Genomic DNA, 72,089 nt, shown 5'->3' with positions numbered 1-72,089 from the left:
GGGGATGGTCGAGTATCGACGACACGAGCCGATTCGTCCCCACCATCGTCGGATCTCCGGCCTCTATAGAGTCAGCAGCGAGCAGACTAGAGAAGACGTACGTCGGGTGGGGATAACATCTGCTCTTAGCGTGATTGCCGTGTATCGATGTGGCTTTATGGCGCGCGGCGGGCTGCGGGCAACAAAGTAAACGTATGATCCTTAATGTGCCACGCCGCCGCGAAATTCGAGGCCGTTGCGACGCTGCGTAGCACGCGCGCCACCGCGCTCGCGGAAGGTCACGAGAGAGTTGTTCCGGATAGCCGGAGTTTCTCTCGATTGGTCAAGAGAATCGACGAATGTCTATTATTTTTATATCGGATTTCTTACTTCGCTGCGACATACACATCGCGAACACGCGCGTGTCAACGATGTGTTCGTCTAAGTTTGCCAATTCTCGCGACTGCGACCTTCGAAAGAATGATTATATCATATATCGAGCTTTTTTATCACTACCAAAGGGAAATTTTATATATTAATCATTGCATATAAATTACAAGGGTATTATATAAATGTGGACAATGAGCTGTGTAATAAAAAATTGAAATACGTCGTGAGTGGAAAACATTTTATGGGCATCTTGGAGTAAACTCTTCATTGCGGCAGTTTCTCCTGTAAAGAGAATGTATTTTAATAATATGCTCTAGATAATTACACGGTGTATCGCAATTAATCAATTAAAAGTTTAAAAGCATCCGTAATTCTCCGTCCATCACGCGCTCTCGTCTCGTTTCAAAATAAACATGGATGATTCTGCATTTTTACTGTATATTCATGCATTTGAATGGTGTGCGGATCATCGCGTACTGTTCAAACATGGAAACTTAATACCTCATCGATTAATTCATGAGTATGTTGGTGATTATAATTGTTCGTTAAATGTACTTCAAATTAGAACAGTTTTCAGAAAACAGGAATCCCTTACGTTTTACCTTATTTCTACATATTTCATATTAACTTGTTTCTCTTTTTAAGTGAGAAAAATATAAGAGAGAGAAAAAAAGAAGTATTAGACAAAAATTCGAATGTATGATAAAAGAGGCAAATTGGCATACATTTATCAATTCAAATCTAGAATATCTAAATCTTCTCATATATATAACACAAAGGGTTAGTTACTCTTTATATGCTTGTTGGAATTGTCTTTTATAAATCGACGATTTGGCTGGCCGTGACGCACTTTTGGCAGATTATTTGCGATACAACCTCTGTCGTGAACTACCTACAAATAATGCGGCGTGAGGTGCGATACGTGAAATTAGTGATTCGGAGAAAGTATTACGAGCACAATGTCGACGTCGACGTTGGCAACGACGACTGACGAGACGTTCTACGCTCTACGCTGCTTTCCCGCGCTCTTGATGTTACGGAACCTGCTAGCGACGATGCAATAGCACACGCACATTCCGCGCTGCAGTGAATCCGAGCGGATTTCCGCTTTCGTTAAATTCTTTAACCTGTTGCGCGATCCTCGTTAAACTTAAAGACAACGCAGCTGTTATATACAAGAAAATGAAACTTCACAAATCTGTATCAGGAGACGCGGTAGTGTCTCCGGCCATGTTAAAAAAAAACTACTTCAAGATTAATGAAAATGAAATGAGAAACACTACAAGTCTCTTATCCCGCACCATCAAAGTCCATTTTTGGAGGTTGCATAACTACTAAAATATAAAAAATTTTGAATTGGACGCAACATATCCTGATTTTTGTTTCCGGACGTTTGATAAGTCACTATATTGATATGTATCTAAACTGGCGACTCAAGTTGAAATATCGGCAATGATAACGTCCACAAATATTTTTCGATTGCGTACTGTTTATTTACAATATTCTCTGCGTATCACGAAGACAATGCAAATAGTTATGCACATATAATTTCTCTATTTTCTTCTATTAAATTTATAATTGTAATTTTTCTTTTTACTTGACAAAATTGAATTATTTCCTATTATTATACCATGAGAATATTATTTATGTAATTCGCAGAGCGTCTCACAAAATGTTACAACAAAAGACCATAATAGCGCAGTCTATGTAAATTGAAATATTCATTCACTAACTGTACTATACCGTGAAACTTCCATAATTTCTTTCATCGTCGACTCAGTTTCGATGTTTCGCAAAACTAAAGTGGTAATATTATGACGAGTTTTTTGATGAACTTTTCACCAATGATCGCGTTTTCCTTTTTATTATTTTCCTCTTTACTATTTTAACCATTGGCTGACGAAGTAGCACGGCAAATTGTCTGAAAATGATGGATGTTGGAGGAATCTTAAGGGAACAGGAAAAGTTGCATCCTCTATTCTCGACGTATCTATCGTGAGAACGGCAGAGAAAACAAGCGGAAAAGAGAAGCTCACGTTTGGCGTGTAAAATATAATACCGTATGGACGCGCGTGAAAAGAAATCTTATTAGTCGATCTAAAATTCGTTCTATATTAAAATTCTTATCCTTTTATATTTTTACTTGCTTATTTATATATTTATCACATGAAAATGCATATATATAAAATTATGAAAGTGATCTAAGTGAAAAAATAAATCTCTACTCTAATATGGGATAAATTCATTATGTTTCAAATTTTTACTTAGACCACACTCATAATTATCGGCACATATAATAAAATATATGTTATATCGATACACACGTGGTCACGAAATCATTATACTTATATTTAAGTTTTTGTTTCCGCAAAAATTTTGTTTTTGCTTTAATGTCACGTACGACGTTAAAAGCGCAGTTTTGACCATTATTCACAAGACGGAAGTTGGAGTACTCTTTCGTTAGACAAGCTGTCTGAACTCGGCGATTCCACAGTTTCGTTCTAAATACAATTTTTTTCCAGTCACATCGATGTCTTCGCTTATTGCAACTGTGAGAGAAAGTCGTCCGAATAGTCACGGCCTATTTAGTCGCGCAGCTCTATACAATCTCAAAGAGAACATATGTACGCTCTCTAAAGCAGTAAAATAACGGAATACACTGGCATCACTATTTTTTCGCAAAGAGAAGTGAAGCTATCAACTATAGATCTTTACAGGATGTCGCTATATAATAATTAAATCATAACAAAAAAATTGATATTATACGCGTCATAATTAAGAGAAATTTTTTCAAATTTCAATTAGATACAATGAATTTAAATTGAACCTGCGAATAGAAAATGACCAGTGCGTAAATTCAATCGATTCTGAGGCATGGGTGATGATTTAGTCCAATCAAATAATTTTAGCAAAGACTCGAGCAGGTTCGAAAATTCCGGAAAACGATGTAAAACTTCTTTCGTCGTGAGCAGACTCGTTTCCATGTAGAACGCAGTACCGTTCGTTTTGCGAGCTGTTACGATTTTCCGTTCCTTTCCCGGCTTCTTCGCCCTCCTCACGAGCTGAGAGACACGCCATTCTATTCCAGGACGCCGCGTAGGAGCTTCGTTATCCGCGAAACGACAACGAAATTCTTATCGTGATAGAGCCGATATATCGATTGCTCGCATTCCCGCGAAAGGGAGGCTAGGCACGACACTAGGAGAAATATCTTAAGTAAACGTCGCCTCGGATGCTGATCGCGACAATACGCTTTATTTACTCCAGAAGAGTAAGCTCTTATTTGTACGCTCGCTTTGCAAACTTTACGAGATATTAACAGCTGCGAAAGCATTGCGTCAATGTACGTCGCGTTACAGTGCGTTGAAAAGGTTTGTTTCTTTTATCGTTTGCGACTACGAGTGAAAGTTCTTGCGTGTAATTAGAGCAAACTTGTTGGAATCCTCATCTACAATCAGAACTGGATAGATCACTATTTAGGTCTCTGTTAAATTCATTTACAGTTTTCTATGCATTTTGAAACGCAACTTATTTAATCAATTATTAAGAATTCTCTCTCTCTCTCTCTATCTTTCTCTCTCAAAAAATTATAATACACAATTTCAAATAAAGCTAGGGCTGTAAATACATGTCTCATTAATTGTAAATGTAAATAATAGTGCTATAATATCTCCAATAGAAAATGTTAAACTTATTTAGCGTAAGACGAAAACGTAAATCGTAAAAAATCAACTTCGGTTTAAATGAAACATCTATAAATACAACTATAATTTGTCGATACGTCTTTTTACATAAAATATATATCTTTTTTTTAAACGTTAGCGATACATTTTTTTATAAATCGATATCAACGTTTTTATTGACAACTAATTTTATTATCGTGTAAATCTTTATACTTTCTCTTTAAAGATTTATGAAGTTTATCATTTACGATAATGTATTATCGTTGGCTTACATTACAGATCCAAAATTTTATCTGTATTGGATTTTTTGCATCGACTTTACGTTTCGGAGCTGAAGTTGGACAGGTCTGTTCTACAAGATTAATACAACATCCGATGATATGTGAGATAAATAGAATATACAGGTGCAAATACAGAGATATGATGGCACGCGTATTTTAATTAAATCATTGATTTAGTCTTTTAAACGAGCAGATTTGTAGCTTAAATGAATATGTCTGCTTAACATCAAGATCCGATGTATTTGCATTTAATAATGTAGTTATTCATGAAGAGTAAATAATTTTTTTGCGACTTTAATTATACACGATAAATTCTATGCGTAAAAAATTTTCGAAATTTAACTAGATTTTATCGTAAATACTAAATAATCATAAATTCTTCTTAAAGAGAAAGTATAAAGATATTACATGATATTAAAATTAGCTGTTAATATCATTAGATTGATATCCATTTATAAAAAAAAAAACTATCGTTGACGTTTTGAAAGAGAGACGTACATGATATAAAAAGTAGTATCGATCCTTGTGCATCGTGTAATTTAATATGTATACATTTCTTTTTACGTTTCTCTTCGAAAACAAAATCATCGATATTATTTGCGTATTTATTTGGAAGGAATAATTGACGCATAGACCTTTATGATAACGGATAAAGTTTTATGAAGATTCCTGACGTTTGACTTTCAACTCTGTCGCGCATATCAGTTACTTTACGACGCACTTGAAACCACTACTTAATAACCCATCAGCCGGCCAATGTTCAAGCGTACGTTCATTACACAGAATGTCTAGGAATTATCACCCTTTATCGTTATATAATTTCCTCATTCTTAAAGCAAGAAAAAATATAGGAATTACAAATTAAGAGGATACAGTAATTTCAACATTTTAGAAGCAATTATTAATTTGTTTGTACAGATAGATATTTAAAAAAATAATTAAAACTTTGCAACAATTTTTTCATTATTTCAATTATGTAAACAAATAGATAAAATGCCTTATCAATGTCTGTCTTATTATATAATATCAAATTAATATTGAATATTCAATAATTCAAACGTTTGAAAGCGTTGCTTATTGCGATTAATTTTCCAATACACGTTGAGCATTCATTCTTCAAGTAAATTTCCGTGCGTCACATATTATTTCCTAATTACGTAAGTAGATATTAACTCAAATGTTACTATATTTAACGTAGCGTAAATTTCGAAATAATGTAACGTTAATGTGTCTTCAGACAGAGAAATAGGTAGATAGAAAGGTAGGTAGAGTGAGAGAGAGAGAGAGAGAGAGAGAGAGAGAGAGAGAGAGAGAGAGAGAGAGAAGAGAGGAAGAGGAAAAGGAAAAGAGTCCCTTTTGAAATGAGCGATATGACGGTAACATCACGCCAACAGCTAGCACTCTCGCGGATCACCGTCCGCGAGATTTATTTATAAGTGCGCGATTTCTTTTTATCCATTGCATTCCTTCCAAGGCCCCGAGAAACGGAGAACAGATCGGGCAACGGGCCGTCGTCATGGCCGTTCGTTCATTCCCGCGCGAGATCGCTTTCTATCTCTCTCTCTTTCTCTCATTATCTCTTTCTCTCTCTCTCTCTCTCTCTCTCGCTCGCTCGCTCTCTCTCTCTTCCCCGCTCGCTCTCGAGTCTCTCTCGTTCAATATGGCACCGCCCGCCGCCGCCGCTGCTACCCTACCACCACTCTGCCGACGCTGCCGACGCCGGACGTCTCTCGTTTCGGCGAAATATCGATAGCGTACGTCGACCGAACGACGGGGTACGCTCGAATAACGCTCACGAATTATGAGCTGCCGCCCTACACTGCTACGCCGTTACGTGATTATCCGAGTTATCCGGAGCATACGTAATATGACTATTGACTGGCGCGCTCCCCGGACGCAAAAGTGCAGCAAAACGCGGGACATTCTCGCGCTTTTACTAAATTAGCTCGATTACTATCCAGCTTTCTCGTGGAAAGTGGAGAAAGAATTATTAAACGTTGTACAAACATACGAGCGCGCACGATGTCTGTGATACTTGAGAAGCCAGGTCTATACACGTTGGATGAAATATCATCGTAGATTAGATATCTATAACAATTACAGTCACTCAAAAAATCTCTCGAGATATATATATATATATCAGATTCTATTAAAGTGATTTTAATCTGCAACTTTTAAAGTCATCTTGTTTAAAAAACTCAAGTTACGCAAAATCGGAAAAAGCATTAAGATTTCTAATGCAACTGTAAATATTTTTCTTCGCGAAAGTCTCGATCCTCGGAACTAATGTTTCTGCAATTAAATTTTTTGAAACACATACAAGTTTCTATCTCGTTAAGATGCAATGAAAATACACCCGGTATAGTGGTGCGAACATGGTTGCAGTGAGAAACATCGTTTACGGTTGTGCACCGATCGAAGCTCGTATTGTGGTTTTAGGAGGGTAGTTCACCCCATTGCTGCCGCTTTCAAACAGTTGTGACTAAATCGACATTGTTACTAAATCGCCATTAACTTTTGGCAAGTGGTATGACCAAAGTGTTATTTATACCACGAATACATAGAGATATTGCTTAAAACAATTCGATTCCACAATATACAAACTATTGGAAAATAGGTATATTAATGTCGCATTTCGTACCTTTATAAATTTTGCTCCGTTTAACTTCAATGAAGATATAATTGTATTCATTTTTCATTTTTCAAAATTGTAAGTTTATCAAATATATATTTGATCGCATCTGTTAATTAATTAAATATAATAAGGTCTAGTAAGGCTCACGAACAATATTATTGGTGATGCCTTTTCAAGTGCCGCTTTACTTTACACTGCGTTATAATTTTATATCTTGCACGTCAATAAAGCTTGTTATTATTATACATTTATTGAATGTATTTTCTAATTTCTTTGGAGTAGAATCTCACTAAGAGTGAAAATTGAGCCAGTCTTCATCAGAAAAAGAGTGATTCAATTTTCAATCTTTAAGAGTGAGATTTTATTCTTCAGAGTGAGATTCTAAAAGTGAGACTCTAAAAGTTTTAGAGTACGTATATGTTTTTTATATTTTTTCGTAATAAATACATGAATAATATAACACGAGAATACGAGATATCATTTCAAAATATGATTTAACGTATTTTTGTTTGGACGGTTAATATCGTTAATTAACCATTTGTTATTGTCTGTTTTCGATGGCTCAATAAGAAGGCGCGTGTATAAAGGAATCTAAATTTAGTCGAGTTCTGAGCTTTGTTTAATTGCCAAAGACGCGACGATGATAAATATCCAGTACGTGACACGACACGCTTCTTCCTTGGTGAAACATGGACGGGAATCACATTTTTTCACGTATTGTTCTTTGAACAATCAATAGTTTAACAACTCGATATCATTATTATACATTGCATTATTAATAGCTGTGCAAATTATTCTTTGGATATTTAAAAGTTAATTCTAAAAATTACTATTATAGAATTTGATTTCTTTGATTTCATTACTTTCACTTATGTGACATTTTATGCAGTGTTAATCGACGTCGTAAAAAAACATACAGACGTGATACAAATTTTCTATAATTGGAATCTATTTAACGTAACCGGATTATAAAATTCCAAAACAAAATTTCGCTTACTCTTTATCTGTCAATTGGAGCAACTTTACTCAGATCTTATTGCGACGTCAAGTATGACAGTTATATGATCTCTGAACATTTGAGTTTAATCAGAACATCTTTAAAGAAAGAATTTCCAATTCTTTTCTAGTATCCGTATAAGAGAGAGAGCAAATAAAAATATTTCGTCGTTCACGATTCTTAACATTTTTACTTTTTTCTACGTCATCCTTTAACCGATAAATTCTCAAATTTTGGAGATTTAATTTATCTTTTAAATTCAAACAATTTATCTATTGCATTAAGATGATTCATTATAGGATTAAAGCGAAATTAACAAGAACAGTAGTGACGAAGAGGAATGCACGCGAGATCGGCAGGATGACTACAATGTGGTAGCATATGTAAATAAATGACTGTGGGGAGAGGAAAATTGGATGGGCGATGGTCGTGAAGCGAAAGGGTGAGGAAGAACTCCGGAGAAGGGGTAGAAGAGGGGGGGGAGAGTTTGCGCTTGCACGGCGGACTTGGCGCGTCAGGTTAGGTAACGCGTATCCATGACGGTTTTTCCCCCGCGGAGAAAGTTAGTCTAGGCGCACTTCGACCGTAAAATCGCTTCTCGGCGTACAGCGTTCCCTTCTCCCTCCTCCCTCCTCCCTCCATCCTCTCTCTTTCTCTCTCTCTCTATCACTATTTCTCATAGGACTAATACTTATCTAATCAAAAATTTTTCCTAATTTCATATCGTTATTCTGTTCTAATCCTCTTTGATTTTAAAAGATTACACAATTTGAATTAATTGATTTCGTTTTTTGCGTGGCATTTTTTTCGCTCAGATCAAGACGCGAGGATTTATGACAAGTTTATAATCTTCACTTATTTTATTATATTCTCGTTAAATATTTCTATTATCATTTAATTTTTAATTTTACTTACACAGATATATTCATATTTAATTACGTTATAGAAAATCCGATCATTTTTTCATAGACTATTCAATATTCGACGATCATTGTATCATCTTTGTGGCTTGAGATTATTTCGACGGTATTATATAAAAATTAGAGGAATTTTTTTCTCTACTTTCTCTCACTATCGCGTCATATTCTGCAAGAATGAGTAAATCTCCCTTCCTAAAATCGCACAACAATACTTGGATTTTTGTGATATAACGCTCGACTTTCAAATCGCATCTTTTCATTCGTCAAATTAACTGTAACATCAAAATACGAGATTTGATCCGGTAAAACGCCTCATTTGAATGATCGAAACGCGCTAGATTTATTTATTCGACTTTATCTTGCATTTAGAATCTCGCACAAACATAAATCTTTATATATAAATTATATTTTGTTTTGGCATAGTCTCAGAATTTAAGCATTTCTCGTATCTTATTCGATTCCACTTGCCGATAGCCAGTGGACAGAATATAAATCTCGCGCGTGTAAAAGTCGTTCATGATTATAGTTAAATCGCTCAAAGAGGCTTGCCGAAGCTTTACTTTCGAGAAACGATCGTAAATTGTTTTCGTGGCCGCGTTGGCACGCCGTCGTTCTCGGAGAGTCGAAGAATCGGAAAGTCCCCGACACGAATGATCGGTTTAGCAACAAGTGCGGCGGTCACTGAATTCCTTGGACGCGACCAGCTTGGCGCGATGGCCATCTTTGTAAGCGCGGGGAAGTACTCGACGCGACATCTTTCAGTAGCGTAGCGAATCTTCGCTTTTGGTGATCATTTCCGGGTACGCGCGCGAAGTGACTCAAACGCGGTCATTCCTAGAAAACAGTTACTCCAGACTTTATGTATGACACAAAGCGGAAAACCTGACGTAAATCACAAAAGCTTTAAATGAAATGTTGCAAGTTAATTAACGATGCAATTTCTAATGCACTTGTCTCTATAAATGTATCGCGTTAGATGAAATGAAAATCGATCTCCGAGCCTTGTCACGCTCGTTCTAATCGGCTTTCTTGAGGTGCATGGCGTGTACGCGATCTATTAAGATCTATTAAGAAAGACTTTCTACAAGAAAATAGATGACCGTGGCTATCAGCTAATCTCAGTGGAACGACGGATTAATAATTTTCACGCGAAAGTGTAGAATCGGTCAGAAATTGGAAATTAGCGAAGATCACGAGAGAATGTTACTTATTCTCGTCATAAACCGGAAATGATATCACAATCACTAGGAAGTAAATGAATGAGTTTCACATATTTGTTCGTAAAAACATTCTTTGAAAATTCATGAGGTTGGAAACGAAATTAGTGAGTATTTTGTGTCTGATCGATTTTTGTTTATATAAATTTCTTGCAAGTTAGACAAATAAATTATATACATTTTATTATTTTCCAAAGTGAAATTTAAACATTTGTTCTAGAAAGTTAAAAGTATGTGTGTGTTCGTGAATTTTTAGAAATTTTTTGATTTATTTTAAGTAGATGAAAAAATAGACGGCGGATTTCGGAGTGAGGCACTGTTTTGTGCCTGGTACCGTAAGGGTTAATACAACGGTATCAAGATACCTTTCATGCCTTTGTTATTCGATATTCAATATTCTATATTTTACCTTAAGCCCAAGGTAACGTCAACGTTACGAAAATGTGCGCCAAGGCTTTAAGCGTCGTAAAATTAACGCTCTTGTACGCGAATGAAGTAAACAATCTTTTCTCGAAAACATTTGGACGCACAGAAATCAGGAAAATCTTAAAGATTCAAGAAATCACACGGATAGAATTTCCACCGTAATAAAAATAATCGACAATGCTGGCAACCGTTGGCGCGATTTCACCGAGTCGCGCAATGATTCGCGAAACAAGTGCATTGTCGTCATCATCATTGTCGTTGACGGCGACGACGACACGATTATAAAACTGCTGTGATAACGGTACGCGTATTTTCTCCCCTTCCGACACGAAGCGATGGAAAGACGGAAGCATCGCCGTGTAACTGGGTCAGTCGCAGACGACGACGATGACGATAGGGGAAAAGAAAAAGAGACCTCTCGTCCATCATTGGCGTAATACGCGAGCGCACTACACGTAAGTGCGTAAACGCGTATTTACGTACCGCTAACCTGCCTTCTAAAACCGCTTGCGTGTTTTACCGTCTCCATGTACCGTTAGAGTTAATCTCTCTTTCTCTCCCTCCCCCCCTCCGCCCTCTCTTTGTAACAAACATAAAAATGTTTTGATGCTGCGTGTAAAAATTTCTGTTAAGTTACAAATAGTAATGAGATACTTTACCGAGATCATTAAGACCTATTAAAATATATAAAGGATAATATTATATGTTCGATAGAATATTTTTCTGTGGAGATACTTTATGAGTTTACGAAATACATCAATATACCATCACTAAATGAATTATTGCACCCTGAAATTGTTTACTCAATGAAAAATAAACTGGCATCGGATACTCAGACATGCCTAAAAGATGTCATAAAGACATCATAAAAAGGTCTTCTAGACAATGTTGCTTAGATGTCCTTTTTAGATTATTATATGATTCACTGAATATTTTTATCATATTTTTAGATACATTGATGCGAATGACTGTTGAATTACTAAAAACTAGTTTCAATAGTTTTTTAACTGATAATTTTTAATGACATTTGTTTTTATCTGTAAATATTCAGTTTACAAATATATATTAATTGCGAAAAAAGTTCACGAGTTCCACCTACTTCTTTCATATATGAAAAAGTATGGTACTCTTATCATAAAGTAGCGTTTTTCATCGCACAGTACTTTGTATTTGATTTCATCGTCGCGAGAAAATATCGCTGTCGCGATATGTAAAGATATGTGTATTTGGAAGTGTAAAATACACAGAACACTCAAGTCCTCAAGCCTAGCTTATGGACAATATAGTTATAAGGATAGTAATAAAAATAACAATTGTAATAATAGCTGTGTTCTTTCTGATTTCACAGATTCTAAAATGAGATTAGAAGAGGATCTGGTGATCCGCAGGAGCCGACCCACGATGATCTCTGCCAAATATCGCGCCCGCGAGGAACGTCGCCGTCTGCTCAAGATTTCCGCCGGCAAGCTGAGGAGGATCGAGGACCCCGAAGCGAGCTTGTGCCGATCGGTTCTCATAAATAACGCGGTACGACGGCTGCAGCGTGAAAATCGGGACGAGAAGACACGGAGTTACGGTACACTTCCAGTAGTAGCGTCATACATGGACGACGCTAGCAAGGAAAATAACATCGTCGGGAGTCTCATCGCCGATGTAACGGACGAGGAAACTTCTTCTAGGAAAAGGTATGGCACTGGCTGAATAGAATAATTTCGAATAAATTTAGAATAAATTTTACTTTAATAGAATTTTAATTATAACTTGGGACTCTCTTTTGCATGCTTGGGACTCTAAAAAATATCAGTGTGAATTTAACATCGTATGGTGTTAATATAATTCTTATCGTATTAGCGTTAATATTAACATCAACGTGACACCAACCATGGTATGGATTTATAACCGCTGATGTATCAACATCTGGGTTTAAAACTCATGGTGTTAAATTCATAGAATTATATATATATATATATATATATATATAGATATTGTATGAAGATAAACCCACATCGATATTTTTTAAAGTGTGTGAATTTTCTGTTAAAGAATTCTTTGCAAAGCTCTTTGTTCTGAATTTTGATTATAGAATAAGTACATTTTTACCATAGCAAACTAATCCTCATGTCGACATTATTTGTGATGAAACGTAGGTTGGCTGACGATTCGAGAAACGATGAACTCAATTCCAAGCGGCATAGGCATGATGACTTGGACTTGCAAGACGATGTATTCAGTGACTTCTACATCTTGCCACCGACGCCACGTTTGCTCTCGCATATCGATGAAATTCAGCCAGAAGCAGTGGTGTCACATCATAACGGCAATCACCATCTGGGCTTTCCGGAGGATCGCTTGAGCGGCGGCGTGGCTGACGTGCGATCGAACGGCACGATCATCAGCACAAGTAGCACCTCCACAACGACTAACGGCATTGGAGTTGACAGCGCGGCAAGCTGCCATTCCGTGCTTTTCCCCGTCGTCGGAGATCTCGACGACACGAGCATACAACTCTCGAGATCAGGAACCGATATGATGGAGGTGGCCGACGTAGTCGATCCCGATCGACTTTGTGACTTTTCTAGATTCGCCGACTCGGCGAAGACGCTGGAAGAACGACTGGCCGAGCTGCAATCTTTGGATGAGCATTTCGACCTCACCAAGTTCGAGCGTAACAACAATCAGAGTTGCGGCCGCGCCTTCCATGACATACAGACCTTCCACAGCCTCGTGCCAGGTCTGGAAACTTAGACGACGGTACTATATCTCGAGCCAACGATGTTGCAGAACGCCAACGACGACGGTGATGCTAGTTTCACGATACACAGAGTCGCCTGATAAGGAATCACATGTGAATCTTGCGTTGGCCTTATCCTCGTGCGCTCGTAGATGAAAAACGCGTGATCAAACGCATGCCGATGCGTTAAGTACTCTGAAGGATTTTTTACCGTGGGCAAACAGATGGGCTAAATTGTATATTGGACGTGTGCTATTCCACTATTCATCTATCGACATTAGATCCGCAATAGAAATTTTAAAAGAACGTGCAAAAAAATTTAGAAATATCCAAATTTCATTGATTAAACGACAAGAGTCGACAAAAAGTTAAATTTCAAAATGTGTGTAACGAAAATAACATCCGCTATTCCAATGTTAATAAGATTAAAAAATGTAATCGATTATTACTAATATTTTCAACTCAATTTCAACTCAATGTCGGAATTGTAATTGAAAGTTTTATTGTTTAACTTTAATTTGTTTGCAACTTTAAGGATTCAAATTAAGTTTAGTTATCATATAGAAGATGTTAAGTAATGTGTACGATAGACAATACCGCCATAATATATGCATGGTATTTCGGTCAAATCATATATTGTCTGCAAGTCTGACTCATGCTGGTAATAATCTACTTACAGCACTGACTCAACGTTGAACGCGTAGCCACACGAGATACCTAATAACACAGTGAATGCACACTGCTCTTTAATTGATCATTTTATTTAGAAATAATCTTAGTGAGAACGTGTTTTATTAATTCAACGACTCATATACACAGAATCATGAATAAATTCTTGTATCATTTGTTTTTAACATGATGATATTACAAAATTAAGAATTGGTCTTTATAATACGATTTTATGTTGGCAAACAAGGCTTCGCTCTTTAAATGCCACACTTGATCTATTTATATGCGATAATATCAGTTCAATATTTAAAGTTAAGTTTAGTTGGCTGATAGACACGACGTATTTCAGCCAACTCAGTATATATAATAGTTTTAATCCTTTTCCTTTGTAATATAAGAAGATGCTTTTTTTATAACAATAGTTTTCTTTTTCATGAAATAATATCTCTTTTTCTCTCTCCTTTTTCTTTTATTTTATCCCTGGTGAAAAAATTTTGCTGAAATTATTTCACGTTTGGAATATTTCAGCGAAATTGCTGAAAATTTGTTGAAATTTCACTGAAAATGGATTTTTCAGCTAATATACTGAAAACTCTTTGAAACTGAACTGAAATTACTTTGAAATTTCGCTGAAAATGAATTTTTTTCAGCTAAATATCATTGAAATTAAACTGAAATTTTTCCGAAATGCTGAAATTTTGCTGAAAAGTATTGCAAAACGTGAAATAATTTCAGCGAAATTTTTCCACCAGGGATATCTCAAATTTATTTTTTTGTAAAACTTTTTGATAAATCGTGATAAGTCTAGTTGCAAATGTATAGTTCTAATTTGAATTTTCGAAATTTACCACTGTCGATGCTGCTAATGATCTTGTATGCGCAATCATGAGTCAAGTGCTGATGTTCTTGGCGACTCCTTGTCCTTCGCGTCGTTCGCCCAACCTTGCCCACGGCCTGAATTGCCTGAAATACGTTGAAGCACCTCGCGCAGTGCCGAAGCGTCATGGAGAATACGTGCTTGCATGCTGTTCTCCACCGCTACAAATTCTTTCGGTACTGACACAATTTTCGGCATGGCACACATAAGCGCGCGCGTGTGCACACATTGTTTGTATATACACAGATAGATTTTTAATAACACGTTAAGGATATAGGATGAATTATATATCGAGAGAGATAGCACACCGAGATAGAAATATGAACGCGCATGAAAAGCAACTTAGCGCCAGTAAGATCTGAAACTTGGAAAACGTTTTCGGGCATTGAAAGTACCGTTAAAAGTTAAAATGTCAATATTTCTTGCTGAGCGCAAATGTATGTTACCGCGAATGTCTTTGGCCGCTATTTTATTCAAAGATGAGATATAAAATGCCGCGAACCGTGTATCTTCCATGTATATCAAATGGTGTTAAGTGCGCTTTCTGCGCAATTTCTTCTCTGCGTTGCGTTCAAGAGCATTGCTCTACAGCGAATTCTCTCCGATTAGCCATATAGAAAATCTGCATCTTTGCAATGCAGTTTTCTCTGTGGAAAAATCTGAAATTTAGTATTGTTATCAATATAAATTTCGGCACTCTCTCCCGGATACGAATGACTGTTTTTCAACGGTGGTTCTAATGCGGTGCAATTCATTCCGGAGCACAGTCCTCCGTAAGCCGTTTTGTAAGCGCGACGAAAGACACGCTATCGCGTAACGCCACAACGAGCCTTAGCTGTTGTACGTTATTACATTATTTTTAATGATATTTCTTTATGTTCGAGGAGTAGACGTCTTAGCAAGCAATAGCTGTACTTTCCTACTGATGCTTTCCTCTCTCTCTTTTCTCTTTTACAAATCATTCTATATACATACATATATTATTGAAAAGTTGGAGACAGAAAAATCACAAAATTTGATTTCCACTAATCTTATTATAGAATCAATGACAAAATTCAGACATGGGAGAGGAAAATTCCAATTTCCTACTTTCCGCAGACGATAATGCAAATTTATGTCCTAGGAGAATTTTTTTTAGCATATTGTAACAAGCGCGTCATAAATTTGTTTTTCAGTGGCCGTACATTCGATCGTTATTTATCGCCAAGTTTTTCTCCTTTCCTTAGAACAATGGCGTTTAGTGCGATAGTGTCTGACGAAGGAGAATCAACGCGGCGATTAACGCGAAAGTTGACCGAAAATAGACTATCGATTTTATTAGAAAAAATTGTGTATTTAGCGCGCAAAAATATTTTATTATTTTATTATCAACATGCTAAATGAAGCATTTTCAATTCAATGATTGTTAATCTTTTTTCTTGGCGTTAAACAATTTTTTTATCGAAATTGAACATTTAGTTTTATGTTAAGGAAATGTCTATATTATTTGTAACGTTGTACACACAAACGGTGTACATGCAGAGCATTAAGCCATCCAATGCGCTTTAACATTCAAGAGACAGAGTCTTATTTACCGGGAACTGTTGATAACACAACTCAACTACTTTATTACGCAAAAGAAGGGAAGGAATAGTTGAATCGTTATACTTTGTACAGTTTCTTTGAGAATGTAGACGCATCGGATGATGTTAATGCTGCAGATTATATGTATAATACATACCGTACAATTGTTTGAAGATTGCGGCCAAATATCTTTACGAGTTCTTCAGGAGCTCTTGACGGATTTTGTATAGTGCAATCTGTGCAATGTCTTGATTTCTGATATATTTGTTAATCCGTCTTTTCACAATAATTTTTTTCGGCGATTTTTAAACTTGTAGAAATTGCCGCGTTTCAATGTTTCGAGAAATTTCTCTGTCCGTGCCGCACGAATACAATGTTAATCTTTTTTTATACGTATGTTTGCGTTACAAAATTGTCTAATGTCACGAAACGACATGCTGAAATTTATGAACGCGGTACTTTGTAATATTCTTCCACAATGTTCTGTCGCAATGACACAAGTTGCAACGATTGTATTATCCTTTAAAGTAGCGCACGAAGAAAAACTTGCTGATTTATTACGATTATCGATGCTCATTATCGATATCAGCGTACGTCGCAGCGACATTTCGTTGGTCTATCAGCAAACACGCAATCCTCTTTTTTTTGTCTAATTTATTTATCCCTCACAAAAGTGCTAAAAGGAATTGGATAATGTTTCGGAATGATTTGTCTCCCATATACATGTCACTTCTGCCATCGGCTCGTAAGCATCTTGTTCCAAGTTTGAAGAGTCTTTTTTCGCACGTATGCAAATTTTTACTTTTATCACGAGAAACATCTAACGTGTATCAAGTTTTTCTCATAAGAGATTGCTTTTTGAAGACATGTATGATACTGTTCGCTACTGAACTAAATTTTGCTGTACAATCCAGCCATCATTGTCAACGATTTTATTTTCGATAATTTGTGATGTTTTTAACATTTGAGAAAAAGAAAGTACGATTATAACAAAAGAAAGTTGGAAAAAGCAGAGGAAACACTATGTGGGTAGAGACAATTCCGTGGCAAAGTCTGAACGCAAACGCACAGACAGATCCAAACCTCCTTCGGACGCCTGGGCCACGTTTCTGAAAAATGTGTACGATATGCATATAGGTAACGGAATCCATGTGTATAGCTTTCCCGACACCTGTGCTACACATCGCGAAAAACGGCTCAATGCGTTTACTTGTAAATAGTCGCCTTAGCACTACTAAGATAATTAGATATGTATAAAGTTTCATACGTTGTTTAGGTTTCTAGTATTAGTTATATCCGAAATCAGTTACCAATTATATGAACAAATTGCAAATAAACTGCAAAAGCAACAACCGCAGTCTATTCGATTTCCTTCCTTTCTCCTGCAATCAAGAACAAGAACATGCGCATAGAAACAATAACAAGATTATATATATTATACATTGTTTATTTGTCATTATATGATTATCATCATGTACATTATGTAAATCGCAATGGCAGTGGTAATGAAATGGGAGGCTGCACACTTTGATGGCTTTTTTTTCTTTTCTTTATTACTTTTTTATTGAGATTTGCGCATATATATGTACATACATATATATAATATATATGTATGTGTATATATACATACATATATACACGCATACACAAAGGATGAAGAACTAATGATATAATAACTATTACGCTTAAAAACTAAATAAACAAAAGATTATCATACTAGCATTAACGTGTTAATTTAAATAACGTAATAGTAACATCGCGCGTATGTATGTGTGTGTGTATGCGCACGTGAGCGTGTGTGTGTGTGTATATATATATGTATATGAGCATGGACGCGTCAAGATCAGAACTCGGACACTTAACAAAGTCCTTTACTTTCTCTTTCATTCTGTGTTCTAAACACTCAGTGCGCCTCTCGTGATCGTACTTCTAGATCCCTCCAATTTCTATCCGCATTACCTCTCTCAATGTTACACACTTCGAATAAAAAGACTTCTCTCAAAAAGGGAAAATTGCTCGCTTGTCATCATTTAATCACTTTGATATTCTTGTCGCGAAATCTTTTGAAATCATTTTATCTTAACAGACCGGGGACGGTCCATCGATGACGATGCTCATCGTTACTGAAATACTGGATGTCGTCTATTGCGGTGGCCAGCAATACAATTCAGATCGCTTGCGCGTTAACGATACATTAAATTAATAAGAATTACCATTGCAATACTCTTATACGTCGTATCTATAATTCGCTTTCATCACACTCGTAATGATATTATAATAGTTTCAAATGTAACCTCGTGTAGATTTACATAGAAGCGATTAGTAAAATTGTTAATTGCCGGTATAAGACGTAAATGCGTATAAGAGTATTGCAATGGTAATTCTTAATGATTAAAATTGATATTATTTAAAAATACGATAGATCTTAATCGTATATACTGCTACTGGTAAATCTCAGATAGATCCTAATTAATAAATTATGCAGTAACGAGTTTGAATCGAGAGCCCAGTGAAATTTACAATGCAGTGCTCACACATTCTTACATCGCAGAGTAATAGCTCCTAATATTTTGAAGAATTATTTAAAGGCATCGGTCGCGCGCAGAGCAAACGATCGAAACGAGGCACATCGTGGTTACACAGAAACACTCTTAAATTCTTAAACCCCGTTTCGTCTTATAAGTGTTGTGCGTTTCGTTACATTTGTATGGCGATCCCCCTGCGATATATCTTACATATTGCTTTAATCTTCAGACACGATTTCGGACTGAAGTTAACTCTGAATAATATAAACGTTACATTACGAGAAAATGTGAACAGAAGATAGATTTCTTTTTACAGATGATCAAGATGACGTATCATTCGATCACGTTCAGCTCAATTCAATATCACTGTTCTACGATTCTATATTTTGCACCATAATTTTCTTAATTCAGTTATCGAGATACCCTTAACGCAAATATAAGTCTGTTCTCAATTCTTCTTCTTCTTCTGGCCGGTAGATTTCCAATTTCACTTCCAGAAATCGAAGTACCACGCTTCCAAAGAAAGCTCATTGGACTGAAAAGGGCCGGTCAGATCAGTGCATGACTTTAATATACTATCCTCAATTATAGATCACTCGTAATCTACACATCCTACTTTTGGGATGTCAAAACATGTAGTTATTGGGAGAAATTGTGTTGATACTCTTTGAATATTTTCGATAAAGATAAACTTGCAAAGGTGAGCCTATATTTGCGTCAAGTACTCGATAAAAGATTAAGAGTAAAGACTTAAACTCTCTTTTCCAAAAGGTTGAAGAAAATAAATGTCAAATTCTTGCTTAAATTAATTTCTAAGAAGGGTAGATCGGACCGTTGTTACTTGACTCGACCTCGAAAACTCTCGAGAACCAAATTTCCGCGATCGAGTTGTTGCAACTGTAATTTTTACGGCGATCGAAACTGAGAATCTCCGATTATATATTTTCGAGATCGAAAGTAGAGAACGCATCGGAAAGAGAGGCGCACAGAGACGAGAGTGCGTTTTCGCAATTCGTCAATTCGCTTCGGTCGTCGCCTTGACATTTTTCTTTGTTTTCTCAGGGAAACTTATCCGAGATTAGAGAAACAAGAGTGATGAACCGCGACGTGTTGTCGGCGACATGTCCCCGACGTCTAAAAAAATGTAAAACGTCATCTCCTCGAGAGGCCCAACCTGTCTAAAAATCCAAATAAGCGTTCGTATTGCTTTTCCTTTCTTTTGACTGCGCGCAGCGGTTATCTTCAGTTTTATCGTTACGCACTAATAAAATATCACCTTTCTGAAAAATATTCTCGTTCACGTACACGCAAAGAACATTGAAACATTTTGCGTGACGCGACGCCATTTCCGTTTTTTTTTTATCATCACATTCGCTTTTGGACTCGCATTTTTCCTCGAGATCCGCTCTCGTTATCAAGGCCGCGATATTATTTTTCGTTTCACTTTTTTCATGACGAAAGCACGAAAGCAGAGCGATTCCAAGTCGGACTGTAAGAAACGTGCATAAAGAATAAGCATCTCTGCGTAAAAAACGCCGAAACGTTGTCAATCGCGCGAATCAACTAGCTTTCATATTCCAATCATTTACGTGGCGGACGTTTCTCGTCACCAAAAAAGTGAAATAGTCGATCGACGAGTGGATGAAGCTGTTGCTATTATGACCGCGATCGATACATACGCATCAGTGTCAATTTTTTTGACGCGTCAGTCACATTTGAGCAAACTCGTTGTATCTTTGCAATAGTGCAAATCATTTCTTCCACAAAAAAAAAAAACTAATCAGAATATAATTAACAATGTTAGAAATATACTATTATAAAATAATTTTACACACGCTCTCCTAATTCTACAAAGACTTGCGTTATATATACACAAAATTGTTCATCTCACTCATCGTTCGTCACTAACAGTTTTTCTCTTCGTCTTTAAAACATCTCCGTTTAGTCCTGATATGACTCGTGGTCTGTGCAATCACATATCTCGCAATGAACAATGAGACTAATCCAAAATATCGGTAGCATCACCTTCATCCATTCGTATTTCTACAACTTTTCGTCGTGAGGATAAGATCAACCTCCGACATTCTCGGGACGTTCGTTGACTCTTGGGATACACAATGTCGATCACGGGGTGTACGTGTGAAATTAATTGGATACTTGAGCAATCGAGATCGAGCAAATGGACAATTAGCGTTACGACTTTGATTAATTGTAAATAGAGAAACAGGAAATTTATTTAGCCATCATCCATACGCAAGAGAATTCTCTCTTTGGGATCTGAAAGTTATTTTTGCGCCAGATTATTGACTAAAAATTTGACAATGGTTGTTTCTTATTGGTAAATTATGGAAAGGATTTAAAATTTTATCTTTTAATGTAGACAATTATAATAAAATAAGATAATTTAATAAATGGTGATTATTACTGGACAGATGCCAACGCGATCAGTCGGGGTAACCAAGAGTCAAAATCGTCCATTCGACATGCATTTACAATAATTACACTTTTTTTCCGCCAGAAAAATAGAACTCTTAAAACTTAAACTCAGTTCTTGTTCGTTCGCGATTTGCAAATTCTTCCTCCTTCATCGCATCACAGGCGTGTGCAGTATGTGTGTCGCGCTGCGTCGTGTGGAGTGTGCCGTGAGTACAAAATACGTGCAAATAACGAGTAGACTCGTATTGGTACTCTTGAGCATTCCAAGTATTAGAGTTTATGAGAAAGTTTAGTATTATCGTGGATACCGTAATTTCCAATCATCGTCGACAATGATTAATGATTTTTCTTGAATGGCATGCTTTTGAGAATTTAATATTACTGATAAATAAATCGATAAACAATAAAAAAGACAAAAAAGTATACAAGTGCAACAAAGTATAGAAAAGTTTCGTCGTATTTCTCGAAATCTGATTTAATATAACGCACAATTGTGAATTTTTGTCAAGAACAATAAGCATTTCTTTCTGTGTCTCACTTTCGTGATACTCGATAAAAATTTTAAAGGATCGTGTACGTGTTCTATTTCGTGCACTAATATTTCACTAATGTTTCGCAAGACATGATGACGCACTATGGTACTTTGAAAAAAAATTATGAATATAAAAATCAAATTAACGCTACAAATTAATGCAAATTAATGAGATCCGCTTTCTCTACCTCAAAAAATAAAGACAGACAGACTTACATGCATTTCCTGTAATAAGTCCTATAATCGTAATTTATAAATCAGGATTATTTAAAATTTATATAAAAAGATTAACAATATATCTTAAATATTAAAAAATTGTATTTTATCAGAAGAGTTTATCGAAACTTCAAACAGATTATCGATAATAATTTCAATATAATGAAGAAGCGGATTTTATATAAAATGAAAAATGAAATTGAGACGTGTTAAACGCAATATAAAATCTGCGATCCATTTATGCTTTTCTCGATGACAAATTATAAGCCGATCAATTATCAATTACTATTGACATTTTATTAATTATAAGGATGAAAAAATTAAAATAAACACGTATAGATAAATCGATATTAATATTCTATATGTGTCACAATTGGTTCATTTTATTTTACAATTACATAATATATATATCTTTATATATATATATACACACATATTTTCATATATATGTATACATATACTTTTTTGCGACACACTCCATCACGATTTGCGATTTCGAAGATGTCTTTGCACAACGATATAACAATATTTATATTCATGATCACTATATTGCCAGTGATTTTCCTTTTTTCTTTAATTCGATATACATATATGAATATATGTATATATAGGTATATCAAAAATATCCTTAGTAAAATAAAGTATTTATATATATACATATATATGTGTATGTGTGTGCGTGTGTGTGTGTATGTATGTATATGTGTGTATGTATGTATATATATATAACATATCGTCACGTACTTTTCTTTATATATAGTGTGTCTGCATATTATATATATATATATATATACACACATACATATATACACAAACATAATATACAGTAAACTACAATATTAAGAAAGCACATATATATATGTATAATATGTATATACATATACATATATAATTAATATACATATAATAAATCTATGTTTTTATTAGTACATTTGCACGCGTTTAAGCGTACATTTATTAAATGTGTTTGTGTTTTATGTTTATATGTAAATGTGAATACACGAGTGTACGCGAAGTATGTGTATATACGTGTTAATTACGCATATTGAATATTTTTGCGATAAAATGGTGGTATATCTACAGTTCTTCAATTTTTAAAAGAATATCTATGTACACATTGGATAAAGAGGAATCATTTTTTTCGCAGATGCAAGATTCTTTCGCACAGAATTATTTTTACAAGAAACTTTATAGTTTTATCAAAATACGACAATTAAATATATTGCCGATTCAATTAACAAATAAGTGACATTATAGAAAAGCAATAAAACAATATAAATATATTAAAAAATATCTCAGAAATATTTGTCTACAAGAATAGCATACAAAATAATATACCTTGACTGTAAATAGTTAGAATAGCGGTAAAATGGTTGTCTTATTTATTTTTTAAATTTGCAAGCAGTTGGACACTGAGATAATCACATAATAAAGTAATGATTATAATCATATATATGAATGTCTGATTATAATGTATGATAAAAAAATCTTTAAGAGTGAAACTTTTTTCTGTGATCTAAGCACAAATAGAACTATGTCAAATTAGCAAGCATTTTGATATTTTTATTTAGACAAATAAGTATATGAATAACGCAAAGTAATAAAACAATTGCGACACTAATGACAGACAATCATAATTAGAATAGTCCGCATCAATAAATATTTCTTACAATATAAAAACTATTTGACATTATTACTGATTGTTCAAAGGCATATTTCTGTTTTTGATAATGCGAATGATAAGGTTTTCTGTCAATCGTTTGATACGAACAGTGCGAAGAGAATCTCGCATATGTGTAACAGGAACGTGGAGTGGAGTGGTGTAGTGTGATAATGATGTGCATTGAATGTCAAATATCGAATGATAGATGTACGCAAAAAGAAACGAAAAGAGAAAATCCTCACAGTCTCACGCACATCTCGATCGTCGATTTTTACCGTCCGATCGTTCGCAATCCTACAAACGAGTTGAACGCTTCAACTCTATTATATTATAAGTTTTCATTATAAATCGATTAAAAACTAGAATAATGTACTCTATCGGTCTATATGTACAATGCGTATTAATGATAGTAACGTAATAAATAAGCTCAATAAGAATGTTAAATCTACGCTCACTTTGCATCTATTCGATTCCCTTAAAAGTTTAACACTTTGAAAAGCATTCCCTTCAAATTGTTATTTAATTATTTATAATCTTGTCATTACGCTCCTAAAGAGCAGGCCAATATTATATTGTATAATATACATTTGTTCGAGTCGTTCTCGCGAACACCCAAAAAGGATTTTTATGTAGATAAAATATAATGACTTGCACCACTAGCATGCAATTGCCGCATAACTATTGTATGTCCAATTCTCTCTTTAAACACGGTAAGAGGAACGAATTAGCAATAACAATCATTCAGACAAGATTCGATATATATTTTCGTGCTCTCTTTTCCCCCCTAATCACCAATCTCCTTTTTCAAAAAATAGATATATTCGATATGTTGATTAAGACAAAGTCAAATAAGCAAATTGAATAATGTCACCTTTATAATTTAAATTCTTTCGTGTGATAAATCATAAAGGAGCCTACTCATCTAATACACACATTTCCCACTACGATTCTATTAATTAACTAAATATAGAGAAAAAAAGAAAAGACGCAAGCTGTACGTTTAAATCAAAATCAATGCAATGCTGTTAAAGTGATGAATTTCTTCTACGTATGTGTAGGACATTCGATAAATCGATGGTATAGCCAGTAGTAAGGAAGCGATCCTTCGTGAGAAATAATCGAGAAAAAGATAATTTTCTGATTGCGTAAAAAAATTATTTTCAATTAATCTTCGAGGAAGAATTTTCAATGAAATTACAAAATCCCTAAAATACAAGCACGTCTACTTAATTGTATTTGAAAATAGTTACAAGTAACAGCATCTAATTAGAAAGACTTCTGCTTGGGGAATCATCTTATTATGGTCCCCTACTCCTTCTATAATACAAAACGTTCTAGATTTTGAAATTTTATTCTGTTCATATTGTCACTGTAAGCTTCGGCCTTCGGTCTTTCTATCGATTTTTCTTCACGAAAGATAACTCTATTTGCGAATTGTATCAATACTTATTAGAGACTCGCAGCGTACCTACGTTTATCGCATCGAGAATCCGAATCTCATATGCATAATTACGTAATTAATGTAACGGTTGTAAAGTAACGGTTTCTCACCTACCTCCTGTCACTTTAGGCACTTTCTGTGAAAACAGCATTGTTTAATACGTTTTTCATTAATGCATTTTATAGCGAAACTTTGGTTGTTATATATGTATAATATATCGTCGTTAGAATCCAAGTATCTCAATTTCCTCGAATTATCCTACTAATCTATCTACAAGTTTGTGATCACGATCGATGCAACAAGTATGTATAAATCGCTATAATCTGTCTCGTCTTAACCGTAACATAAAATCAATGTGTGTGTTTTTGAGCGTTCAGGCTCAGTAAGTGCATCACTATGCGCTCACATAAGGCAAAAATTGCTCTCAGAGCATTGACCATAATTTTCATTATCATTTTGCTTCACTTTGGCGGCAATTTCGAGATTGATCGATGCCAACGCGTAAAAAAGCGTACAAATACAATCTTGTATAATCGACCTTTCATCCTTACCGCTGTGTTTTCTTCTTTCAAAGAAGAAGAAACAAAGAAAAAAAAGACTGCGCACACACAACGTCTACTTACGTCTCTCATTCTTATTTTTCAGCGGATCTCGTGACAGTTTGCGGTATTACCGTCAAAGATTTCGGGATTTTCGGCAAAATCGGAATCGGATTGCTTGTCGACGTCGGCTTGGTTGTCACTTGGATCGACTTGGGCAGATTGAGGTTGTGAAGAATATTCTGGCTGGTTGTTGGGCTGTTTTCATTCGTGCAAGTAGCGGTACGCGTCATGTCGCATATCAGTGGCTCAAAATCACCGCGGCTTTGACGATTCAACATCTCTTGCTGCATTCGCAAGTGTCTCTGAAATTGTTGATTGTGACCGGGAACGGTAATTTGCGTCTTTTGGTATTGCGATCTGAAGCTTCCGCTAGTCGACGATCCGTTGTTACTGCCGGTAACAGGTTTGTCGTTAAATTTCTGCCGTTTGAATGTTTGCATTCGCTTCATGTCCGACTCGCACAATTGAAACACCTTGCCGCCGCTGCCGTAAACGGAGGGCAAACTTAGACCGTCTTTCCGTTTGACGTTGCTGCCACCGTTTGTTGTCGCGGTAGTACCGCTGATACTGCTATTATTGCCACCGCTATTACCACTACCACCACTGCTACCGCTACTGCCACCGGCATCACCACCGCTGCCACTGCTGCCGCTAGTAGATGGTATAGTCAATCGTTGCAAATTTGGAGATTTTTTAATGATCGACACCCCCGAGCTGAGTTTGAGCATTCGCGGAGAGTTTATTTTGGCTGAATGCGATGACGTCGCGCCGCTAGTCAATGGTCTGGACATCAAACTTGTACCGGGCACGGATAGTCTGTCTTTCTCCAAAACGTAACCGCCGCTCAAACGGCGCGAATTACTGTACTCTGTCGCGATCGGTTCCATTATAGGTTCATCCATTTTCTCCGGACCTTCATACGATATCAATCTGTTTTGCACCGATGTAGAGTAGTTGATCGCATTTCGCGAAGCGTTTGGCGCCAGTATCAGATCGCCAGCTCTATAATACTTCTCCAAAAGGATCAAATGTCGTAGGAAGGAGCTTTGGTTGCCGTACGGTCGCTGTAACTGCTGCCAAAGATGCTTGGTCTCGCGATCGTACTGGATCATCGTTGCACATTTCTCCCATCCTTGTGGCGTGACTTCGCGCACATTCTGAAACTCGATGTTTACATTCGCTTATGGAGGGATTTGCACCGAGTCTCTGCACCACAGGCGCTATGTCGTTATTGTTATTACTGTTATTAAGTCTTGGCCTCTTTGGCAATCGCGTTAAGGTAACCTCATCCATTCCGAGCGTCATTCCATTCGCCATCATCCCGTCGCATAGCGAGGAGATCGATGTGCCTGACGTATACGCATGCAAATCGAGAATCTTGCGCTTTTTCAGGTTCTCCACTGTGTTCTCTAGATAATGAACGTCCATACCATCATTCTCGTCATTGTTCGATTTAGGGGCGCGATTCTCGTTATCCATCTCGGAGCATTCCACCGTACTCTCATTCTTGTTTGGTTCCGGGGTCGATTTGTCCGATGTACCGCTTGTCGTACGTTCCGGAGACTTAGAGCTCCCACTTTTGGCTTGTAAATTTTTAATGCTTTTTTTACTCTTCTTGTCCTTGGTCTGATTCGCTTGATTCATCTGTTGCAATGAATCGTCGTCCTCGTCCTCGATGTCGATTCCGAGATTATGCAGAATCCTATATTGGAAAGTATTCCTCATTAGATACTTATTTTTTTTTTCGATCAAGTTTCTTTAATCTCTATGCTTGCTATATGTGATTAGAGATCACGCTGAGCCTATATACTCACCGTTTTCGATAACTTTTGCAGAAGGCCCTGTGATTCGTACTCATATTTTCGACCTCCCTATACTTGAGTTGCAGCTGCGCGAAGTAACGACATAACTTGCACACGAACGTACCGGCCGCTAATAAGACGGGGATTCCTTGTTGACTGAGCTTGTGATTTAATTCGTCGATCTCTGCGATACTCAATTGATGAGTGTGTTGTCGAGCAAGTCGGCGTTTGCAGAGCGCACAAGTCAAGAAGTGTCCGATCTTTTCGTAATGATTAACGCAGAATGACATTGTGGTGTTTTGACTCGAATCCCAGTCTATGTCGACCTACAATAATAATATTTCTCGTATATATGCATAAATCGGCACGCCATTCACCACCATACAAACATCGTATATTAGATATGTAAGCAATCGAGTTACAAATATTAACCTGATTCTGAAGGCCAGTTCTTATCTTGAGCAACCAACGGCGTTTAACGTGATGCCGCGCGGGATCTCGACAATCACGAGCTGAACACTTTGACATCATTAATTGTCTATGTTGTTTCTGCGGCTTCTGCTGCATGTTTGCCGGGCTAGTGTTCGCCTAAAGAAGCAAAATTTTAGGCAAGTTTTTAGTCAGAAGTATCAAAATTAATTATACACCTAGTGTGTATGTGTGTTAATTTATAAGTAATACAAAATGTAAGAGTAAATAAAAATAAATAACGATTTGTAAATTGCAAATATCATAATCGTTGTCATCATTATTAAGAAATAACGAACCTTTCTATCAACATGACGATAGCATGCGTCGCACAGACACGAATCTTTTGTAAGGTGTCTCTCTATGTTCAAGATCTTTTTGCGTCTTTCATCAGATTTTATTTGAGCTAGATGCATTGGTGTATCCAAAGAACCAAACTTTCCAAAACAGTAGCAACATACGTCGGCACATACGCGCCCAGGATGTATAGAGAAAGAAGATGATTTCTCTGGAATAACAAGCGACTGACGATCCTTAGGCGTAGCTTCCTCATTATCGTCATCTACGATAATAAAATTGACAAGTTAGGTAATATTTTATCGAACGTTGCGTCTCAATGTAAAACTTTTTTTCTGATTTAGATAATGTAAACACGGCGATATTAGTGAGAATGCAAAAGTTGGCAGGTGACTTTTAATTTGAAAAGCAAACAGCATAAAAAAATAGCATGCATTGTTATAAAAAATATTAGGCTAAAGTGTAGTTTTTGGAACTAGTGGTCTGTAAAACAAGTGTTGCACAATATTCCATATCAGATTGTAGAAAGATAAGCAAAACATGATCGCTTTTCAATTAAACCATATATCATATTAAAGATTTTGCGTAGTGCACATTGTATTCTTAATTGTCTTAAGCACATAGTAAGTAACTTTAAAGATAATGAAAGAAAAAAAATTAACATGGAATGTTAATAATTTTAATAGAAATTAAAATTGCTAATATGATGCCTGATTGTGCATCAAAAATTAGTTCGTTTCGTGATATTATTCCAGTAGTTTAATTGCGTTTATAAGTCCGGAAAATCAATTCGGCGCGCAGTTTGAAGGACTACAAATATGGTATATATGCAAGTACATATATAGTATATATATAATTCACATTGAATTATTTAAAGCATTATAGATCTAGCTTCGACCGTTAAAGGCATTTTAATTTCTATTATTGTGTTTCTCACATAGCACGGTCTTTAAAAATGTTTAATTTGTTAATAATTCTAATTAATCAAGTATTCTCTAAAATATCCGAAATGGAAATGTGAACAATCACTCACTATACTGCACTAGTCTAAATTATCAGCTAGAATAAAAGAAAATGTGAGATTTTTGGAAAAAGGTAACCAAGGAAATAATAAGTGAGATTATCAATTTAGTTATTCCCGCAACCAGGATTACCGCAAGAATGTCTGTGGTTAGTAGTGAACTTTCGGTTCGCACCAGAGCTGCTATCTCCCAAACCACTGGTTCCAAACTGAAAAAAAAGAAATAAAATATAATTGGATTGATAAAAAATATATAAGCGCGTATCAAATTAACTAACTCATTAGCTTACTATTCAATTCCCGAATATAATTTTCAGCTTTTCTTTTAAATTTTTGTTTTTCATACACGCAGGATTAAAACAGAAATCTCGAAATTCAGAAACCGTGTTATGAAGCCCACGCGTTCTGACACGTGTATAAAAATCAAGGATAAATCTCGTAAAAAGTGACACATAATTCGCATACTAGAAATAATTTGTCACTAGATCGACAATTAAATATGATCCCGATGTCACAATTTTAGAATCAAATGAAGAAACAAAAAAGAAAAAAAGGAGGGATTAAAGGAAGACAAATGTAATAAGAAACAATGGCTGCGTTCAACAGAAAAAGCAATTTTGCAACTGTTGTAAAATTCTTTAATATGATTGGTCTTACCCTTAATTTCTCACTGGATCTAAATGTATAAACCAATCATATTCAAAAATTTTACAACAGTTGCAAAGCTGCTTTTTCTGCTGAACGCAGCAATTGTATGATAAGCGAATGAGTTACATTTTTTTCTATACGAGCGAGTAAAAATTTCAAATCTCACCTCCTTTTGAATGGTGTAGAATTCGGGTGAATCACCCTCTCCGTCCCCACGTCCCTGCTGCTTGAGAACCATTTTCAACGGAGATCGCGATCCTCTCTTGTCCTTGTCTTTCTCCTTTTGCGATACTCTGATGATCGTCTTTAAAGTACCTGTGGATAATTGTTCCTTCTTCTTTTGCTGATTTTGTCTCTTTGCGGCCTCTTCCAGAGACTCGAGTCCCAATAATCGCAAAATGGATTCTTTCCTCTCTTTATCTTCAGGCGTTTCCAAAATCTTCGGCGTACCGCTGTTGAATGATTCGCCGGACGTGGAGGTTTCGTCGGAATCCTTGTGCGCGAGTTCTGGTGTTTTGAGAGTCTTGCGTTCGTTCTCCAGTATATCTATATTGTCAGCTGTTTGTTGCGACACATGATTCTCGGATAGGTTCCGTGAGAGTTGTCGTTCCTCGTTCTTGCCGATCTTTGCGCCAACGATCGTTTCGATATCATTTTCCGATTTGCTCCGCAAATTAGGATCTTTGTCGACTTTGTCCATCAATTCATTTTGTCCGCCTTGCTCGAAGAATCCATGAAAACTATCTGTGCGCTCGTCGCTGGCGCTACCGTATTTACTCAAGAATGATCTGTTGTTCTCATTGATTTTGGCAACCTCGTTGTCCAGCAGGGTTTCCTCTTTGTTCTGTTGATCGGATCTTCGATCTCGCTTGACACGTTTGGTCTTGGAACTGTTGGACAATTCCTCTTTGCGTTTTTTCACCTCTCTACCGCGACGGCTGCGAGCTTGAGGCTCGAGTTCGCCGACATCTAATTCGTTGTTCAATGAATCATTTACATCTTCTGTCTTCTGAGAACTTTCAGCATCATCCACCGAGCCCTGTGCCATCTCATTGGCGTCGTTTTGTACACCAGAAATCTGCGTTTTTTGAATCGCTTCCAATTCTTCTTTGATTTTTACGTTGTCGGCGGGTTCTCGACTGCGAAATGTGGTTTGCTTAGATTCAATCTTCTTCTGTTTGTCACGAGTTCGTAATACTCTCTTGTTTTCTTCGTTAAGAAGTTTCGGCTCATCAGGATTTTTACTGTCCGAGGACTTATTGCTTTGATCTGCCATTAGAGTAGCTTCATTATGTTCTGGTTTTTGTTCCGATGTACTCTCGTCCATGTTTGATATAACGCTAGATTTGTTTAATTCTTTACAACTACTATCATGGTCGAGGTCCTCCTTGGTTTCAATATTCAGTCGATCAGAGGTGCACTGTACAGACGAAGAATTTACAGAGCTACTATTTGAATCACAGTTTACAGTAGTTGGTACGTGTAATAAATTATTGTTAACTTTTGGACGTTTTGCACTTTGCGCCATCTTACAAGACGCATCGTTGTCTCGTAATAGTTCAATTGTGTCAGACTTCTCGTCTAAACTTTTGCTTGGTACTTCGTTTGTGTCATTGACAACTGATTCTAATGGCGTAGAACTCTCAGGTGCTTCTTGATTACTTTGAACTTCCTGCTCCTGATCCAATATCTCTGTATCGGATATCATCTCTTTATTTCGTATCGTGTCATTTGTAATATTTGATAATGGTTTGGCAGAGTGGTCTTCCGCTACTAATCTTTCTACCTCACGAGATATACTTTCCAATGTTTCTGCTTCTTCTGAATTATCTGTAACGTTCAGAGAGATTTCAATTTCTGACTCTTCTGTTTCTTTTGTTTGTATATGTTCTTCTGTAAGTCTCTTTTCTGTTTGCTCAGGAGACATCGGTGCAGACACTGGTAAAGCTACAATATCATCATCCAAAATTTGATCCTCTGAAATCGTTTCTTCGTTTGTAGATTTTTGTATATCCGCTATAATATCCTCCATGCTATCCGATCTTGAAACTGTTTTATTTGGCGTCTTATTCGATTTTCTCGTTTCATTATTGCTGACACTGTCAGCAAAATTTTTATCATTGATTCTCGAAGACTTCCTCGTAATCTTTTTATTTTCGTCTAATATCTTTGACTCGGTGCTACTGACATTGGCGCCACTAGTTGTACTGCAACTAACGTTTTCTTTTTCTGGCTCATCTACATTCTTATAAGATTGTTCCGCAACATTACTATTATTTATATTACATGTAGACTCGCAATTACTATGTACGTCATTAATTCCGTCATTATCGGAGGACTTGTTCTCTTGAACATTCTGCGAATGTGTCTCTGCTTCCCCAATATCAAACTTGACTAGTTTCTCTTCAATCTCTTTGGCAGTGTCGGCCACTTTTGGTACTGAATTTTCAGAATTTTCTGACGTGATTTCATTTTTCGTAACTGTGGACTTATCCTCGTCAGTATTGTCTTCCAGTCCCATTTTCTGAGACTCTGTACTGAGTGGTGCGACAATTTCTTCAATCTTAGGCACGTCAAAGTTTTTACTTAATCCAAGACCTTTTTCCGGACCAAAGATCTTATTTTCAATGGATTTTGCAATATTTAATTTAATGTCTTCAATCATTTGATCTATTTGCGATTTTGAGTTACCGTCTGATTTATCTGTGCTGTAAAAGGAATTGACTGTTTTCTTCATGTCTATGTTTAAACTACTTCTGCGACCTTTAGATTTGTCTGTGAATTTGGCTAAAATATTGTCCCTCTTCACTTGCTCGAAATTATTGAGTTTCTTTGAATCTTCTTGCGTTTCTGTACATCTGGGCACTATTCGCACGTCTTCGATTTTGATATCATCGTCTCTCGTTGCTTCGCATTCTGTAGTTTTAGCTTTAGTTTTAGAACGTAGTGTAGGTCCGGTCTCGCTTGTCCTGTCTGCGCGATCGCTGTTATTGTTGTTTTCTATTTCCGATCCAGTCTCAATATCTTCTTCAAAATTAAACGCTTCATCCTTGGAACAAATCTCCTCTTTGCTCGATGCTGCTATATTTTGAGATTCATTACAACCAGGATCCGAAAAGCAAGAGTCGATATTTGTATTACAATCCGAGATATGTTCGATCGAATTATCTGAAATAACAGTTCCATCCGAATTTAGCCTGTGCCGTTTTTTGGGATCGTTATCTGCAGAATTTCCCAAATCTGACAATTGACGCTGTTTTCCATTTCGCAAACTTCTTTGAGACGGTTGCTCGATATATCCGACTTTCGATCTTTTTCTCAACTGAATGGCATTCTGAAGTCCTTGATCCGTTTCTATAGACTCTCCGTCCGATGTACCTTTGGTGTCGTCGGTGTCAGGTTCTTTCTTTATCTCGATGTCACAGGCGATATTTTCATCTACCAACATTTTCTTACTTCTCTTCGCCTTTCCTTCAGCCTTCTCTGTAACGCTTTGTTGGCTTTCAACTTCGGAGTCGCTTAACATTGAAGCAATGACTTCGTCTATGGTAAGATCGATAGAATTCTTGTTATCTAAAATCGTCTTTGGAAATTTTTCAACACTAGTATTGCTTCTTGCACTAGTACCACAATCTAATTCCTTACCAGTGCTCTTCCGGTTTTTTCCACTCTTGTTATCAGTCTCTGTAACTTTTACAAGACTGGAACTATTCTTTTTCAAGTTCGTTAACTTGACTGTTTTGGCACTCTTAGACAAAGAATCTGGACTTTCCGTTGTCTTTCCTTTCTTGCCAAGTTTCGGACTGACTTTAGCACTTGACGCAGCACCAGCTTCTTCCTTATTTTGAACGTCAGATTTGGTTTTTTTGGTCCTGAGATTACTCTTGGCACTTTTACTTGGTGTTTCAGTTCCTTTGCCTTCGTTGTCCCCGTTGTTTGTCTGATTTTCTGAAAATTTCTGAGCGATATCTGCTGTCTTGGCGGTCGAATCTTCTGGCTGTCGAACTTTTTTCGCACCCTTGGCACCTTTCTTAATGTCAGGAGCTATCCTGTTGGTCACTTTCTTGGTAACCTTGGACTTGATAAGATTTGCCTTGGTTGCTCTTAAGTTCTGTTTGCGTTTCAGATTTTTAAGAGCATTCCTACGCGGTAAGCTCGCCTCTATTTTTACAGGAAGTTGACTACCTGTCGCTACTGTATCAAAAATCTCTTGTGCCGCAAGCTGCTGTTTTACATTCAGCAATGACTTGCCTTTCTTATTCTTGACCTCATTGGATGGCAAGACGGAATCGTTACTCGCCTTCTGTTTCGATTTGGAAGGCGCTAAGGGTTTCTTTTCCCTGGATGCCATCTCACTTCCACCCACATTGGGCTCCTGTAACGTCATTTACATTGTACTTTCTCAACAACTATCTAAACTCATCGTCGACAAATTACTTGGCAAATTATTACAATAGTTGCAACCATTATAAAATTACTATATATGTAGAAAACGAGTCTCGAATGACTCAATGGAAAAATCGTTGAGACAGAGAGAAAGAGAAAAAAGCATGAAGCAAAACACTTGGTAAAAGACAAAACGATAATTACGAAAATAAACTATCTAAGTATCTGATATTTGTAAATATCCATGAAAAGATGGACTAGCGTAAAAGTAAAATGGCGAGTCAAAATCCACGTTTTGCAACGGCAAGGAGCCGTAGCGTGCGCGCGGGCGCGCGATATCATTTCGCGGTGTGAAACGCACGCACGATTTAGCGAGGCATAATCGAGGGAGAGCGCGAGAGGCTAGAGAGACATCGACGGAAGGGCAACACACAGGGAGCTAGAAAAGTGGCTGCACGACGCGGCGCAGCGTCGAGTCGGAGTCGTGTCGGAGAGGACAGGGAATAGGAGAGAGGATAGCGGGGTTGCTAGATGCGGCCCTGGCGACCAGAAAAATTACGTGACAAACTTTGCGTTAACTACCGCTCTCGCACGGCTGAAATGATTCGCGCGATATCTCGGCCCGCGTTAAGCCGTTCGCGACAATTTCGCGCTCGCGAGAAAGCCCGCGTCACACGCTAACTATCGAGCCGAGAAATCGGCTCGGCACTCTACGGGAAGGCCGTGAAATCGTCGCGAGAAATGATGATGAAAAAATCGCCACGAATAAACAAAAGGTCGGAGCTCGTCTCGAACTTTCGGGATGGTAGCGCGCCGCGACGGGACCGAAGCGGCGATCGATCGCAGGCCCCCTCGCGACCCCGACGACGGTACTCACCTTGGGGACTGAAAATCCTGCCGTAGGTCCGTGATGATCGCGAGTAAACGCGAACAACAATCCCCGTGGAAAGAACAGTCCCGTTGCAGGGTGTCTATGCGCCGTCCCACTGTTTCCCGGCTACCGCCACCTGACGGCCGTGGCGTGCGATTTGTCCCAGGAGCATAGTCCGTTCGCGATAACAAGGCGTTACTTGCTCCGCTTGGTCGTGATCGCACCCCTGCGCGGTCTCGTCAGTTTTCACTAGGTTTCACCTGGTTTCGCTACCCCCGGTCCGATACCCCCCGAGATGGTAGACACCGAGCGGTCGCGCCCGACTCTCGAAACGATGCGAGTTGGAAGGAGCACCGTCGGGGACGTCGCGACGCCGGCTACCGGGAGAGTAGCGACAACGACGACCACTAGTTACGTTCACACCTCACTTCACTTCGCTAATCGCTTCACTTCACTTTATCCCGCCGCGTCGCGTCACCTTTTCGCGTCGCCCCGCCTCCGACTCCACCACTCGGGAAACGCTACGCTACGGTACGTGCGCGCTAACTGACCCCGCGTTACAGGTTACAGTACTTTACAGAGCGCGGATCTTGTACCGTAGCTCGTAGCTGCTCCGCTGCTCGTAGCGTGGCGAGCGCTGGCTGGCGCTGCCGAGCGCGCACGACCCACGTACCTCACCTACCTCGTCGCCGTCGACCCGTCGACGTCGACTCGTCGACGGTAGTAGTGGCCCGCACGGGCCTGATACCCGAACGAAAAAAAACGAATGTCACGATAGCGCCGCGAGTTGGCACGCGGTTGCCCGCGATACGAGACTCGCCGCGGTCCAGACCAGACAGTCCAGACTCGGCTCGACTCGGCTGCGGTGACGAGTGCTGACGAATAATGACGAGTTAAGACGAGAAAGAGAGGGAGAGGGAGAGAGAACGCGAGAGGGAGGACGCGTCCGCGCCCGTCTCGTCCGTACGGTGCTCATCTCAATGGCCGCCGACCCTTATTTACTATAGTTTTCAAAATGGCGGCCCTTCGGATTTTCGCACGCGGTAACCTCGTCGTCACGACGACGCTCTCAGTCTCTCAGGTACGTGTCAGGTTTCTCCAGACGATTTCACACAATTCTTTATGTCCTTCCTTTATTATCTTGAGATTATTGGAAACAATTTCGTTCAAGAATCTTTTGGTCGTCAATTTTGTTTGTAGTTTTCGACTCAATTCTTCCAAATTTTCCTGTATGTTACAATTATGTGAATTGTTTAATAGTATCGATGAATCGTAAATGAAATGATACATGTTATTGTTATTTACTTTTACAAATGTGTATGAAAATTGTAATTTTTATAAGTCTAAAGTGAAAATGCAATTTTTTCGACATTTCTTACCTAATAATGCGATATTCATTTAACTTGATAATGACAAAGTTGATTATTATGATGAAAAAATGTGAAGTTTTCCACAAATCATTTGTCGTCATTTTCAGATTCAACAGAGATGGGGTAGTTACAAATCATCTTCAAAATATATGACACCTGAAGATTACACAGATTACGAGATTACCAAAGATGAAAACGAATGGAAATATGTAGAGCGTTTACTTCCATACAAAATTATACCTAAACCACCAACCATCGGAAATAAATTCCCATCTGGCTATAAACCAGCATCTGGTACGACAATTATAAAATATATTTCATTTGCAAGTTTCATTTTTTGCACCAAAAATACATGAACTGAAATTTTATCTCAAAGTAATGTATTTTTTTTTACTTTAACAGCTTCGCCCAAGGATAATCCCTACTTCATAGAACGTACGAAAAATTACATGCAGCCCGTGTATTTGTATAGAAGTCCCAGAGGAATTAAAAAAGTTACAGAAATAACTAAAATTCAAGGAAATATATGGGCTTTGGAACATGACATAAAGAAATACGTAGAAGAATGCACGGGACGCAAAATTGCTACGCAGATACATGAATTCGCAGGTTTAATTAAAGTTAAAGGTGACTATGTTAATCGTGTTAAAGAATGGATGCATACTAAAGGTTTTTAAAAATAATTGGTTTCCGTAATAAATTATACTTTGTAAATATACAATAAACACTGAATCTTTGTTACAAAACATATTGTATATTTAATATTGTCTTGCAAATTATCCTAATGCCTTGAAAAAATGATTTGCAATTCTTGTTCAATTGAAGAATCATATTTCACGTTCCTCATTTGTCAGCATGCTAATATTTTTACTTATTGGGAAAATAGAAAGCATAGTTTTAGGACTTCAACAATATCCAATTTATTTCTGTGAAAATACACGTTTGTATCAATATCAAAGAAATTATCCATACATTTTTTTAAAAATGCGTTAAGTATCTGTTAAGTACATATATGTTGCATATGTAACAATTTTTAATTAACTCTCAATATGAATATATAAATATCAAAATCAAGATATAGTATCTCATATGAATTCCAAATTAAATCACTGCAACAAATATATATGAATATATATAAAACGGTTCTTTGTAACAAAATTATTACATTTTTCATAAACTTAACCTACAGTGCAAAATATGGATGTCTTTCTCTACTTGTGCATGCATATATCTTTTCTTATTCGAGATTCATTCAATTTGAATTAACAGCTCGTACTAACTGATCAAGAATGACAGAGATGTAAACGAAAAATAATGAAAAATATCGTATCCAGACGAAAATAAATAGTTCCTTAAAATTTTCCAGATATATAAATCTTAATATGTACTTTTATATATTATATATCGTATGTGCATGCACATATATGTACATACACACGTATATACACAATAAAATCTTGTATATATTTTGAAAACTAAAAATACATATAAAGCAATATATGCCTATATATATAAGAAATTTCATATTAAGATAGAGAGAAAGGAACATGTATTTAGGCAAAAGAGACCTCAGGTAATTATCTTAAATACAGGGTTTTTAAAGGGCATATGTAAATCTTTTCTGATGATATTTTATCATTTCTTTAAATTTATTTCATTCGAATAGATTTTTCTGTTTTTATTTTGTCTCCTTATTTGATGCAAGGTTTTACTTAAAAACTTTTCCTTGATTGAATTTGCGCCCCTCTTTGTCCGTGCCAACCCAACTGAAATATTGCTCGACCAATGCCTTCGTTTCTTCCTTAGACGAATCAAGCTTTGTCCAATTATAAGATTCGAAATCCACTTGCCAATCTGGACTCAGCTAGAGAAAAAGAAAATATTTTTACATTTTAACACAAATATTCTATATATATTCCATTTAAGTGCTCGAATAAAACTTACTGTGAAAACAAGATCTTGTCCTCGCCAGACCCAAATGCCACTGATCGTATTGTTGTTATCTTCCCCAAATATACAGCAACTAGCAAATGCACCTTTTCTCAATGAATCTAATCGTTGGTACATACCACTGATTAAATTGCAGGACATGAAAACCTACACAAATACAAAAGCACGCATGTAATGACTAAATATACTTTTCCAAATACTTCTCAAGCATCTGCATACCTTCGTTAATTCATTATTGTACTTATATTCGCTAAGCCAAATACTATAATTTTCCGGATCAAACTTTTGCCAGAAGTAAGGAATTGATTTAGATTCATCTTCATTGGAGTAAAATCGTTTAAAATCATCAAGGTCGAATGAGCTTTTAGGCATCGAAGCAAAGGGATTCTTTTTTTTCGGCTCGGCGGCTAAAGCCTCCTCCGTTGCGTCAGCTTCATCTTCTACTGCTGCAATCTTTTCCGTTACAACTTTACATTCTTTCTTAGACTCCTTAGCTTCCTTTTTAGACTCTTTCTCTTTCTTTTCTTTTTTCGAACTCTATACAAGATAAAAATTTACTATATATTAATCTTTCTTTTGTAACAATTATATATTTTCATTGATATATTAACCTTTCCCTGAGTTTCTGCAAATTTCTTAGGATCGTACTCAATAGTCTTATCCGCCAATTTAAAGGCACCAATTACAGCAATGGATTCAGGTTGATAAATGACCGTTTGGAACCATCGATTTACATTCTGGTAAGGCTTACGTAGTTCCGGCTCAAGAATATATTGATACAAGTGTAGCAATGTCATAGCTACACAGATATCTGCCAAAGTCAATCGTTCTCCCACTAAGTAAGTTCGTGTAAGCAAATGAGAGTTCAAAGCAGCGAGTGCTTTAAATATATCTTCTTTAGCATGCTCCACAGTCTAAAAGAAATCACATAAATTCAACTAACTAATGTTACATTAGCATTTTATGTCATAATTTTGCTACATGTGCATGTGCGCTCGTATCAAGTAATAAATGTATGTATATGCGGTATTACAAAAGCACATGCCTCTTAAACGCATATGCTTTGTATGTAAATATTACATGCAAAGTTTAATCTACCTCTCTGAGTTACAAAGAATGGCTATGTTGCGCCAATTTTGCCTTTGAAGGAGGATACATGTAATCGTGTATGCAAAATCGAATATGTGATGCAATGGAAAAAAATTTACCTGTTTATGGTATGGCATTATTCCAAGTAAAGGAAACACCCAAGCACAGCTGGCAGGAAGAATTTCAGAATCAGCGAACCCTAGCCATTGGATAACCAATGCACGTTCAATATCAGTTTTTCCTCTCAATTGATCATTAGCCACTATAAATATGGCACATATACATGTTTAAATAAACAGATATTACGGGAAAATGCATAAATAATTTTTTTTAAAGAAAGTCTTACCATAATAAGCAATTGCATTGCTTTCCGTAATATATTTTCCATCGCATGTTTCAAATGCCGGGACCTTAAAAATTTTTCATATGTTGAAAAACATGTTCTATTATATTACAATGTATATAGATAGCAGCTTTAGCAGCTAAAAATGAGAAAAGTGGCTCCTACCCCCACCCCCATCCTTCTTTCCTACAATCTTCTTTTTTTCTCACTCACTTTTTCTTGTTTCTGATATAAAAAAATTAATCATCTTATATTATTCTATTTATATTACACAGATCTATTATACATTGAATATTCCTATAATAAGAATATGAGCGCCAATTCTAACCATACCATATGAATCGCTACATTTTTGTATATCAAAATGTTTTAAATGTAAAAACAATTGGAATATAATAAAGAAACGTTGTCTGAATAGTACTTCACGATAGTTTGTTATAAATCAAAAGTACCGGTATTAACAAAGTATTTTACAGTCTCTGTCATATGCGATGAGGGAAAGCGTGTTAATTTTACACTGCAAACAAAAAAAAAAAAATTCGTACGGAAGTCAATTACAAAAGTAACGCGAGTGAGTCGACTTACCTTTCCCAACGGAAACTTCTTCAGAAACGCTTCGCTTTTGTTAGTCTCGCCAAAGACGAAGTCATCGGCAATTTTGATCTGGGTGCCAGAGAATTGAGCCGCTATCAGGGCCTTGTAGGCTCGGAAATTTTCCGGGTACGTGTAAAGGATCTGAAAGAAATTCACAATGGGGCGGATAACGCATTGTGTGGGCTTTGTTTTCTGACATTCCGTCGCCAGCGTTGGCGCTTCACGGCGCGGATGCCAACCGGTGAAAAACCGCGTGAAAGTTACTTACTCCGGACGCCATTGTATCAAGTCACGAGAAGAGGAAGTAGAAGGCCGGTAAAGATCGCCCTACTTGAACAAACGCGCATCGCGCGAAGTTCGTCACGATGCGAAAATGTACTCGCGGCTGGTTGCGCCCTCACGCCTGAAATTAGGCACTCTCAGTTTGAACGCGTCATGAATACATCTATATAGCTATTCATATATTGTTTTTTTTTTTATTAAAAAACTTTAAAACAGTTGACATACCGCTCTTACTTACGTTATTGCAAAACTTAGTATTGCATAATTTATCGTTCATCTTTTAATTTTCGATGCGTTCGAAAAGTCGCAAATGATGCATGTTTGTTTTGAATTGATACAATGGTTGCGTTCAGCAGAATGTTTATTTTATAATTGTTGGAAGTAGAGACCCTATATATAGTGCAACAGAGGGCCGACTTCATCAATTCTGATTAACTTAAAGTTTGTTCGCGTCGCATGCTCCAACCTCCAACATGTTCCAATGTGCTCCTACCATAATGCTTAAAGCATAATTCACACTGGACGCAGCAAGCGTCAAGCAACGGGGCAGCAACCAACCAGCAAGGCGATATTAGGCGATTTTTGGCGTGCTTCTGATATAGCAACTAAAAACAACCGCGGTTGGGGCTATCTTTGTCTTCTGATCCCTGAAAACGAGAAGATAACTTTAGTCGCGGTTGCTTTTGGTTGCTATACCAGAAGCACGCCAAAAATCGCCTATTGGCTACGTTTACACCGTGCACTTAGTCCGCGACCTATATGATAGGTGTCTTTGTTTAACCTATAGGATACAATTCTAAAATTGGAAAGAGACAGTGAATAAGTTAAACCTCGATTAAGAGTTAACCGTGAGTTGTGGAACTGGACCTTACAGTGGCGTAAACTGGGCCTAAATATCGTCTCACTGATTGGTTGCTGCTTCGCTGCTTGACGCTTGCTGCGTCCAGTGTGAATTTGGCATAAGGTTTGTTCGCGTCGTAAGCTCCAACATGCTCCAACATGCTCTATCATAGCTCCTACTCACTCTATCAAGCGCGTTGGAGTGAGTAAGGCTGCGTTCGGAACATCACCTGGGTACCCCCGTGTATCATTTTATCCTTGCTGCGTCCATTGTGAATTAGGCATTAGGCATTAGGGTGAAGTCCCATCAGGCATGTTTGCCGCGTATCGCGTAAGCGCATAACCAATCAATAATCAGTAAAACGCGAAACTATAACAGCAGATCGCTTCTGATTGGTTACGCGGTTATGCGATACGCGATAAATACACCGCATGGGACTCCACCCTTAGGGTGGAGTCTTAAAGCCGGAATCAGACTATGCATTGAAGATTGAGATTGAAGATTGAAAAATTCAAATTTGACCAATCGATACGAAAGAAGCTAAAATTTCTTTGTCCTTATTGGTCAAATTTCAATCTTCAATCTTCAACTTCAATCTTCAATGTGTAGTCTGATTCCGGCCTAAGAAGTATGGTAGGAGTATATTGAAACATGTTGGATCTTGCGACGTGAACAAACTTCTTATGTTAATCGGAGTTGATGAGACCGACTCAGAGATGCGCAAAGTGTTACGTGATCGTAATATTCGCTGATTGGCTAGAGTCTGACCGTGTGAAAATGGCTGCGTTCAGCAGACTCAACAGTTTTGCAACCGTTTTATGATTGTCTGCTGAGATAGGATCATTCTTCTAGATCTAAAAGTATGATCCAATTAACGCGAAGGAAACTTCCAACAGTTGCAAAACAAACGTTCTGCTGAACGCAGCCAATCTCTGGCTTTGTCGCGTCGCTTGCTCCAATATACTCCAACATGCTCCTATGATAACACCTTTTGTCCTAGGGTGTGTTCCGTTTCTTGCATGATGTGCATAATGCATCATTTATCCTTGTTTAATATTCGGTGAATAACAAGGATAAAAGATGCATCATGCATGAAACGGAACGCAGCCCTGGTTTACATGCACTTGATATGAGAACTAACTAGTAACTTTCTATTAAATTATCTTAATTTCAGCAATAGGCCTGTTTTTTTTGGCTAAACTGGTGCAAAAGTTCAGCCAAAAAGAACAGGCTTCATGTATTTAAAGAATGATGTATTAAATTAGTATAATACATATCAAAATAATTAATTAACTACATATATCATGTATATGTTTACTCGTATCACCAAAATTAAAATAATTTAATAGAAAATTACAACCTGCCTATTTATTCTAATACATCATTTTGATGATATATTTTAAAATCATTATTGGTAAAGTCAGATATTTATTTATTTCTTTACATTACCATCTGTTTTTTTACTGATGTACAATAATCAAAATAAGCGTGCAATTATAATTCGTATACATGTGCACATACATGATCATTTAGGGGTTGGAGAGTGTTAAAACTACTTGTCAGCATCGGACAAAATTATTTAAATTTAGCGGCAGAAACGCCATATTGATTTAACTCACACCTATATCTACCAGAGGCGTTCGTTTCGACAGTTAAATATCATAAGAGATTGTCCACTATTTGATTCTAACATGTCGAAGATTATTTGAAACAGTCTGGTCGGCTTACTCCGTTCTTCGCTGTTCGCTCATTGCGCGACAGTTGTACATACGTTATTTAGCGAGACGATCCTATTAATCGAGTTGCTGTTAACCACTGTGTGTCAAGGGGACGACGCCAGTCGACGCCATGATGGTAGGTGGAACCTATTATCAATCGGTGACCGGCCGTCTGCTTGTTTGACGTGTGAACGATCGGCACGAATTACTTACAAAGTCTGCTCTTCCTTTGAATGTGTCTTGCGCTCTCTAATACGTGAAAAATGTTACAGGACGGAATATGTGACACCACCGACATTTTAAATAGCGTTCCTTCTAAGAAGGTATTTATAGCGTTTCTCTTTTTAACATATCCTTTTCTTCTTTTATTTCCTGCTTGATAACATGCGTATTATCGCGATTGTGCTGTGGATCCTTCCTGGCTTCCCCTCCTTTGTTGTCGCATTCTTGGTAACAACTCGGCACCGTTTATGTTGATGGATCTCTTTCAGACAATCCATGCTGATACCATAGACCTCTCAGATAAATCCCTGCAGGTAGATATCTCAGACGCTCTCAGCGAGAAGGACAAAGTCAAGTTTACTGTACATACGAAAACAACCCTACCTGAATTCCAAAAACCGGACAATCTGGTTGTGAGGCAGCACGAAGAATTTGTGTGGCTCCACGATCGATTCGAGGAAAATGAAGAGTATGCTGGTTACATCGTATGTGTAGAATCTTCTGATACTGTTATTCTGACATTGATGGATATTTTGATATTTGAATGTCAGACACAATCATAGGAATTTACTTAAGAAGTGCCATACATATACCAGCAATAGATCCATAAGATCCATTATATTGAAGCATTTTGTTTTTATCACAATATTGTCAAGATTTAGTTAGCCATTATTGAATTAAGTTATCTAGAAAGCTAAGTAATAATATAAAACATGATCATATAAGAAGAAGGCACTTGTCAGTAATTGTTCGACACAAAATAGAAAAATCGTTATTATGTTTAGTAACATTTTTCAACATAAAATTGAAAGAAATGATTGTGCTTTTTGACACTCAAATGCCAAAAGTTAACTGATATTTTAATGCCGACACACTATATTATAATAGATTCCACCATGTCCACCAAGGCCAGACTTTGATGCATCTCGTGAAAAATTACAAAAACTTGGCGAAGGTGAAGGAAACATGACACGCGAAGAATTTAATAAAATGAAACAAGAACTAGAAGCGTGAGTGTTTCTGTATGTGAATTATAGACCTGTTCTTTTTAGTTGCACTTTTGCACCAGTTCATCTTTCTTCCTTTTCTCTCCGGGAGGAAAGAAGCGGAAGAAAGCGGAACTGATGCAAAAGTTCAGCCAAAAAAACAGGCCTTATATGTTAGATTGGATAGGATCTAATTTTATTAAGTTACTTTTGTGATTTTGCAGGGAATACTTAGCCACATTCAAAAAAACTGTTGCTATGCACGAAATGTTCTTGACTAGGTTGGCACATCATCCAGTTTTTCGGAATGATCATAATTTAAGGGTCTTTTTAGAATACGATCAAGATCTTTGTGTACGAGGTAATGTATTTGCATTTTGCAATTAATATTACAATATATAGAAATTAAGGTGCTTATAGACCATATTTCGTTTATTTTTGCAGGAAAGAATAAGATGGAAATGTTCGGTGGTTTGGTGAAGTCGTTCTCCAAAACTACCGACGAATATTACTTATCAGCTACTGTAAAAGATGTGAACGACTTCTTCGATCAAGAAATGACATTCCTTCAAACTTACCATCATAATTTAAAAGAAGCAACGAGATTAGCTGATCGTCAAACATCTAAACACAAAGATGTAGCGGATTCATATATAAAGATTTCCACTAATCTTTTACAATTAGCTACAACAGATACTGGAAAACTCGAAAGATTTTTAACTAAAATTGCCGAAACTTTCGAGAAGTTACGAGTGAGAACACATTTCTAAATACTTTTTTAGAATTTCTATTTTAATTAAATTAAATCTATTATAAAAATACTTTTGTTTTTGCACAGAAAGTTGAAGGACGGGTAGCATCGGATGAAGATTTAAAATTATCAGATACTCTTCGTTATTATATGAGAGATACAGCCGCGGCCAAGAGACTTCTTTTCAGAAGATTGAAAGCTTTACACGAGTACGAATCTGCGAATCGTGCTCTTGAAAAAGCTCGTGCCAAAAACAAAGATGTTCATGCAGTAAGTGCACATTTCTCTGTAATTCGTAAATTTATATTTATGTAATATCCTCAGCTAATTCATTATAACGAAATACCATACAAAAATATAGGACGCAGAAAATAAATATAAATGAATATTTATTTAAATTAATGGCAGCTAAATTGAAACTGCAGTTATTAGATACTAGAAATGGTTTACAGTCATGAGTAGCATCTAATCAGAACTTCAATTTTTCTTGCTTTTCAAGGCACTGGAGGTTGCTGAGGTGTGTCATGTTGTTTGTGTCCTACATATATTTTCCGTTGTAGTGCTTAAAAAGCATTAGATCTTATTGCCAACCCCTTTTCATTAAACGGATAGATTATAAAAACGATTAATTAAAATCAAGATTTAGTAAATATATATAAATAAAAGAAACTATTTTAGAATTTTACATTTAGTATATTATGAATTTTATAATATTTATGAGTTTTTAAAATACAGTAAGATAATTTTATCATTCCTTTATTGGAAAAAATATAAATAAAAATATTGCAAGATATCTACTTTTTTAATTATATGCAGATGCATTTACGTGATTAATATGTAAAATATATATTTATGAAGATATTACGTTTATTAAATAAGGAAATTGGCACAAGTTAGTTGCTGCAGCACGGAAGTTATCAGAAGTATTGTGCATGAATGACGATTGCATGCAGTATATTGTCTTGATAATTTAGATAATTTAGATGATTTATAATCTGATAACACTTTTATGGTAGAAATAATATAAGTTCTGCTGATGAATATTTTGTTGCATAATTGCATCGAAAGTTTTTAAATAAAAATGTGTGTATTTAACATTTTAATATCTTAAATTTGTTTTTATCAATCAAAAGGCGGAACAAGCACAAACTGAAGCATGCGAGAAATTTGAACAGATGTCTGATAAAGGAAAAGAAGGTAAGTAAAAATAGGTGCAATTATACATCATTTACTTGGAAATTGTACATTCAATATCATTTTGTAGTAGACAAATGAAATAAGAGAAGATAACTTATTTTCTATTTTTTTAAATTGTATAACGTTTCCATATAATTCACAAAATGATATTGATTATTGTCAGAGTAAGACATTGTTACTAATTCTAACGATTTTTTAGAATTAATGGATTTCAAAACTAGGCGAGTAGCTGCATTTAAGAAGAACCTGATTGAGCTAACAGAACTGGAAATAAAACATGCTAAAGTGAGTGTAATGTTCTTATTTTTTTAAATTATAATTCTAACTTTGCAACATATCAAGAATATATACGTTATGTTCGCAGTCTCACGCAGAATTGCTCAAGAAATGTTTATCTGTACTTCGGGAAGAGTGATCTAGTTTTAGCGTTGCCATGGACAAACCTATGTGCATACATTCTGTATGCAGATAACAGTTTATTTAAGATTAATAATGTAATGTAATGGTACTGTAAAATACTATATATTTTTTGTTATCCAAATTTTACTAGATCTATCGTGCTTTGGAAATAAAGTATTGTATTTAAGCTGCAAAGTGACTTCGAAAATCTGATATTTACTATCATTGAGCTGTAAAATGCTATGTAAATGCTACTATTGGTTTTGCTTACTAGATAGTAAGAAATTGCGGTTTTATAAAAGTTTGAATAATACATGTGTTATAGGAAAGTAACACATATTTGTATTATAAAAATGAATTAAATGTTATATATATCAAGTCCCTTTGCAGCTTCGAATTAAGAGCCTGTTACATATATATATAAAGTAAGGTTCTCTATATTAAATATATATATATAGAAGAGAGATATATATATATACATATATGTATAAATAAGAATATATCCATATGAGCATGTTATTACTATATTGCTTAAGTTTAGGACAATTTTGTGAAGGAGGGATTGCTAATATGAAAGCTCAGGATGATTAAAGTTAATATAAACAATTAGATTTTCATATATAAACTTTCCAAATTTTTATGACGATACGCTAGTCTGACAAATAATTATTCATAAATGCGTTCGTTTTAGAATTAGGAAACAAAACAATGCAGCAATGATAAAGGGGACCTTGAAACAATTTATAATAAAGTGCAATTATACTTTTTATCGTAGCGTTGTAAAGCAACATCTGTATTTTCATGTTCTTTTGTATGCACTTCATATCCATTTTTGTTTGTCGTGCAAATCATGTCGAATAGTTTAACCGTCCCTTTTTCATAAACTAAAAAAAGAGGAATCTACATAGGTCAAGTAAGAATCGTCAGAGATAAATAATTTACACACGTATTTTCGTAAGTTTTTATTGAATCGAATCATTTTCTTTTCTATAATACATGATTGCAGACATATACTGAGAAATTCATTAAGTTGCAAGAGTTTATCGTTTAATTCTTTAAGAATTAATTCGAAATCCACCGTATAATGTACCGTACATTATCGTCTTATCTTTAATGTCAGTAGATCCTATAAATATCCTATGAGTGAGTGCAGATAAACGCGCTGCGATGTGGACAACGTCGTATCCCGTTTATCGTACGCCGGTCTTAATTTGGTATCGTTACACCGTAAAGTTAATAATCTTAACAATAACGAACAGTAAAGACGACGCAATAGAAAATACCATTGGTACGCAAAAGTCACGCTGAAAAACGTCTCGTTCTTTTTACGCCTCGTTTTTGCTGCCTACTTGTATCAAATTACATGTATACGATAAATCGAACGTATACTTTCGAAAACAATAATACATGCAACTTCAGTTTGACAGTATCATCTGTGCCTCGTTGTGGATGTGAGTGATTTTAACAAGTTCTGATAAGTAAATTATATTACAGATAATTAGACAATCTCGTTCAACAGATGCATACATTTATGATGTATAGTGTATCAAAATTCTAAAAAATTTGTTGAAAGACACGGATGATTCTGCTCTTTTTATGAAAACAAGTTACTTTATAAAACTAATTAGTGATTTGTTGTTTATAATATTATCTTTGACTATTGATGTGGGATTTCCAATTTTTAATTTGAAATTAAAATATTTCAATATCTTAGCAACAGGAAGAGCTTTTCTGAAATACGCCACACAAACACTTCGCCCGTGTGTTTTCGAAATTACCTAAAAGTCTCGACTTTTTTTCTAATGAATTATGCGTTTCAAAGTTCCAAGAGCAATTTACAGATGTTAAATAAAATTCCAAGAGTAATTTACAGATGTTTCGAATATGCTACATACACTCGCAATTCTGTTCAACACAGTGATAGCTTTTATTCCATTTCCTATGTGAGAAATGATGAGTCCGGGTTCAGTCAATTTCTTTAATTCGGCTTTATTTCGCACATTGGCCAAATTATCATTAGCCAAATTCCAACACTAGTTCTGGAGGCGTTTATTCAGAATATTTATAGTATTCATGCGGTACTCAAACGTGACTGATTATTAGGAATGCTGCTGATCATGCGGCGGATAATTATTGATTCTCACTGTTCAACGAACTTTGATGTACGAATATTCACCGATCGATTACACTCGTTCGTCGTGTATGAATTTTTCACAGGTATAATATCCGTTGAAACATAATGCGCTGCCGGAAGAAGAGAGTGGTTCTTTCATTTTACAATCGTTACTCATACTCTATGCTATGAAAAATGTGTGTAACGATTAAATTCGCAAATTGTGAATGTTTCACGAACAAAAACACGTCGATGAATGTTCCGAAATTCCCGCGATTCTATTCCATTTATCAATGGTAGCGCGGACTCAATTCCGTGTATATTTATTCCATTATCTCTATTACACGTGTATAAAAAAAAACCGTTTTGTGATATAAAAATTTGTAGAAACTCTTACACTCAATTTGTCGTTTGAATTACACCAAAAAAAGTGTAAACGTACATTTGACTGTACATTTCGATCTAAAGCATTATATGTAGATAAGTTTCAAATGTTTTGAAATGACTACGTTTATCATCAAAAAGTATGATGTCTCCGTTGGAATTGTGATTTGATCAAAATGGGAAAACGTACCACTTCAGGACCGTATTCTTGAAAAATATCGCATAAGAAAAGGAGGAAAATACTATAGTATGCTCTCTAAATTCTTTAGAGTGAAATTTCACTCTAAAGAATAAAAATTGAGCCAGTCTTGAAAAAGAGTGGCTCACTTTTCGAGCTTTAAGAGTAAGATTTCACTCTTAGAGCCCGATTCCACCAATGTAACTGAGATTAACTTTAATCTTGGTTCAATTTACTTTTTATCTTTTTCTAATTCTAAGAGCTAGAAAAAGATAGACAGCAAAGTAAACCAAGATTACAGTAAATCTCACATTAGTGAAATCGGGCCTAACAGTTTTAGAAAGTACGTTACGTATATTTCTTTCGTATCTTCGTACGTGGTTTTTTTTAAGAATAAAGTTCGAGATTATAGTCTGCACATTGCGCTAGAATTTTAAATTCGACTAAACTTAAGACCTCCAACAACTCGTCGCGGTGTCTGTCACGTGTCAAGAGACACGAATGCCTCTTAGGTACTCGGATACCTGTCAGGTGTACCAAGACGCCGCTGGTAAATGCTTGGTTCAAGTCGTTTCAAAGTTTCATTAGCCGTCACGCCATGAGAACGCGACTCCATTTAATATCCAAGTAATCGAAAATGAAATGGAATTTTAGAAATCGTTTATTTGCATCTACGCTGGTATTTACGCAAGCAGGCAAATCTGAAAAAAAGATCAGTGGAAAATAAGTCCGCGGTCTCGCTGTATTTCGCTGAATCTCTCGACGTACATCGCGTGTTATCCGTGTTTTCATCCACTGCTTTCATTCTGTACGATTCTACATTAAGATTTGTTCATTCGAGAACGAATATTCCGTATATTCGCGTATATATTCGCGCGTATATTTAATCACGCCCGAATACATACAAATTGTATATTCGACTTGCAAACACGCTTCGTAGGGCTCCCCCCTACCTCTCATTAATATTTCAACTAAATTTTATTTTTTCTCAGTGCTTTTTAAATATGCGATATTTAGTTTTATCGCCACCAACGTCAGTCTTAAACTCTTATCGTTGATCCGTAGCGGAGTAATTTTGTAAATTGCACGATGTGGTCTCCAACTCGTCGGTTTCAAACGCTGAGTCAAATTCATTATGCGACACGCTCGACAATATATCAAGTTTTTTCCCTTTTTTTCTCGTCGGAATGTATAGGACGACAATACTGAGAAATGTTCGGTATGAATAACCCATTTATTCTAACATACATCATATTTTGATTAGAATGATACAATTTTTAAATTAAAAGGTAAGAAAATTTTCGTAAGTCACATATCAACAAAATAAATGATTATTCATACCGAACATTTCTCTCAGTGAGCCAATTTATTTACTCTGCCGGTGACATTTAAAATGCGAGCCATGCCGGCGCCTGACTGCGTTCAGCAGAAAAAGCAGCTTTGCAATTGTTGTAAAATTCCTTAATATAATTGGTCTTAAAATACAACATTTAAACAATCAAATAACCGAGCAAGAAAAGGTGTTAGAAAATAATTACAACATTTATTTCATATTTTTATCCGTATAGAAATACGAAATAAATGTTATAATTATTTTTTAACATTTTTTACTCGGTTATTTGGTTGTTTAAATGTTTAAATATTGTATTTTATTGCTATACAGTGTGTGTGTGTGTGTGTGTGTGTGTGTGTGTGTGTGTGTGTGTGTGTAACGAGTGTTATTTTTTTATTTGTTTATAATTGATCTCGCCCTTAGAGTTCCTCACTGAATTTAAATGTATAAATCAATCCATATTAAAGAATTTTACAACGTTGCAAAGCTCTTTTCTCTGCTGAACGCAACCAATGGCTCGATGTAAACGTAACCACGATTAATTTATCTCGCGATTTCTCCTTGACGCGAAAATACGGTACGAAGAACGCACAGACTCCAGACAGCGTGTGCAGGAAGCAGGCCCGGACGAGGAAGCAGCGCAATGTATATCCGCGCGGTTACGGAGGATTTCGAGCAGATTTATGATAACGGTATGCATCTGGGTCGGCCAATCAGTCTTCCGCCCGGCAGGCCGCAATCCTGGTCTCTCGTTCGCACCTGCATCACTCTCGTCCGCATCTCGAATCGGGCTCGAATCCACTCGGCCGTCCACCGTCCGCGGTGTGTCTGGCTGAAAACTCGAAATAGATCAGCGTCGATTAGAGTCGCCCATCGCTCGAATTCCGAAATTCAATCGGTGATCGCGACAAGAATTTCCTCTTGAATTGTTCTCACTGTTATTTGCCGTTTTTATTTGTGATTGCGCGGTTGTCCTGGTGAAAATAAAAATTGGAGTGTAAGTCGGATGTAAAGAGAGAATGACAGAAGTAGTGTAAACGAAGTTTCTAGGAGGTGAAAATTGGGACAACGAAAAAGAGCATTTACTCTTCTTTTTACGTTTTGTTGTTTCAATTTTCGCCTTCTAAAAGCTTCGTTTACGTTTCTGTTCTTACATTCGACTTACGTTCCAACTTTTATTTCCGCCAAGGTGTTTAAAGGCTCGATATTTCTGCACAAACTTAAAGAGAAAATTTTGACGAAGCAAATTGCGTATAAAGATCGCAGTGAAGTTGATCGTGCTAATCGGCATACTGGTTTCTTTTTCTTCTTTTAGAAACAAAAATAAAAGAAGCCAATATAATCGGCACGAACGATCGGTTCTGTAAGGATGAACCTTTAGACCTTAATGATCAACGTTTCAAATTAGGAGGGACAATCTCAAATTTGAACTCTTCGTCTCACTTTACAACGCATCCCAAATTTTGTTCTAAAAGACATAATTATATAAATATAAATATATATGATTTTATCAAATTGTCCCTCTTTTAAGTGTAAAAATAGTAAATGTGAAAAAATGTGATCTCGTAACTTGACGTAATTTTTGTTGTGATTCCATGTGATACATTAAATATTATTAATTATTTACAAATATAATAATATAATATTGTTTATGTGTTTCGTTAACAATTTAAAAAAAATGTTTATCTATTAAAATTTAATTACCACAATTAATATTTTTTTAAATGTCCCTTTTTACTTTCTTAAGGTGTGGTTACCTTATTTTATTACTTTATCAATATTTCCTCTTCGAGCTTATACAGAAACGTTAGGAACGATCGCGTTACAATATCCATCTTCCCGATAATCCGGCGAAATGCTTGGTCTATAATGACCAATGATTAATAAGCGCGTATATGCATAATACCAGCATGTCGTCGGAGCTGTTTTCCAACGTTCACGCAGCTCGCTCGCTGCATTATTGCGGATGCGCTTACGAATCGCGTATGCATTTGTCATTAAATCGTGCATATAATCACCCGCAATACAAGCTCGCTGCATCGATCGCGAATTTATTACGCAATCGGTATCAATAATTCATCGTGCGTTCACGCCGAGAGGTGCTGGAGATGCCTGCCGAGATATCGAATTAAACGCTGCGCCGCCCGGGTAATTGCGCGATGAACGGATCGCCGTCGAGAGAACGCGTTAAAATTTTACCCGCGCCATGGATACAACACGATTGAAACCTTAGCACATTGCTTGGCATCGTTGCAAAGTTCCTAATGAAGTTTCCCTTCGAGTAATTTGCATCCCGGACTAGTGCCGTTTCGTAAAACACCTTCAGAAGGCTATCGATCTCTTCCTTTCTTCATGCACCGTCTGTGCGTTAATGCGACGAGCAATCTCGAGCACAATACATTCTTAGCATATAATTCAGGCAGGGTTAGGAACGTTATTTCATGAAAGTAACGCGTTATCGTTAACGTTACAGTTTGTTAAAAGTAACTCATTATCCCGTTACTTGTTACTAATTTTTAAAAATTAACGCGTTATTATTACTTAGAAAATAACGATTCGTTACTTTTTTCATTAGTTTTTTGTAATGTTAATGTAAGGTATTAGATTTAAAAATTATATTATTTAATATAATCAATATTAAAATTAAAAATGCCAAAATCAATGTTAAAATTAAAAATTCTAAGCTATTCTTATAGCAAAGTTTTCTTTATTTCTAATAAACCTTCGATAATTCTTTATTTTAATATTTTTGTTTTTAAATACATGCTTATATATCTTTAGGAGATTAGATTGTAAATTATAAACGCAGATTTTATTACAAATTTTTGTTAAATATTGTTTTTAAACATTGATGTTGTTATTAAGAATGTATTCCGATTCATTGCCACTATTAAAAATTTATAGTTCGACGTTATATGTATGTATATTATACATTTTTTCAGTATTGGCAGAGACTATCAAAAAGCAGCCTAAGATATGAAATACAAAAAATCTTTCGATATTGAAATTTCTATTATAAAATATTTTTAACCAAATATATGTATATAAAAATAATGCAATCTATTGAATAGTTCTAAAGATAATAAAGGTTAAAGTAAAGATAAATGTAACGGCTGAATTCGTAACTGTTACTGTATCACAGATAGAAAAAAGTAATGATCATTATCGAAAGAAGTAATGAAAATAGTAACAGCGTTATAAGTAACGCGATACTTTCCAACTTTGAAGATTATCTTATACTAGATGTTTTCCATTCAGTGACACATTTTTATTTTTAAAATCATATTCTAATTCGAGCCGTGAAAGAATGAACGCGATTGACATGGTATTCTTGTTCTCTCATCAATTCTTAAAAAGCTCCATTAATATCATGTCATTGAATCTTGCATAGCAACGAAGGATTAGTGACACAACTGCATTGAACAAAGAGACAAAAAGAGACACATGGACATCATGTTACTTCGTGTACTCAGATCAAAAAGAAAAAAATTCTATTGGCATACTTTTTTGACCACACTTTTTATCGATATGACTTTTCGTACACATGACAGCGACCAATAAGGAAGAAAATTACATTGCGATATTCAACTGTGCTTTACGTTCATTGTTAACAGCTCATCGACTCATGTAAATCGTCATTATTATATTAATAACATATCTTAATTAACTGAAGAGAACCAGTGGTTCCGAAACGTATTATATGTATTTCGAAATTAATATATAAATCATTTCTTGTATGGTTTAATTGTGTGTATAGTTTGCTTCAACTGTAAAAGGCTTGATGATTATTGACCTTGTTTATATTTAATTATTTTTAAATATTTTAAATATTTACAATTATCGTTCTGTCTTTGTTACTTATGGAATGTAAAGAAAAACAGAACGTTTGTGTCGATTTGTGTTACTAAATGGAATTTTAATAACGTTACTTTTAACCACCTATTGTTAAAAGTAATGTTATTAAAATAGCTATGGCGCAGTTAACGTGATGCGCTTTCATTAGGAACGAGCCTGATATTTCTTCCCCCGTGGCAAACGCCTCCTTTCTCTCGTTTTTCTCAATCCTTTTTAGTTTCTTCCTCTTTTTCTTTTTAATTTTAATAATTTTATGATTTACAAAAAACGGCGCGATTCAGTTTCCCGGGTTTGAGAGAATTACTGAGTTCGTGAAATATATATAATGCCGAATCCAATCAGTTTTTAGGTCAAATACAGATCAAATACAAATAGTTTTTGTGTGGACGAATAAATTCCGATATTCAAATCAAACGCACTTGGAATCCTATTAGGGAGGGAAAAAATATTGGCAGTAGCTGGATTAGGCGTATAACTCGATTATTTTTCAATATAATGTTCAAAATAATAATTAAATATTAACTAAAATAATTTTTAGTTGGAATTGCTTTTTAGCTGTAAATTTTGAAAGATGTGTGTGTATGTGTGTATGTGTATATGTGTCAAAATTACTTATTATTTTTTTAAATTACAATATGATTTAATGAAATTTCGTGTTCATAGCCGCTTGTAAAATAACATCAATCGTACAACGATGACTGGGAAATAAGTTTTTTGTCTTTATCTTTTCTTCGTATTTAGTTGCTGATTAAGAAATATTATCGCGTTATAATATATAATAATACAAAATAATAATATATATAAATAATAATAATATATAATAATACAAAATTGATAACAGAGGTTTACCAATATAATTTACCAATATAATTTCCGAACGTTTACCAATATAATTTCCGAATGCCAAGTCGTTTTCCGTGCCAAACGCGGCTATCGAGAGCGATTAAAAGAACAAGTGTTTCAAAAAGGAATCACAAACGCGATGGAACAACGATATCGGTGCAAGTAAAGAAACAAAAGACACGTAGTCTGGAGAACGTTCTTCTCGATTTAATTCCGTGGGGCTTTCCGTTTTCTATTGATGTTTTTATAAGACCGCTATTTCGCCGATTTGCGAGGTCGACGGAAGTAGAGGGAAAGATAGAGAAGATCTTTAGGGGAAGAAGAGACTACGCTACGTTCGCCGAGGGCGAAATGAACCCCCGTGTGCCATGACCCTTTCTTATTACGACCCTCCTTGCCCCTGTTGCGCTCTCCTACGTTATCGAGCCAGATAACGACGGATACATAATACACGGGTGACTGCGTGCGATTCCACGAAATCCACGGAAGCCATCTTCACGCTCCACCGATCAAACGTTACTTTGCGCAGATTTTTCCTTTTTTTCTCTCTCTTTCTCTCTCTTTTTCTTTGCTCTCTTTTCCAACCATCTCTAACAGAACGACCCAAACAGTGCGCCCTACCGCCCGTTGCAAAGGGAACTCATTAAAGGCCCGTTGTACGAAGGAGACCGATCCTTTCGAAGATTTGTAGGTGGAAGCATTACGCGAGAGAGCGAGCACTGAATAGTCGATAATTATTGCGTTCGTTGTACCACCTTGTGTGTCCACGCGGCTGGATATTTTCATCGCGATTTTCGTAATCACCAATCTCGTAATCAAAGCCACAGCAAAATTGTCACGTGGCGAAGATTTGTCGGGAACATTTATTTTGAATATCCAGAGTGGCTGCGTACAGCAAAGAAATATTGTAACTCTTTCATACGATTTATAGTTAGAAAAATTTAGATTCAGTGAAGAGGGCTAGATCAATCATATTAAGTATGTTTTGTCTGTATACCATATCAGCTAAAAGTATATTTGTCAAATAATCCAACCGAAAATAACTAATAAAAAAAAATAAAAATAGATATCAGTCAATATCATTTAAGAAATTTTGATATAATATTAGCCCGTGAAAACATCTTGAAATTAACTGCAAAAAACGAAATAAATAATTTGGCTTGTAATGTTTTATGCAGCAAAATGACTTTATTTTGCTGCAGTCTTAAGTCAATAAGCTTTAAACAAATAAGTGAATCCAAATGAACTTTTGCAAAATATTATATGTATAAAAACAAGTTTTATGTGTATAAAATTTGATGTAATTCTTAATATTAGATACTTTCTCATCAAATTTGCAAATATACGTATTATCAAACTCGATTTTACATAAGAATCAAAGCAAACAAAAAATTAAATAACTTTTAAATCAATAAGAAAATTGTGCTCAAATAGATGGATACTAAGAGACATAACAATAAAACGATCTGTAAAAATTTTGTTAAATTTCTATAATAATATTTTGAAAATAGGTATACTAAACATTCTTAAATGATTTTATAATAGTCGCAGAATTGTTTTCTCTGTTGAAAGCAATCAATATCAAGGCTTCTTGTAACGAAAGTATCTTTACGTTCGCGCTCTGCAGTTTGATGTCATTTGGCGTGTGAACTTATACGTTTGTACAGTTTACAACTCGTTAATGTCTAATGACAGATATACCTCGCACGAGATCGATTCGAGTTGATGGAGAGTCATTAGAGCGCTTTAATCGATCGGTTTTACAGCTTCTACAAGATAATGTCTTGCTGTCGACGGAATACGACAAGATCGATTGCTCTGTCGGCGAGGATGTCTGTATTAGAGTCAACAACCGCGAACGGTCATTCGCTTTATGATCGTTTCCATCAAGCTCAGCCAAGCTTAGAAGCGAATTTAGCGTTATTTTCTGTTCTACTTCAGATTATGCCAATTACGGTAGAATGAGAGTTCACTTAAATAAAACGAGCGTGTTTGGATGCAATCAGAAAATTAAAGAAATGGAATAAAGAGTCTTTTTTGTGTTTGAGTAAAATTTCAAATTCTGTAAATAATAATAACAATAATGGGACGATATTTTGTTGCTGTTGTTTAAATAATAATTATTACTGTCGTTTTAATTAATATTTTATCAAATAATATCGTAACTTGTTCGTAATGAAAACGGTACTTTTGCCCGTTTTGTGTAAAAATATGAACAAGTCAACGATCCACGTTACAATACGATTATGTACGCTCGCGAGATTGCTGTAGTAATTTTATGGTCTTATTTTAGTATTAACAATGTGAATATCGCGACTCGAAAACGCCAGTCGATAACGGTATGTAACGTCGCGCTTGTGATAATAATTGGTTTAATCCCGATATAATTGCGAGCACGTACGAGCTACGACTTTTACGAGAGCGAACGAGATTTCGCGAGCGTGCGCGGTCGCGAGTCGCGAGCGGGGATGTGGACACGGATCCGGGTGCGAGCGGAGGAGGAGGGGGGGGAGATTATTTCCATCGGGTATTCATTTTTAATTAAATTAATCGAGGAATCGGCGCGCTAATCCGTGGAATTCGCGTAGTAGTCGCTTCAGCGTGACGGCCGTGCGCTATTGCAGAATTCCGTGAGGTTGGTAAATATTCGAGGAGCGCCGCATTGTTCTCATTACGGCGTATCGCGCCACGCTATTCCGATAACTTCATCAGCCGGTATTCGACATCGAAATACCCGTAGATAGGAATTTCGATTCACGCGTGAATATAAATAAATACATGCGTGCGCGTTATCGGCCATTAGTCTCGGGACCGCTTGTAGCTTTACCGAAAATGCGAGCATCGCGACAAGGATGTGGGTGAGGGCGTTATCCTCATCTCTCTCTCTCGTTCTCTCTAGTTTTCAACAGAGATAAAAAAAGTTGAGATAAAAAGTTGCTGTTTTATTAACTAAAACTCTGTGATGAATAATTTATTTCTAAGAGATTCTGATTTTTTCTTCGTAGCGCCAAAAAACCGCACTTTCCTCTTTGAAATTTTCTATTTTACGCCGTTGAAGTTTGTTAAAATATTGTATTATTGAAAAACGTTATGTTTTAATTAGTTAAATATATTTTAGTTTATTATTGATTTAATACGAAAATTTTTTTTCTGGGAATTTATAGTACGAGTGTAAAAATAATTGTGCCAATATGTTATAGATAATAGTTCAATTGAATTACGCTATGACAGATATATTTTACTCGTCATCAGATATTCTAGGATTAATATTGAATATGTATGTCGACAGAATTGTATTTATCCATCTGGAACGGTGAAATATTGATAACTGATCATAATTGAAAAGTCTATTCCTACGATCAGAAATAACGTACTGACAAATTAATGTATATGTATATATATATATAAAATATTGCAATAGAATACATATATATATATATATATAGACTCGAAATAGTCACGTGCAGCAAATGTAATAAAAAAGATTACCTATAATACTGAGATATATTCTAAAAATACAAATAATCAAATATTATTTCCTATTATTGATTCGATCTTTTATGAAAGAATAAAGTTCGTATTTTTGAAGAGGATCATGAAAGTTATAGATTTTTTTTTTATTAATCCTTTGACTGCCGCAGGGATTTTTGTAATGGGTTCCCTGGTACTACACTATTATTTTTTATGTGATGTAATTCTAAAGTAAATTTTTCACTTTAGAATACATTTTTCAATAAAATATATTTTTCGATAAAAATCTTTGGTAAAATTGAAAATCTCTCTAGAATTCACGATATACTATATACAGAATATTTACTACATGGAAAACCTGGAATTTGTAGGAGATTTCTTTTTATTCTTGAAAATCAGGGATTTTCATGGAATTTTATTGGGTCTCAGGGCAATTTTTATAATTTTGTTTTTAACTTAAATTCTTATTCTGAAAACATTATTTCTTTATAATCATTTTTCTTAACAAAATGTTGACAATCAATTAGCAGTATAGGTATAGTCGCGTACATTCATATATATTCTTGTGTTTCGCAAGTTTTTATAAAAAAATTAAGGTAACAGTAGAAAACAATACTTTACTTAGTAGAATAGAGTAGAGTTAATAATTATTTGTAGTGAGCCTTCCCTATCTTATAGATTGTAAAAAATAATATAGTTTCGTGGAAACTCTATTTTCTGCTAATTCCCAATAGTTTATTTGCGTTGCTTGCACTCCTATTTATTTCACAATTGCAATAAAAAATTTTATAATTTTGCCTGGAATTTTGAATAAAAAAATATCTAGAAAAAAGTCAAGGAATTCTAAGGGAAATTGTTTACAAAATTTCAGTAAACACTCTGTATATAAAATCAATGCAAAAAGTTGATTCTTGATTCATATAAAGATGATACTAGTAAAAAAATGTATTAAATTTACACACACTAAAATTGATATGGCGATGCTCTGAACACACATAGGTGTACATCCAATTGTACATATATACATAGCAGTCGAAGTGTTAATAAATCCATTCTGTATATTGTTATAGTAAACAAAAATAATAAACAAAGTAAATAATATAAATATACATAGGTACATTTGTGTACGTGCTTTGTATACCTTGTAACGCGTGCAAATAGATACTTGGGTCTAGAAAGACGACTCGAGCACACGTAAAGGAGCTATTAACTTACAGTAACAAGGTGATCGCGAGGGACGATTAGAGAGCTGTCGGAAAGGGATCGTAAAATTTGTTGAATTTCGGTAACAGCTTTGTAGAACTACTTGAATTTCAAATAGTGCGAGTGATAAAGCCGTAACAGTAAATTTATCACGAGTAGACGATCAAAAGTTAAAATCGTAGGAAACGAGCGGTTTGACATGGTGACAGATCCATGGTAATATCGCTTTGTAGAATTCCATTCTGTAGAATTGACATCTTGCGTTCTGCATATTTCTATTAATAACGGATAATAGATCTGATCAGAGAAAGGGAGAGAGAGAAGGAGAAAGAGAGAGAGAGAGAGAGAGAAGGCTATTTGTATTTCGACGTCAGAACAAGAGTTTTATAAATATCGCTAGGAGATTCTCTGTCACGAGACAGAACAAACATTTAACGATACGTCTGCCTTCGTGGCGCATCAGGGTAAATCCTTTGACAATGTATGCTCATGTAATAACGAATAAAGTAATGCTGGCACGCAATATGATATGGGTTGGATTTGAGTTTTATGACATTCATACGAAGACATTATTCGAAAAGGAATTTTTTTCACTTTTATGTCCTGGGTAACTTCATTAAAATTTTAGATTTGCAGGATGTAGATAGGAATTTCACGAATTCTACGCACATGGTTCATACGGACTTTCATGCATACGAATCTGTGTAATGTGTTTTACGTACCAGAAAGCGTGGCCCGTTAAAATTATTGCAGTATGCGCGCTATATTTATTTGCGCGCTTATTATTATTAAATGCAGATAAATTCAGAACGAATTGTTGAATGCGAGCTCGTGAAATATTACGCTATTGTTTCTACCGTGGGAACTATACCAGCCATTAGAGTATGATCAATTGCCTCGTAAAACTATTAACCGCTTTCGGGGTGAGAGATTTAGACAGAACCAAAGAAAAGTAATGAGTTTATTGAACAAAGTATACTTAATAACGGCAATAAAATCTGATTAGAAGTTTCACGAATAACGATCATTACAAGGCTTTCGCCCGAATCAACAATTTATACTTCTATGGCTGCATTCGAAGAGCGCGCTATCAGTGCTATTTGTGTCATCTATCCTTGTTTTACGTCTAATAAACAATGATGATAGAATGACACAAATAGCGCTAATAGTATCTCCCCGAATGCACCCTATAAATATCTTCTATAAACAAAGATAGCTATATTAAAATTCTAAAAATGAGATAATATCCTTTCTAACTTTCACGTTCCGAACTAGTGTTAGATAATCGTGCCGCCGTCGATTAAGTCTTAGACGTAACAGATTTGTGATTGAAAACGTGGTACATGCGATTTATCCGATAAACGTTTTCGTTGATGCTGGCAGCAGCAGATCTCGCCATCACGTTTCGGAGAATGGAAGTCTAGCAGCAGGATTCTTTTTTTCTTTTTTTATCGCATATCGTGTATTTTACTACAATAAATCGCTATATCGATACAGATTGCGTCGCATACAGGCCGCGCTCTCGAAGACATAATATCGACGATGCGACGTATATACGTGATTTTCAACGGTAAAGTGGTTCTCAAGTGTCAAATTTGTAAGATTTCCATTAGACGTGATTTCGCGTCTCTAAGAAGAATCTCAGAGAGCTTCGGGCCCACGTTTCTCCACGTCTCCTAGTCGTGTCTCGTATCTTACGTACCTTTTATTCGTTTAGTTTCCGACACGCCGCGCCGCCAAGATTTCATTGCGGCTGCGTGAATCTCACGTATACTGTATCCCTCAAGGATTAAAACGTCGGGCATATGTTCCTGAATTCCCACCTGTGAGCTTTCCTTGACGTATCAGTCTTCCGCGCATAGAAGAAGCGAGACGTTTTTCAGGAAATATTTCCCGAGACGTATCGTCTGAATAACGCATAAGTATACAAACGAAGATGGAGCAAGGATTCGATTTCCGACAAAATACCGTTTATCCTACTTTTCCTACGTTTTCTTTTTTTTTCTTTTCTTTTGGTATCTCCACGCGCACGTCTCACTTTAAATTAAGATATACAGAAAGAACCGTTGAATCGTCTTAATCGCTACGCGTATCAGATGTGTACAGTGTTTCGGGCGAGAGAAAACGATGCTACGTGATGGTTTCGTGGGCCTCTCAAAAATAACGCCGGCGAGGCCGAGTATGACACGTTTCCGCCGCCGTCGTTCAGTGAGTCCACGTATTAGGCCTGTCCAACTGGTGAGCTCTGCTTTTATGCCCAATTGATACAGCATCGTAACAACCCGTCTCAATGATGCATACCTTAAATTCGTGTATTCGTTCGCTTGAAAAATCTTGTGTACAAAACTACGAACCTCCGATACTTCTAGGAGAACAATGATAATGCTAATTTCGTAAAATCGAAATAGTTTAGAATAACAGATCAGTTCATGTAGATTTCATTATTCATAACTCAGCATAATTGAGTTTCATTATGCATAAGAATTTAATAATGCCGTGATGATGTCTCTTACAGTGTTATTTTAATCATACTGATGTATTTGTACGTAATAGTGTGTAATTAATTTAGAACTTAGATAAATAATAGAACTTTAGATGAATAATAGATCAGAACTTTAATAATGAATAAGTAAAAGAACAAATCTGTAAGGGCACCGAGAGGAATTGTGCTCAATGACAAGAGGGACGACGTAACGCTCGCTTGCAATTTTAAAATTAGAGCTATTTTAGCTCGATTCTTGCAGCATACGTTACAACGTCGATTGTTCAATATTCAGCTGATGGTGATTCTTTAACTTATATAGGACGTGCAAATATTTACGCGTGTACTTCATAATTAAGAAATTATGCAATATATCTATCATCATATACAGGGTGTCCCGTGGGAATGTGTTGAAATTAATCAGCTGTTATTTTCGAAAATATTCAGTTATTGATAAAACAAAAATTGCGCTGAAAAAAAAGAGAGGAAAGTCTGCAATTTTTAATGAGTATAAATAAAGTTTAACAAAATGTTTATGTATCAATTAATTTTATTGATGAAAAATTATGCTAAAATCAAGTAAGCGCTAAAATTATATGTAAAATCGTAGATAAGGTTGAACAGCTTCAGCTTGCAGCTATTTAAAAAGTTATTAGCAATATTAAAAACGATGTTAGAAAAAGTTTTTATGAGCTTTCATAAAAAAATTGTGTTTTTGTACAAATTCAGATGGTGCACCCTTCGAAAAAATTACTCCTTGGGATTATGAGCATATTTTTCATCAATAAAATTAATTGATACATAAACATTTTGTTAAACTTTATTTATACTCATTAAAAATTGCAGACTTTCCTCTTTTCAGCGCAATTTTTGTTTTTTCAATAATTGAATACCTTCGAAAATGACAGCTAATTAGTTTCAACATATTCCCATGGAACACCCTGTACATATAATTACCGTATATAATAAAATAACATTCGGCAACGGACGTGATGACGCTCTTTCGATGCCAATGTGGCTAAAAGTAAATAACTTTTCCATTGTATAGCGAGATTATTTTCTAACAATGATCTATATATAATAAAGACAATTATTTTCATTATCAATTTTATTACAAAATGAAGGCAGCTATCTTCATTATTAATCATTATTATAAAACGAATTCGCTATATTATACAACAACAAAAAGTTATTTACGTTGATATTGGTATTCAGATTATTTCAAAATATTCATGAAGTTACGGTTTTAATTGAAAAGTAATAATAAATTCTGCAAAAGTAACAACGCGGAAGAACACTTCGCACAATCTTTTTCCCGATGCTTCTTCGAATGTAACGACAGGCGGACGACTCATCCAGTAGTATAACTTGTAACAACGCCGCCGCGAGACGCCTTAATGATGGTCTTTAATGACGGTAGAGCGACGCTCCGGAATTGCTGTACGTACCGCGCTTTGTTCGCGTTTGTTCCGCGTGCAATAAACTCTTGCAACATCCTGTCGTGCCATAAACGCGTTTTCGTGCGACGCGACGATGCGATCTCCATCTCGCAACGCCCGCGCCGTCACGACGCGACGTCGCAAAGAGCGGGCGACTTCTACGAGACGCGCGCTCTCGCTTGTAAAAGGGAACAGTTTTTCATAACAATTTTTATAGAAACGAAAAACGTAAGATTGTGGCGTGAGCAGAAACGCACGCTTCGCAATCGCGTTCAAGCGTCAACGTGAATTTTCGTGTTTTGACTGGTATTTCTGAATGTATTCACCCCTTTTTATTCTTCTTGTTTGTGTATCCCAAGAGAAATTTTCCAGACTTCGTGGGAATGTGTTATTCAAGCGGATTTAAATGGAAAGAAGTCGTATTGCGGTACATTCAGATTGATTTGAAATACTTACGAAGTTATTACAGTCTTAACGAGATGAGTAGACATCTCGCAAGCAGATGCTTTTTCTACTACGACTCGACAAGTTGTAAATAGTCGATGCAAAACTATAATTTGATTTTAACTTATAATTTCGAATTAATTTTGTGACAAAAGTCAATTGGTCGCAGTACTATCGCATCAATCACTATTATTATTAAATATATTGTTTTTATGATGTAAAATTGTAAAATATATCGAATATAGCTTCTGTAGTCTATCTATTTAATTTACAATAATGTACAAACCAGTCAATTTCATGCTATTGCATTATCTTATGATTAAAATTGCGTCGTTTATATTACTGTAAAATCGTGAATCTTATAAAGTCGTTATTATATGTGCAATTTATATCCGAAGAGAGCCCCAATCCTTGAGAGCCGAATGTTATTTCTTTGAAATAAACGAAGAATCCAGTCACTTGTTTTTTATTGATGCAAATAATCTTCGAATAACTAAATTTTATTCAACTGTTCTAACTCTGATTTGTATCAAATGGTGATTTCTGTTTAAAATCACTTGAGCGACACATTTCCAAAAACTATCAAATCTCGGTTCATACATGCTACTTGGTCATTTTTTTTGAATCGATAATTTCGAAACCACGATACACAAGTACAAGAATTAAAATTGTGAGGATGACAGCTGTACCATTTGTAAATATAAGTAATGTAAAATGTTCTTAAAGGAACGGCAGTGTTTATAACGGATATGAGCGACTTGTATCACACATGCACACATCTACAGGTCTGTGCTTTTGGAACCCACCTAATCAATTATTTCGATTACCGAGATACATAGTCTCATCTTGTTAGCGACACGATCGATTCGTTTGCACTGACCGCGTGAATTTTCCATCCGATCGGCCTGAAATCTGGTCTGTCGAAAATGGACGATCAGCAGATCGGTGCCCCGGTAGTTGGACAGGCCTTGCCTAACGTAATCCGCTTCGTCGTGGCGTATTCGACCCGGGCAGTATTTACATAATTCGAGTCGCATGCGCGTCGCGCGTAATGACTTGGAGCAGGCAATCGCGCAATCTTCCACGAAAATCTCGCATATCTAAGTAGTCCAGCCGGCGGCAACTTCGACTAAAGTAAATAAGGAATAAGAGGGACGAGCGGAGGATGAGGGAGGTTGGAAGGTGGAATGGAAGACGGGAGGATGGTTTGAGGAGGAAAGAAGACCCGCGAGGAATGGATGGGAGAGGGTATGAGTCTGGGGGATTACTGGAAAAGATGAAAAAGAAGAGAAGGAGGATGGAGCGGACCATAAAGTCCCGGAGGGGAAAAGAGGAGGGGGAAGGATAATATCCTACCTATCACAAACGGAAGTAATGACGTAATAGTTATGGACATTTTCGAAGTAAAACGCTTATCGCGCTAAAACGACGCCCGCTACGACGAGTACCACCGGTACCAGCACGCCCGCCAGATTCCTCTTCGCTGCCGACGTTTTGCGACGTTGTATCGCTGCCATCTTGTCACCTGAAACGGCAAGAGAGACAGGTGGATCCGTTAGTAAATCGGTTGCCGAAATCGATCGGCGTTATTCGTCGAGGTGCCCCCGTTATCGAGGTAATCGAGTACACATCGACGAGGGGTATATCGCGCGACGACGGGACGTTCCCGTTGGAAACGGTGGCGTATCTCTTGTAAGTTAAGTCGAGCGTTATTTCCGCCGTGGGCGCACCATGTTTGTTGTTGCCGCTGCAACATGTTAAAGCCGAGAGAGTACAACCAGCGATAAAGCGATTGCGCTTTCCATCTCTTTATCTTTCACTTTAGCTCTCTTTCGTTCCCTCTATTCTTTCTTTCTCCCGTTACCATTTTGCCTGTTATTTAATAATTGCGTCTTCCGTCACGCGCGCGCTTTCAGCCGCTCGCACGAGAGAGCGATCGGAAGGCGACTTACACAAATTACGCAGATTAAATCCGCATATGCAAACAGACGCGAATCCGCGGCACACGCTTTCACGCTAAACGGCTGGTTTGATTTGAATCCATTATTCATATTGAACGTACCACGCTACGCGCGTATGTATGTATGTGTATGTGTGTTGGACGAACGAAAGTCAAGACGGATCAATGCGAGTCGTACAGCGCCGCGTGATACATGCGTCTTATTATTCAGATATTCGGAATTTCAATATTCGGATTAACACGGATTTTAATCTCTACAGAAGTCGAACTAAAAATTATATCGTGAGGGGGTAATCACTAGTTGAAATATTGTCTTACAGATTACATGATTTCATATGATTTCATCTGATTACAAATGATTTTTTTCACTACATATGAAATTATTTGGTAAAATATACGACTTTATTTAATATTGTATAATGATTTCTCGTGGTTGCATATGTAATTATCGGATTATACATAGATTTTATATGAATTTTATAATGATTTCGAGGACTTTGTTCCATGATTACATTAAGTTATCCCCTCGTTATATCGGGCATGCATTGTAGTTTCTCAGAAGCCAAATCGATCAATTTCGTTTTTTATAAATTTTTAAACTTTAGTACTAAAGCGTTTACTTTCGTTGATTTTGTCTACTTCACACTTTGTGGAATCAGTTTAACTTTTGAGAGATTTATATGATAAATAAAAAGGTGAATTTTTATTAATGCGCTCGGGACTTCTGCTTTTAATATTCGCGAGATACATATCATATAAAATATTTTTTTAAGTACTGTTTAATATTTTAGAAAGATTTTGAGATCATTTTATAATAAAAAGTTGATATGAATATATAATATATGATCTCGAGTCTCTTACATACATATTTCAGAGATATAGAATATGAAAAATAAAATCGCTTTTTTAAAAGCTTTTAAATGAAAAACAATTTAAAAATAAATTAATTTTTATGTCCAATTTTTTCAAGGTATTGACATCGAATTTGTTATGAATACGTATATCTTTAAATTAAATAAATCATTCTATGTTAATTGTAAATTCAATTCCTTCAAAAGCATCAGGCAAAATTTAAATGTATATTTTGTAAGTAAAAATTAAGGTAATACTTTGTCTATTTATTGCACGATTATCTTACTTTTTTAGGTATCAGGAAGTTTTTGAAGAAAACTTTTTTCGTTTAGAAGTTATAAAAAAAATGATAATTTTATAGAATGTTTAAATTTAGATCTCTCTCTCTCTCTCTCTCTCTCTCTCTCTCTCTCTCTCTCTCTGAAACGAGGCTTTTGAGATCATATTTTCACATGTACTTTTCTTCTCATATCATAAAATCTAAAAAATCAACTCCTAAAATATTGAACAGTACTCAAGAAACATCCCGTATACAGACGATTACATTTTATGCATGTATCAGTCCATATTGTAATATCGGATTACGCCGATCGTTATGGTCGAACATACCAAAGAAACAAGGAATAAAGAGGAGAAATTGCATTTTCTTCTGACGCTCGTTTCAAATCCTGATATTGATATCGAACGGCAGTTGATTGTGACGGTTTCGTAGAGATCTCCCTTTTTTCCTTGCACGACGTAAACATCGTTTGTGTCGTGGACCGTCGTTGTGTAACGCGGATTTCTTTCACTCGGATTAGCGACTCGCGGAGGATTCGAAATAAATTCTGGGCGTAGATTTCCATTATAATTTCCAATTGAAATTGTGGACTCCCACGGACTCGGCCGGCGCGTCTCCCGTTGCATACAAAATTACTTCCCAACGCTCCGACGCATCGCGTCGTGCGGCGCTGTGTTCCGTGGAACTGCACAGAATACGCCGTGGATTACTGAGCTAATTACTGTCGTAGTTACTCACGCCGTGCGTCGTAGCTATCCCGCGGAATAATTAATGTTGATAATAGATATATGCCGTATATTATAAATTGTGTTATACAATATCGCGTGCGTCATAGCGTGTGCCGATATTAATTCGTTGTTACGGAGATTGGAGATAATCGAGGGGTGACAAGTATGTAATTAGTATTGATACGAGGAAACTACTTTCAATCAATATCACGCTCTTATCATCAGTCTCATTCTTAATGTACGCAACATAATGAATTGTTTATTCATCGAGATATTTAATAGTGATAATGATAATTGTGAGAAGGAAAATTATATGTTTATTACACATGTGTATGTATTATGATCCAAATATCATTTTTGTACAGTAACTTGTAAACATAATGATGACTTTAATCAAATTAAAAATTCTTTAGATGATAGGAATTTCAGATAAAGTGTAGTACATAATTTAATTATAATTGATCAATTAAATTTACATTAAACAAGTGTTTATTTCAGATCTAATTTAGGTAACTGCTAAAAGAAATTGGCACGACTAAAATGTCAATCTATTCTTATTCGATTACATCTTTTTTCTTCCTTCGAGTAAATAAAAGTCTGAAATGGAGAACGTTTAATGAATAGAGAAAAGGAATATTCAAAGTATAAGAATTCATTGATAATTGGAGGAAAAGTAATTTAGCACTTAATCTACATTGTTTCTCGCAAATTTCTCGTCGAGAAAATATTTACTTTATCAAAAACTATTATCTGAGCGGATTGAAATTAGTATGTACATAATTATAATAGAAAAATACGAGAATTGTTGAATAGATTTGGTGCACATATATACTCACACATACCTACACTGAAAAAAATATTTGTGTAAAATTACATGATTATGCTGAATTATTTTCCGACTCAGCATAATCATGTAACATTACTAAATATGATTGTAAAATTATCTAAATGATTGGAAAATTATCTAAATATTTATGTAATTTTCCAGTCATTTAAGTAACGTTAATGGGTCGGATAAAACCCAGCATAATCATGTATAATTTTACACAAATATTTTTTTCAGATACACATAACTACAATATACAATATGTATAGAGTTTCTGTACCATTGCTTTATTTTAAAATTCTATATATATATATATATAAAATTATAAAAACGTTTATATTATATACAATAAATAATACGAATATTTCTCAAAATATAAATGTATAATATTATATTAATAAACCAATTTCATTGCTAATCAGAAAAAACTAGATATATATTTTATTTATTACTGCTGATGGCAGGTCAAAGTACGTTAAAGTAGGTTACAATACGTAAAACACACTAATTGTTAGTCACAATATAAAGTATGTCATGGAATATTTTAAAGTATGCTAGAATAAAACTTTTGTTGACGTACATCCAAGCAGCCTTCAGTAGCCAACTAGCTGTTCCAGAATTTTAATTCAAGGCAAAAGATTTAGTTGGCAAAATAAACTCTAATCCATATGTTGGATATTTAAATGTATACTTAAAAAAATTGCAACAAATAAGGTTTTTATTCCGTCGAGAAACAACCGTTTTAAATTACGGAAAGTCTGTATTATTAACAATGAGATTCTAATAAAATACTCTAATAAATTACTAATTATTGTATAATACGTATGGAAATTCTTTAACTTACAGAATGTTTTGATAATTGTATTTTTTTCCAAAATGCTTAGGACATCGATTTCTTTTCGCATGAGTTTCTAATATAGATTTTCTTCGATTTGGTTAATTTTTCCTCATCGATACGAGGCAACGGCGGAGATGCACGCGTTATGTGATTTGTGTGCACGCATTATAAGGAGCTTATAATTCGTTCGCGTCTAATTAACCCACGGGCAATGTTTTATTTCGGGCTTGCACCTCTGAACTGAGACTATCGCGATTTCTCCTTTCACGCGGAATAAAGGCGTCTATTGTGTGAATGCTGTGCTTTCATCTATTCGCCGGTTTACAAAAGACGCTTGGTCTTTGCGTTTGTTTCCGAAAATGTATTTTGTACTGCTATTACACAGAGCCTACTATGCGCCTGCGTATCCATGTATTCGGGCGTGCAGTTATCGATAACAAAGGAACAAATTTCACGCGAAGTCATTCTTCGCAAATTAAAGTTTACTTCTCGTATGTATGAAAATTATATTTCGTATCAGTTCTACAAAATTAATTTTTACCAAAGCTAACTTTTTTCTCTCTATACAATTAATCTTCTACAAATATGATTAATTTTCGCAGACAAAACACAGTGGAGATAATTAGAAAATCATTCTATTAACAACTGCAAAAGAGAAATTAATCTTCTCGCAAATCATTGTTTATATGCAAAGCACAGTACAGAGAGGCATCATTTATTGTTTTTTTGTCTCTCAAAACAATAAACGAAATATCTTCGTATCTATGCTTTGCATATAAACAATGGGGTTTACGAGAAGATAAATTTCTCTTTTGCAGTCGTTAATAGAATGATTTTCTAATTATTTCCACCGTGTTCTGTGTATTCTGCGTCTGTAGAAAATTAATCTAGAGAAAATTAGTATCGAGAAAAATGCAAACATTGATAATAATTAATTTTGTGTAACTGATATAAAATATAATTTTCATACATACAAAAGTTACGAATTTATGAAAAGATTAAAGTAATTTTTATCAGTAAGAAACTCTCATAAATTAATCGCAAATTAATTAATTTAGAGTTACCTAAAAGATCTTTTTGCACAAGGTGGAGATTTTATATCTAATTTTTAAGAATAAGCGAGACAAGTTATACTTCGAAGGATAAAAAAATACAATATTTCGCTAAGAATAGCATCGTACTTTTCTCATGCCAGTTTCTAACATTGGAATAGATTTATATCCCGTTATTGATCGTATGCTATCTTTTATTTCGTATTCAGAGTTATAGAGTCACTCTCACTGATTAAACTTCCGCGGTTAATTAACCACAGGCCGATATTTGCTCCGGTTTTGCGCCAATCCTGGGAAGACCGTGATGATGTTTCCTCTCAAATAGAAGCATAGTGACCCGCCGTTAAACGGAGTTATTTCCCATACTCGTCAAACCGCAAATACGAGCCACTCGGCTAGGCTGGTTAACGCCGTAAACATCGTCATGTCTCGCTTGTGGCCGACCGACGATGCTTTTTGCCCTTTTATATTTTCGCCCGTATAGCTTACCCTAACAAATTTATCTTGGCAGCGAGAAAAAAATTGCCGTATAATATTAACATGCCATAATAATATCAGGGTATATTTTGTCATTAAATTGCTTCTTTTAGATGCCTCGAAATCTAAAAATATGATCTTACGAGAAAAATGTCTCTACGATTTCTTTTATACGCGTCGTTTCTTCGCGGAAGAAAGTTAAAACTGTTCCCCAGTACAAATAGAACATTGCAAGTTGAATTTTCTGAACATTTTGTGGAGAGAATTCACTACAGGAAGGTTTTATTTATAATGTAAGCTGTCGTATTGATTA

At 35.8% G+C, this 72,089-nt stretch overlaps 6 protein-coding genes across 11 annotated transcripts in view; 3 read left to right on the top strand and 3 right to left on the bottom strand.

The window, feature by feature from the left end:
- Window positions 1–13,630, top strand: part of LOC108723050 (uncharacterized) — a 112,005-nt gene extending 98,375 nt beyond the window's left edge. The window contains exons 2-3 of the mRNA XM_018448523.1: window positions 11,877–12,213; window positions 12,676–13,630. Of these exons, the coding sequence (XP_018304025.1) occupies window positions 11,877–12,213; window positions 12,676–13,273 (935 nt within the window). The 3' untranslated portion in view covers window positions 13,274–13,630. The remainder of the gene's footprint in view (window positions 1–11,876; window positions 12,214–12,675) is intronic.
- An 11,391-nt stretch (window positions 13,631–25,021) lies between these two features.
- On the bottom strand, window positions 25,022–35,398 carry east (enhanced adult sensory threshold). The gene is given in 8 exon segments (XM_018448467.1): window positions 25,022–26,962; window positions 26,964–27,485; window positions 27,598–27,911; window positions 28,018–28,173; window positions 28,353–28,615; window positions 29,505–29,580; window positions 30,186–34,394; window positions 35,283–35,398. Coding segments are annotated over 7 exon segments (6,663 nt in total). The 5' UTR covers window positions 34,371–34,394; window positions 35,283–35,398; the 3' UTR covers window positions 25,022–25,815.
- Window positions 35,399–36,291: 893 nt separating this feature from the next.
- On the top strand, window positions 36,292–37,357 carry mRpL49 (mitochondrial ribosomal protein L49). Its single transcript, XM_018448218.1, has 3 exons — window positions 36,292–36,357; window positions 36,754–36,940; window positions 37,049–37,357. The coding sequence occupies exons 1-3, from the start codon at window positions 36,292–36,294 to the stop codon at window positions 37,321–37,323; spliced, it is 528 nt and encodes a 175-aa protein (XP_018303720.1). The 3' UTR covers window positions 37,324–37,357.
- An 857-nt stretch (window positions 37,358–38,214) lies between these two features.
- Window positions 38,215–40,988, bottom strand: eEF1gamma (elongation factor 1-gamma). The gene is made up of 8 exons (XM_018448468.1): window positions 40,891–40,988; window positions 40,614–40,763; window positions 40,032–40,095; window positions 39,805–39,947; window positions 39,208–39,510; window positions 38,816–39,133; window positions 38,591–38,743; window positions 38,215–38,510 (listed from the first exon to the last, which is right to left on the bottom strand). Exons 1-8 carry the CDS (start codon window positions 40,900–40,902, stop codon window positions 38,355–38,357), a joined length of 1,299 nt encoding a protein of 432 aa, XP_018303970.1. The 5' UTR covers window positions 40,903–40,988; the 3' UTR covers window positions 38,215–38,354.
- A 2,437-nt stretch (window positions 40,989–43,425) lies between these two features.
- On the top strand, window positions 43,426–47,442 carry Snx6 (sorting nexin 6). Of its 3 annotated transcripts, XM_018448336.1 has the most exons (11): window positions 43,426–43,599; window positions 43,736–43,786; window positions 43,955–44,170; window positions 44,574–44,695; window positions 44,896–45,032; window positions 45,116–45,423; window positions 45,510–45,692; window positions 45,922–45,939; window positions 46,556–46,619; window positions 46,819–46,904; window positions 46,984–47,441. In XM_018448336.1, exons 1-11 carry the CDS (start codon window positions 43,594–43,596, stop codon window positions 47,032–47,034), a joined length of 1,242 nt encoding a protein of 413 aa, XP_018303838.1. In that variant the 5' UTR covers window positions 43,426–43,593; the 3' UTR covers window positions 47,035–47,441. The 3 variants fall into 3 exon arrangements, with proteins under 3 accessions (XP_018303838.1, XP_018303837.1, XP_018303839.1); XM_018448335.1 differs by lacking the exon at window positions 43,426–43,599 and having other exon boundaries at window positions 43,606–43,786; window positions 46,984–47,442; XM_018448337.1 differs by lacking the exons at window positions 43,426–43,599; window positions 45,922–45,939 and having other exon boundaries at window positions 43,606–43,786.
- An 18,032-nt stretch (window positions 47,443–65,474) lies between these two features.
- The window catches only part of dpr12 (defective proboscis extension response 12), a 214,707-nt gene continuing 208,092 nt past the window's right edge, over window positions 65,475–72,089 (bottom strand). For all 4 annotated transcript variants that reach the window (XM_018448518.1, XM_018448516.1, XM_018448515.1 and 1 more), the window contains one exon: window positions 65,475–66,288. In XM_018448518.1, coding sequence (XP_018304020.1) covers window positions 66,176–66,288 — 113 coding nt within the window. In that variant the 3' untranslated portion in view covers window positions 65,475–66,175. The remainder of the gene's footprint in view (window positions 66,289–72,089) is intronic.

This window comes from Mycetomoellerius zeteki, unplaced genomic scaffold (genome assembly GCF_001594055.1).
Source record: "Mycetomoellerius zeteki isolate Tzet28-1 unplaced genomic scaffold, Tzet1.0 scaffold221, whole genome shotgun sequence".
Taxonomy (NCBI): Eukaryota; Metazoa; Arthropoda; class Insecta; order Hymenoptera; family Formicidae; genus Mycetomoellerius; species Mycetomoellerius zeteki.
Note: the sequence above shows the minus strand (reverse complement) of the source record. Positions and strands in the feature narration are given on the sequence as shown.

Coding starts and splice junctions, on each gene's coding strand:
- mRpL49 (XM_018448218.1), top strand. CDS start 36,292: ATGGCGGCCCTTCGGATTTTCGCACGCGGTAACCTCGTCGTCACGACG. Junction 36,358..36,753: donor CGACGCTCTCAGTCTCTCAG/GTACGTGTCAGG, acceptor CGTCATTTTCAG/ATTCAACAGAGATGGGGTAG. Junction 36,941..37,048: donor TGGCTATAAACCAGCATCTG/GTACGACAATTA, acceptor TTACTTTAACAG/CTTCGCCCAAGGATAATCCC.
- eEF1gamma (XM_018448468.1), bottom strand. Junction 39,948..40,031: donor CAATGCAATTGCTTATTATG/GTAAGACTTTCT, acceptor CCATATTTATAG/TGGCTAATGATCAATTGAGA. Junction 38,744..38,815: donor ACAATAATGAATTAACGAAG/GTATGCAGATGC, acceptor GTATTTGTGTAG/GTTTTCATGTCCTGCAATTT.
- Snx6 (XM_018448335.1), top strand. CDS start 43,727: ATGTTACAGGACGGAATATGTGACACCACCGACATTTTAAATAGCGTT. Junction 46,620..46,818: donor GTCTGATAAAGGAAAAGAAG/GTAAGTAAAAAT, acceptor ACGATTTTTTAG/AATTAATGGATTTCAAAACT. Junction 46,905..46,983: donor TGGAAATAAAACATGCTAAA/GTGAGTGTAATG, acceptor TTATGTTCGCAG/TCTCACGCAGAATTGCTCAA.